This window comes from Lytechinus pictus, chromosome 3 (assembly GCF_037042905.1).
Source record: "Lytechinus pictus isolate F3 Inbred chromosome 3, Lp3.0, whole genome shotgun sequence".
Lineage (NCBI taxonomy): Eukaryota > Metazoa > Echinodermata > Echinoidea > Temnopleuroida > Toxopneustidae > Lytechinus > Lytechinus pictus.
The window spans coordinates 42513855-42571354 of record NC_087247.1 but is presented as its reverse complement, the minus strand read 5'-3'; the positions used below and the strand labels follow the sequence as shown (position 1 = coordinate 42571354).

Genomic DNA, 57500 nt, shown 5'->3' with positions numbered 1-57500 from the left:
ATCAAATTGGCTGTATTAAAAGTGTGGGAACCCTGTTGATTTGTAGAAATCTATCAAAGAATAATAGACTTATGAATCTATAAGATCTGATTTGAATTCATAGAGTTTTGGCTTTCAGATGTTAACATTTTTACTGTCAAAGAACTAATTCAGGGTGAATTGATTTTTATGACTAATGAATGAGCTTGTTAGAAAAAAGTTTGTGAATATATTTGTTGATAAGGGTACCACCACACCAAGATGATAATACTTCCAGCAGGCATGGTCTTTATGGCCCGAATTCACAAAGGCGGTTTTGAAAACCCACGGTTGAGTCCATGGTTTATGCAGATTTCCTGTATAAATTACGTTTATTTTACCACGTATATTAAAAAATGTCCAATGCTGATGCGCGCTTTTGTCAGAGTGCGCCAAATTGACGCCTGTTGCCGTGGTTATCCACGTTATTTTATTCATGAGTCTACTGTTTTGAATAATGAGTCCACTCTTCAAACAGTGGACTCATGAATAAAATAGCGTATCTAACTATGGTAACAGGCGTCAATTTGGCGCACTGTGAAATAAAAGCGCGCATCAGCATTGGACATTTTTATACAAGCGCCCGATACGCGCTAAATTAAGCGTAATTCATACAGGAAATCTGCATAAACCATGGACTCAACCATGGGTTTTCAAAACCACCTTTGTGAATTCGGGCCTATGTGTTGAATGCGCTCCTCAGAGGGGTCACTTCCATTGACAAGTGGATACCATCTACGTCCATGGGGTTTCGAAAAGCACCCTATACAATTATTTTCCATGTTCTGAAAATGCACCCCTTAACAAGTATTGGCGTGTGAGACCCTACCCTTAACAAGTATTGCCCTTAATTTGGCCCCTTAACAAGTACAGCGCTATTTTAATTGTTATGTCACGGACATCGGCTTTACCTTTATTACATTGGGTTTAGTACCCCCCAACCCACAATTCTCTCAAATCGAAGTGTTGGGGCAAAAAGTACATCCTTTCAAAAGCATTTTAGTCTTTGGACTGTAAACAATAGCTTTCCTAGCGAAATATATACCCTATTTCGGTTTTTTTGACACCCTTATTACGTTGCATGTGGCTTTCGATTGATGTATGGTGCACCTCTATGACTTTATAGACTGTTGATAACTTTCAATTCATCTAAACTGCTCAGCTAATCTTGATTATACACTAGAAAGAGATATGGTATACCTCTTATTCCAAAAGAAGCACTTTTCTACTTTGACAATATCAATTCATCTCTTAAAGCCCAGTGCACAGAATGTGATGCCAATCGCATCTCAGTGTTATCCTATCACAGGCCAGGACACACATTGCAACAGCTCTGCAGCAGGCTTCATGTCCATGCATGGCGCCTCTACCATGCACTGATCTCAAGACATTTGGTCAGTGAGTTTTCTGCAACAAGTCAGCTGCACAGCACTGCAGGTTGGCTCACACTCTGCAATCGGATCTTAGTGTACGCTGGGATTTAAACTAAATTTAGCATTTCATTCTCCCGCCATTCATAAATAGAACTCTACAAATATCTTTATAATGAATCATCACCTTGTGAACAAAAAAAAAAGAAATCAGAAGAAAAAAAAAGCATGAAAAATACAGTTTGACAGTACATGACAACATATACAATACTGCCCTTCATAGCGACTTGTGTCGTCCTTGATCAGATATGGTAAAATGTGGAAGACTGGTGTCTCACTTTGATGACAGGAATTACTAAATATATATTACTACATTGCACTTGAATACCATGAAAACCAAAGTCTGCAATACACAGAATATCTGAAATGATAAAAAAAATGCTCAAATAAAATAACTGCACCACTCCTATCAATCTCTTCATTAGTGAAACCTAGAAATATCTAGCAAATCATTGATGGATTTTCTGTGTACAAAATTTATCCAAAAAAGATTATAAATTATTTACTAAATCAAGTAAGTCAAGCAGAGCTTGATGTGATCATGGACCTACACTAGGTCCATGGTATGACTGAAGAGAAAGCTAATCTTCAAGGAAATAAATCAAATCACTCATATTGCAGTACATGTATTACTAATGAGAGAAATGGGATCATTAGGGATGGTTAAAAAAATACATAAAGATACTTGTGTAGAATCCCACAAGAAAGAATGGTTTTCAATTCAATAATAAAAAGAAAATAAATTTGTACATTTCGTTGCCACCTGACATGCACTGTAATCATTCAATTTCTGACAATTTTGTTAAAAACAGACATAGCATTTAATAACAAGGATTTGACAATTCATAATTTTCAAAATATAATTTTTTCCTCTGGTAAAGCTAAAATAAATCATCATTTGTACTACAGAAAATATGAATATCTATTTCATACAGAATCAGTAAAATCGGGTATTCAAAACACTCTAGTAATATTACCCCGCTTAGCTAGGTGGCCTGTTTCACTACCCAATTCCATAAAGGCTGTTTGATCAAGCTCTTTGTAAAGTTAACACAAAATTTTAAACTTTATGAAAGACTGCAATATGGCAAGCCTCATCGGTGTCAGTTATTCTTAATCACATATTTTTTTTTTGGCCAAGTTAAAATATGGTGAAACTTACACTATATTTATAGAGTACTGAAGTGTGACGTTAATTGCCATGGTGTCATGGCGGGCTGGTTCTAAACAGAGTCGCAGCTGACGATCGTCTGTATACACATTTGTATTTGCAAATGACTTTGGTTCATCAGAAAAATAGGTTGCAAGCGATCAAATTCCGAGAGCAGCCATTTTCTCCTATGAGAGTCACACGCTTTCAATCGACGGGTTCATTTGTTTAGAACCAGGCTGCCTTGACACCATGACAACTGACGTCATCGCTTCTGTACTCTATTGAAACTCGATAGTGCAAAGTATATAATTGTCCATATTTTTCAATGAGATAATTCAAAGTAATGTCAAACTTTACTGGAATTCAATGAAAAACTTTGACCTCCTGTTTTAGCACTCCATATTCCAGTGAATCAAAACATGCATAAAGCTGTGCATAGCTTTATAAAAAGCTTTATGAAACACCCTCAAGTTGACAATGTTTTCAGGAGCATTATTTGGTACACAGAAACCTTCTTTATGGCTTGAAACAGATGGACTCAGCTTGAATCCAGGAAAATCTTTCCTAAATCAGGGCATTTCAACCAATGTTTTGACGGTTTATGTTTTGTATGTTACTATCTTCTTCTCCAACAATTTTCCACTAAACAGGTTTTTGATATTGGTATTGATATTGGTAGAAACAAAATTACCAGTGAATATCAGTTTCATATGACATAAATGCCATAAGAAAACTGCATTTTATCAATGTCAACTGTAATTCTAAAATTCCATTTTGTATGAGCTTCATTAGACCTACATGTAAGGATGAAATGATTCAGGACCATCAACATGATTATCTATACATAAAGTCCACAGTGACATGGTATTGCCAATCGTTGTAATTCTGCCTGAAACTTGCATCCCTGTCGACTTTAAAATAATGAGGTATTAATCTCCAATGTCTAAGTCTCTATCTCCAAGTAACCACACTATCAGGAATCCAAGAGCAAGGAGAGCGGTACCTAGGAGATCGCCTAAAGCAGTCAGGTATGGGATAGAAAAGTTATCAGGATCAAGTTTCTTTCCCCATAGATAGTAAACAATCCAGTCAGCTAACTGAAACAAGATTACCACCTGCAAAATGACAAGACAAGTCAAGTAAGTTAGACCCATTACTTTCACTGATAACAGTAATTGTTGCTTGATATCTAATATATCTATCTATCTATCTATCTATCTATCTATATACATGTATCTATCTATCTCTCCATCCATTCATTGAACTATCTACCACCCACCTACATACTCTGTCAATCTATCTACTTCTACCCCAATTTATTTTACCTACCTATTTACTTGTCTGTAACTATCTACAAGCTTATCAATCTTTTTTTATAGCCAAATGACCATAGTGACAATATAGCATGAAATGAAAAGTTGGCTCACCTGAATGAGAGACACAGTGATATACATGAAGGTAACTCTGAGAGTAATAGATGAGTGACCAGCATTCATATAGGAGATATAATAGAGGAAGATAAGCTGACCAGGAATGACCATCATGATCAACACTCGGGCTGACCGGGAATGCATATCTTTATGAGAAACAAGAATCAAGAGAAATGAAAACTAATATAGAACATCACATATTAATATTGAATATGAATATACTGTATAATGCATTAATATAATGTGGAAATTACAATAGCTGAAAGGGATCAATATGTTAAAATCTGGTTTGGCACCCAAGAACAGGGCACCAATCATGTGAAGCTTACAAACAGATTAGATCTGAGAGATTCACCCCAATTCCTGCAGGACGGAAAGGATGCCGCTTAGAATTGATGAAAAAGAAACAAACGCATCTAAATATTTGAACAAAGATTAAGTTTTCTATGGCTAGAAATATGTAAAAACATTAGAAATTCCTATTTTTTCCTTAAAAAAAAGGAATCTCTTGGAGACACTAGTGCAAAATTCTTTTTTTTAACTTGAAGCTAAAGTTTGGTTTTTGTTCATGATTATGGATGAAAAAACCTCAAAGTAATTTGGAAAGTTTGATTTCATTGTACCTGAATCAGCATTAAGGTATCAGAATCACCAAATTGATCATATATCAACCCAATTCTTTAGAGAGTCACATGCACTGTTATAACACAAATATACGTGAGGGCATATGAAGCATTATCTTCCGCAATGGACCTTTTTTATGAAATTCTTCTTATCATGAGGTTTAGCATGCTTCAAAGCTCTCAATTTTGTCCATGTTCCCTATCCCTTTAACAGAATTGCTGAAAGATAATGTCGCATGATTAACATTAACGAAATCAGGAATTCTCATATAGATTTACCTTTTCCAAAGAAAACTGTAAAGGGTGAGTTGCATTTCTTGATTCTCTCTGGGTCTGGAGTACCTAGACTACCAATACCATGAAGATGCGTAGATATTCTGCTTGATTGCACTGCGACTAGGTTGCCTCCAACTCCATTAATAACAGGACTGAACACAGCAACACCCTCATTGCTACGAATTGCAATATCCAATACAAGCCCTCCGATGCTGTGTCATAAGAAATCATGAGCATGATATTAAAACTTGTGCACTACAAATCAAATGAAATATGAAATATGAGTCACTATATGTACATGCTTTTCCATAGCTATGCAATATCAAAGATACAATCAATTATAAAATAATGCATAACTGGAGGTCTATGGCAAACCATCTACACAAAACTACTATCGATTGCAAATATTACATCCCCATGAAACTGCATCAACTGAAAGATTAGGAAAAACTTCAAGAATTATACTTGTAAACTCATTGTTGAAAACATTTCACAATAGAAACATACTCTATCCAAGAATTTGGGGTTCGGTCATCTTTTATCAATCAATGTTCCCATACTTTCCCATATTTAAAAGGTAGGATGGTTTCAATGAAGTCTGTTGATAAAAATAGATAGAAAGCTAAGGAGTTCTAAATGCATCCACCAATAAGAGCAAAACAATTTTGCTAAATTACCATGGTAACCTTGATTTTGATTTGCTGCCAAGACCTTATAGGATGGTAGTTACCCCTGAGTGCCCAAAATAATGTAGTTGTAGGTCCTTTATAAAACTGACCTCTGTTCCTTGGTAACAGCTCATACATTCTGGGGTTCATAACACAAAGCTTAACGATTGATCAAACATTTTGGGTGCATTTCATGAAAAGTTCTGTCAGTGATTTTCACTAACTAATTTGCTCTCAGCCAATCAGATACAAAGATTTGCAGTAGCATACAGAGTCAGTGAAAATCCCTCTTATTTGTTTCATGAAATTCTCTCTTGATGTGAACACTTGATTCCACATAATGATTAGTGTAATCGAGTATGCAATATCCGCCCTATCCATGAGTAATAGAATTGTATTACATGGCCCAAGTTAGGCTAATACATAAGGAGTCTTATCTTCAGGCTCCATGACAATGTGCTACTTCAATAGGAAACTTATGACCCCTGACCTGCTAATCATCATGGCAGCAATGACAGGTGACCATCCATTGTAAAGCACATCTCTTGTGTACTCATTACGCTTAGCTAGGAATGCCCAGAGAGGTACCAATAAAAAGAAGAATACAATGATGGTTGGTGCCAACCAGTGCTGCTTTCCTGCAAGACAGAAAAAAAATTGATGATAAAAATCCCTTTCAAATAACAATATTAATAGATAAAGTAGAATCAAACCAAAACAATATTATTTTACAAAGATCATTAGATTTAATGCAATGGACATTCACCTGCAAGCTGGGAAAGTCTAGAAATAATTTAAGTCCTGACACACAAAAGGTTTAAATCAATTGATTCTTCAAAATAATACAGCAAAGGTCAATTAAGATCACTGTTGAATGTGCATTTTGTTCAACATACAGTAACTATCATTACAATCAGTGTCAATGTTTGATATTCAACATGACAGGAAATGTGTGTGCTATGAGCTGCAGAAATTTCCAGCATTTAGGTTAATCACTTCAAAATGAATATGATTAAATTCTACTACTTAAACAATGTTCCTATGAAGTTCCTCTTTGGGCAATAACAAGTCAAAATTTGTTGCGGTACTACTCACCGATAGCTTTGAATAGGAGATTACTAATCCAGGCAAGAAGAGATAAAGTGATAAGGTCTCCAAGGCTTGCTGCAATAGGTGTAGCTACATTATCTGGGTTGATCTTACACTTGCGTGATAATATAATAACTCCTACCATGATAGCACCTGCAATATATTTCAAACATAATGTTAAGTTGATTGAGATTTACCAGATCTTTAATGAGTTGATAAGACCTTGAATCTAATAACAGTTAACTAGCACATAAAAGTATTTTGTGAAATTCATTAAAAAAAAATTTTTTTGCATTAATTAGAGTAAATAATTTGGCGAAAAAATATTTCAAAATGCTGTGTCAAAGTTTGGCATACCTTGTAGAGCTCTACCGGATGAAACAAAACAAAAATCAAAATTGGTTGAAAATGAAATGAGAAACATCTTTTGTGATTTAAAAGAAAAATTGAATATATCAGCAAACTGAATGAGTTTTTGTGTAAAAAAAAATTATAATCTGTGTAAAAAATAATAATCCCTCATATGATACTATTTTATCATTTAAATGAAATGTAAATCAAATAAGAAATGATGAAATTGAAGAATACTAATCTTTTTATTATATGCACTCTTAAAATCTGCATAAACCAATTTAAAGACCCAGACCAGAGCTAAACATGCATAATTTGAAAAATGAGAAATATGTAAGCTACATAGTATGACAGTGTAAGTTTTATGCATATTATTCACCACTTGACAGCTGAGTATTTTGCTGAAGAAAAACTAAAATTGACAGGTTTTGCGGGGATTTGGACAAAAGCTTTTTCATTGCCTTTCTCTGGCCTCGAGTCCATAACGTCATGTTGTGTTAGAAGCGTTGTGATTCCATAGGCTTGTACACTGAAAAGGGGGGTTATTTCTCAGCTTTTCAGATTCTGAATTTGATATCTTTTTTCAATTTGCAGAAAAAAATGACAATGACAATTATTCTATGTCAAATAGATTGAAACCTACAACGCTTCACTAGATTTTTTTTGTGTGATTTCTGTTCTTAGTTCTTATTGGGCCTAAATTGCTATGTCAGGAAAACTTACACATAATCTGAATGCAGATATAATTCGGAAGCTGTGCCAAATAAGCAGGAAATAAAATATGGTGATAACTACTCAAGAGCTGTAGATTTCATCAATTTAAGCTTGCAGAAAAGATATTTATGATATCTCTATGTAATAGAAGTGAAGAAAATAAAATGCGTAATTTGAAAGGGGGAAAAATCACCTACTTTTTCTGTTTACAACTCTATGGAATTACACCACTTCTAACACAACATGATGTCATGGTCTCGAGCCCAGTGAAAGCATTTCACAAGAAAGTCTATTTTCGAAGCCTGATAATTGGAGCTATTCTTAAGGAAAATACTCGGCTGTTAAGCAGAGAAAATGCATAAAGCTTGCATTTCTGTGTTAAGTAGTTTATCACCTTTTGATTAGTATATGATTTGTCAATTTCATTTTTTGGTCCAGTCTAGGTCTTTGAAATATAATGTAGGTGACCAAAATGGCCTGATAATTTTCCCTCATAGACTGCAGTGTTAACACACCTCTTTAAAGGGGAATCCAGCCTTGGCCATAAAATGTTGTGTTGGAAGGGAGAAAAATAAATTAAACACGATGGAGAAAGTTTGAAAGAGATCGGACAAGCAATAGAAAAGTTATAGCTGCTTTAAAATTGAGATCACTAAGACTATGTAGATTTCAAATTGGCAACTGAGTAAGTAATTCATGACAAGGGACAAGGACAACTTTCCCATAGGCCATGTACTTAATAATCAGGGATTTGTTTTATCCTAAGTACAGTAAGTAACAGTCTATTAGCCGCACATTTTGCTTGGTGGGATAGAAGCAAAAGTCAGGGGTGCGGTTTATCCATGGTGACGGTGATAGACCTGAGCCAGACTCAGCCTGAAAAAAAAAAGTCCATTTCCCTCTGAACGAAGGATATACACAGGGAAATCGGTTTTGGTTCATTTTATAAACATGTAGCTAACATGATATTTGATGTCTGTTATCATGACAAGGCTAGAGAAAAACTCAAGAAAATATTAATTAGCAGCCTGTCGTAACCCCTTCCTAATATGTACTGTAGACGTCTGCCAGTTCACAACACATCAAGTGGCCGGGCGTAGCCGCCTACGGCAATGTCATTTAGAGGGGTATGAGCCGCGGGTATGGGAAGCGATTATTACGATCTTAATCAAGAATAGTCCATAAATGTTTGATTAATAAACGCAACTACCTTCATGAAACTAATTTTTATTTAATGAATAGTGTGTCTTTATTCTTAAGTCATTGATTCAAAGCAGCGAAGTTCCCTGGCAAAGTTCAAACAGACGCCAAGCATAATTGGTAATCATTTGTCACAGCCAAGAGTGAGGGCTTGCATTGTGTTTACAGTGAGAATTAAGCTGGCACTATTCATTTTATCCCCCCCCCGAAGCCCCGTTATGAAATTACTGCCCACCAGCTTATTTTTTCTTTCCTATTTGTTTTTTGTAAGATACCACCACACACAAGAGAGAAAGCATGAAGCAGTAAAAAACAACTGAAAAAATGCCAAGTTCTGTTTCTTGAACCTTCCTGTAATCCCGTATCCAAAATCGGGGTTCCCACAGAAATTTGAAAACAGAATTTCATGACTTTTCCATGACTTTTCCTTTACTAAATTGCTGCTTTCCATGACTTCCTTTCTGGCATGGTTTCCAAAAGCATACACGTTATGATGGCCTCCACCTGAGAGATGCGTGACACGACAAACTGGAAAGCTGCCATAGCCAAGAGGTAAATGCAATTCCATGACTTTTCCATGACCAAAATCCCCTTTCCATGACCACAAATTCTCCAGGATTTTCTATGACTGTGGGAACCCTGAAAATTCATGCCAAGGCATCGAATACTAGACAGAATTCTGAAAGTGATAGTGGGGTTGCGTTGTGGGAAATGTGAATGCTTCTTCATCTCCTACGCCGGATGAGACACGGTAGTGTGATATCGCAATGTAATGATCTTGTGTACTGTATCGTACTTTGCAATGTACAAGAACTAGTGCTGTAGCCGAACTGCCGAATCGAACGGAAGTTCGCCGAACTTGGCACTTCCGAACCGGACCGGACCGAACGCAAAGGCCTGGTTCGGTGAATCAGTTAAAAAAAAAAATAGGCACATTAATTTTGCAATTAATATGCATGTCAGCGGGGACTACATAGATTTAAGTATAAAATAAAATACATTTTTATTGGTTAGTGATTGTGCACAATAAGAATTCCACACAAATATTTTTAAAATCCACTAAGAAAGCTCCTATCTCATCTTTGATTGAACTGTTATCAACTTAAGAATATTTCATTAACATGAATATATTTTTTCTTAATAAAATTAGGGGACATTTGAAGCTAAACTCGGTATAAAAGTGTGGTTTAATTACTACTGCCATAATCGATCGTGATCGTAATCGGACCTAATTATTTTGTATTTAATAAAGAACAAGTGGAATGCCTCTGGCCGTCTCACCTGCATCACGTGATTCAATATAGCAGCAGTGCTGATTTTGAAGACTACTATAACTCGCACAAGATGTTCAGTGATACTTGGTTACTCGTATTTCCACGTTTTATGAACTAGACCAATACACTTATAGAGATACGATGGCAATTCAACAAATACCCCCAATGTGGCCAAAGTTCTTTGACCTTACATGACCTTTGACCTTGATCATGTGACCTGAAACTCCACAGGATGTTCAGTGATACTTGATTACTCTTATGTCCAAGTTTTATGAACTAGACCAACACACTTTCAAATTTATGGCTGTAATTCAACAAATACCCCAATTTGGCCAAAGTTCATTGACCCTAAATGACCTTTGACCTTGATCATGTGACCTGAAACTTGCACAGGATGTTCACTAATACTTGATTACTATTATGTCCAAGTTTAATGAATCAGATCCATAAACTTTCAAAGTTATGATGGTAATTCAACAGATACCCCCAATTCGGCCAAAGTTCATTGACCCTAAATGACCTTTGACCTTGGTCATGTGACGTGAAACTCATGTAGGATGTTCAGTGATACTTGATTAACCTTATGTATAAGTTTCATGAACTAGGTCCATATATTTTCTAAGTTATGATGACATTTCAAAAACTTAACCTTAGGTTAAGATTTTGATGTTGATTCCCCCAACATGGTCTAAGTTCATTGACCCTAAATGACCTTTGACCTTGGTCATGTGACATGAAACTCAGGCAGGATGTTCAGTAATACTTGATTAACCTTATGGCCAAGTTTCATGAACTAGGTCCATATACTTTCTAAGTTATGCTGTCATTTCAAAAACTTAACCTCAGGTTAAGATTTGGTGTTGACGCCGCCGCCGCCGTCGGAAAAGCGGCGCCTATAGTCTCACTCTGCTATGCAGGTGAGACAAAAAGGACCAGACATAAATTCATTCCTCGTAAATGACAAAGTATGACAGCTTCGGTCTCGTCTTTGATTGAATTTTTATCAGTTTCAATTTTTGTTATAAATATGAATTCATTTTTTTCTTCATAAAATGTGGGGACATTTTAAGCTAAACTCAGTTAAAAAGGGTAGTTGAATTACGTATTGCTGTAATCGGACGTACATGTAATTGTTTTGTATTTAAAAAAAGAGACATAAATTAATTCCTTGTGACTGACAAAGTAATGGTAAAGCATATATATATTTTTCACCTTCTGAAATTTCTGTATTAATATAAAAGATAAATAAATAAGAGATGAAGGAATGAGGGTAGAAAAAACAGAAAAGATAAAAATTCAAAGCAAATCAATTAATCAACGCATGTTCCCTGATCGTGTTCCGGAAGTGGTTGGTAAGGAAAGTTGAAACAGGAAGTCCAAACAACCTGCTCTCAGTTGCAACTATACAGGTAAAATTCATATTCCGAATTTGAAACGTTTTTCCGTTGTCAATATTTTCTAAAAAGTGGTTTAATCTGGTCAATTACTGAAAATGAAATTATGATAAATTATCAGTTCCGTCTTGGTTCTGAAGCTCAACGCCGAGTGATTTCACAACACTAAAATACACAGTACAGTCCCATGTACTCATTTTTGTGTTGGAAATATGTTTGAAGTCACGTAGCGTCGATCTTTCTGGACCAAGAATGGACTGATATTTTATCTTTTTAAAGTAATTGATTGACCAGATTTAACCACTTTTCAGAAAATAGGGACTTTCTAAAACATTTTACCAGTATAATAACAGTTGAGTGGAGGTTGTTTGTCTACTGTTTCGACATTCCCGATCAACATTTTCCAATCGGAGAAGCTGCGTTTGCAATGACATTGTAATTGATCATGATCATAGCTACATGAAAGAATCATGAAAAAAAAATATTCTGATCTTTGTAATTCTGTTTCTGTCCTGATTCTCTCGTTATCAATATATATTTTTTTTTTCATTTTAAAAATGAAAGTAGAAATGACTTATTTTTGTTTAAAGATTCAAATAAATAAAAGAAAGTTTTGCAACAATTTTTATAACTATTCTTTTTAGAAACAAAATTCATTATAAATATATGACAGATCTTTGATGAAATTATCTGTTCGAGGGTCGGCGATTCTTTATTTTATACGTTAATAATTCAACTTGGCATTTTTTGCCGAACCCCGAACCGAACCAAAGTTCGGAAAAAAATTGCCGAACCCTGCCGAACCGAACCGGACTCGAACATGCCGCCTGACTTGCAGCACTAACAAGAACGGCAATGCTGTGTTTAACTGAGAGGTGAGTAAGTGGTCAATAATGTTGAAATATTTCTTTCTTGCTATCATTTGTTGATGAATTGATCAAGAACAGCAGATTTTCATATAATCTCTTTTGATACTCATACTTCGAAATCTTAAATTTTTGTTTCTTGGTACCTCAAATATGCATGTAAATGTGAGGATTTAGAAAGAGTGTGAAATTTTTTTTGTGTGCATGTGATTAGTCCAAAGTTGGGGGTGCGGTTAATCCACGAGTGTGATTTATAGTCCGTTACTTACGGTACCCATTCCCTGGGGCATTTATCCAAATATAACCTAGGTAGTATATTGTTCTATGTCCTCATGAAAGAAAAATATAATTTGAAATAAAACTATTTGGGGAAAATTACATTTTAGCAATTTTTGTATTGAAGTACATGGAAGAGTAGTCCTTGCCTTACATCACTATCACATCATATATGCGGCCAATTTGAAGTCTCCATGGGTATAGTGATTACCAATATTTACAACTATTAAAAATTCATAACTTTCTTATTGTTTGTCGAATATTGTTCAAACTTTCACCTTATCAACTTGTCTGATATTTCTTTTTCCTATAAAAACTAATTTTTATTTGGGTTGGATTCCCCTTTAATGGCAGCATACAAATACATGTATTGTGATAATAACCTTGTTCATTTCAAAACTGTAACATTCTTGGGTTTTTTAATCTCTCATTCCAAACATCACCACATTTCACAGGTATGAAAATTGATAATTAATTCAATCTTCCAAAAAGTTGCGAAAACATCAGTTCAAATAGATATCACCTTATCAAATCAAATGATAAAGAAGACATTTCTAACATACCTAATCCTGCACTAGCTAGTGAAGCTGTGACCATGCTACTAGCACATAAAAGTAAAGTATGATTGATATCAAACTCTCCATCAGGAATCCATCCAAATATAACTGCTGCTGTTGAAGCTAGGAACCCAACAACCAGGGCCTGACACTGTGGAGGAAAGCAAATTGAATTGCTATTAGAGCTCGAAGCGTAAATGAATGGGCTCAAAGTATTGGCTGGTTTTATTTTCACTAATTAGGCAAGTAAAACATCGTACTTTTCTATTTTCAATCCATTTTCAACAATTCATTTGAAAATTAATCATATTCTGTATGATTATCATGTAATAGCATATGATCATTACACATTTTTGCATCACATCCTGACCTGCCAATCACGTACATGTAGTGATTTTTTCATATATTTACAATTACTTGAATTCCATTATGAAAAGAAATGCCATGTGTTTGCAGCAAATTATTTTTGCAATATACAATAATTAATTGATCTTAACAATGTAAACTTTTTTGAGAGAGAGAGGGGGTGGGGGGGGGGGGTTGCAGTGAAAAATTGAAAACTCACCTGTGTCAATGCCATATTTCCAAGGATCATATCTCGCAATTTCTTTCTGTCATCCATGATACCCAGATTAGCCTTGGAGTTTAAATTTATATAAAATAATTATAAATTAAAATGAAAAACTATCAATTCTCATTTGGTAAAATCATATTTGAATATTAATCAGGTGATTTTGTGTTTTATAATATCCAGAACAGAGAATTTCCTTGTAATCAAGCTGTCCATTAATTTGAACTTTCATCAAACAAGATCATAGTATATCTTGTGCTATGACCATCCTATAGAAAGTAAATTATAATAAAGTGTATCATTTCTGTTGCAAAATGAATAAGTATAACTTTGAATTTTTAAAACAAGCTCATGAAAACTGTAGCTACATAATAAATGCAAAACATTCCTAGCACAGTATAATTACTACCACAAACGTACCAGACAAATTTTAAAAAAAAAATTCACACTTACAGCAGTTGATAGTCTTGAAGCTAATGTCATTTCTAGATTTCCCTTCAAACCCAGTAATGATGGCACCAGAATAAACAACTCTGTGACTTGAACAAATACACTCCAATGCTGAAAAGAAGAGACAACATATTAAAACTATAAACTGAAATCTTGCATCGACTTCATACAAATACCTCAAATGAGTAAAAGCAGAAAAATGCGGGGAAACAGAATGTTCGGTGTAAAATAAATTTGAAGGGTTATAATACATCTACCCCAAAACTTATTCCAATCATTTCACTCTTCCCTACACATACTCTTCACACTGCCTTAAAATTGAGAATTCACACTTTTTTCTCACAAATCTACCCCTCAAAATTGCCATCTCCTCTCCCCAACATGAAACCAAAGTCTCATGAGTTTTGTTTTTTTCTTTAATGTCAGCAACACAATGTGCTAAGGTTGAAATTTATCCACATTGTTTCTATTATTCTCTCTCCCAGCAGTATACGCTTAATCATTGTACTTTCACTCTTCAAGAATGTTGATATTGAGTGATTGCTTTCAAAAAGTGTTACCTACCAAGAAGCAGTACAAACCTGAACATGATCAAGAACAAGGCCTGCGTAGACTGTTCCAAAGCCAGCAATAAGAAAAGGAAGAAGCACTTGAGCAGCGATGCCACACGAGGATTCTTTGGGATATGATGCATGCTCTCTCTCTTGCATGAAGGTGGACAATCCACCATCACCTTCATCATCTTCATCACTTGATCTTGTGATTCCAAGCAATGGCTCAGTAAAGCTTGTCTCAATTTCAATGCCATCAGGATCATGGTCCGCATCAGAACTATTATTTAGCGGGAGGCCATTGTGAAGTCTATACTTGGCATGAGGATCACTTCCGTTCCCTCTTTCGTCGTTTGTTTGATAATCATCTGCATTCGTTTTTCCTCTATCCTCTGGAAGTGGAAGCAATGACTGGCCATCTAAGGCTGAACTGGCCACTACCCTTGGAACCATTGTGTCTTCGATCTTGCCTTTTCTATGCCTCAAATGGGGTACTGGATGCGTAGAGACTGGATTAGTGCTCTCTGACGAACTCATTTGGGTAGACAGATAGTATAATCATTTCTTGATGGATCTATCAAACTCTCAAGAACTTCTGCAAAGAAACAAGACAAAAATTTGGAATTGATAGAAATCTTCTCTAATATGAGATCATTCTTTTCTTTAAATGTTTACAGATGAATTGCTCATAGTAGATTATCAATGAGCTGGATGAAGTGTGGAAACAATGTGTTCTGGGTATATAATGACCTCTAAGACCTTCAACCTTTGATCTCATTAGCCCATACCCAAAAAACTAATGGATTCAGAACACCCCCACATGCATATGATCCGGACTTTTCAGGACTCTTGCTCTTCCCCAAAATCTTTTTCTCATGCCTGTATCACGTCCTATTCTCATACACAATGCCTGATTACCTTACACAGTAACCAGCCTAAAAACCCATGCCCCCATGGTCTTTGAACTAGGCATCTCTGTATAAATGATGCATTATCCTGACAAATTAAAGCTGGAAAGGCAAATAAAATGGAAGTCACCAATATCTCAGATTAATACATGATACATGAAACATTGTAAGCGCAAACAATGCGCTTACAGAGGCCCCATTACAATTGGTAATGTGGCAGCGATGCCTAATGTTACAACAATTACTTACACATTGAAATAAACATTTTTACTTCACAATCCGAAAGATGTGACTGTTAGCGCTCTGTTAGGTAAACGTTTCTGTGCGGTCGGCACTGATGATCATGTACAGGCTTAGATCTTTACTGCCAACTGCACACTGGAGCTGGCGGCACAGTAGGGCATGTACTGAAGTCTACTAAATCTAGAATCTATTCCATAGGGATCGCAGTGGGTTTGCGTTTAACACACCTGCCTATACAGTGCGTCCCACAAAAAACAAAACCGAGATTCATCGATGATTTATCATAACTTAATCACAAATTAAATAGACAAATGACCTACCATTTTAAAGCTTAGAATCTCCCCTTTTATATAAAATTACTAAGAATTTTTCTCATTCACGCATGAGTGAGCAAAAACAATTTGAAAAGGGGATACCAAAGAGTCACTTGGCGGGCTGAATCTGGGTTTCAAAAAGAAAACTACATTTTTAAAAAGTTCAATATCTGTTCTTTAATTTTATACCTAAATTACAGAAAATGGTCAAGAAATAACAAAGTTCTGGTTATTTGAAATAAGTCTTGAATTACAGGCTAGCGTTCAGACTCACTCAACACTCTGTTTTGTTGACGATCAGCCATGCATTCAGTCTTTTGTTAACCGTGCGATAGCTTCTGTGAGAAACAAGTGAAAACACTTTTATTTCATGAAATTATGGAAATATAAGCATTGTTTCGAGGGAACATAACTTTTTTTACTTTTTGACCATTTTCTGTGATTAAGGTATCAAATAAAAGAGCAGATATTGAACTTATTAGGCATGTGATATTCTTTTTTAAATTCAGATATCCCCCGCCAAATGAGTTTTTTGGTATCCTTTCTTCAAATTGTTTTTGCTCACTCATGTGTAAATGAGGAATAATCTAAGTAATTTCAGATGAAAGAGGAGATTCTAAGCTTAAAATTGGTAGGTCATATGTCTATTTTATTTATAATTAAGTTATGATAAATCATCGCTAAATCTCAGTTTCGTTTTTTGTGGGATGCACTGTATAATTGGTGAGGTCTATCACATATTGTCTACAAACAATCTTTTGATAAAAAAGGACATGTCATGAAACTAGGAATGGTATAATTTCATATTCTCTTGTTAATAACTTATATTATGTAATTTGAGTTGCATATTAATCCATTTTACAGAGACCATCTCAATAATCGTCTGTCCTAAAAAAATGTCACCATCTTGAAAATATCATTTTTTCACCAGATCTTACTTGCAGGTTCTATTTTCTCTCTCAAATCACCGCTAATTGTTGCAACAACAATTTTTTTCAGTAAAAGCATGCTTGTGAGTTCAAGATTCACTTAATTGTGGAAGGTGAGTAAATGTCTTTGAAGTATTTTTTTTCATTCAATAATTTGTTGTATTTCTTCATGACTTTTTTCCCCACTTTAATTCTCTTTAAATTATCAGGGGCCCGTTGCATAAATCTTTTTACCTGAGAAAACTCAGGTTGTTTTTACCGGAGTTTTTGCCCTGTGTTAAAGTCATTGGCAGAAATCAGACTAACCTAAGTTTTCAGTTTTTACCAGAGTTTTCTCAGGTAAAAAGTTTTATGCAACAGGCCCCAGGTGGCACTGGATTCCCATCAATAAATGGGTTTTGGGGGTGTTTTCTTTGTGCAAATATTATTTTCCGAGTTTAGCAATTTGCCTCATTTACCTCTAAACCCAAACGCAAGGCAATGTCGGACTTTAAAAATTATGGTATTTTTTAGTTTGAACTTGCAATTTACATGGATACACTGTATGCACATAAAACACACAGTGCAGTGCAGTGTGAAGGAGCTGTGTGAGTTTTCTTGACTTCTTGCAGTTTCCCTGACTAGGTAGATTACCCAATTATTACCTCAGAACAAGGAAAAAGCGATTTTGTGTCTCAAACACTTATGAAAATAACCAGAAATATCGTGATTTGCGAGGGCACGCAACAGAATTGTATCGAAACTTCATTGTGAAATGACTGGGATGGAATACATGTAATACTTGTAATAAGAGTCTTGCACATAAACTTTCATGTTGACCTCAAAATGAACTTTGACCATACCATGTGACCTCCCAACACAATAGCATGCAGGTCCCCTGAGTACATCTACCATCCAAGTTTGGTTGAAAAGTGATTTACAGTTGCAGAGTTATGTGTCATAAGAGAGTCTTGCACGGAAACTTTAACGTTGACCTGAAAATTACCTTTCACCTTACCATGTGACCTCCGACTGCAGCATGACATGCAGGTCTCATAACTACATCGACAATCCAAGTTTGGGTGAAAAGTGACTTGCGGTTGCGGAGTTAGGTGTCATAAGAGAGTCTTGCATGTAAACTTTAATGTTGACCTGAAAATTACCTTTGACCTTACCATGTGACCTCCGACTGCAGCATAACATGCAGGTCCCCTAAGTCCATCTACCATCCAAGTTTGGTTGAAAAGTGATTTACAGTTGCAGAGTTATGTGTTATAAGAGAGTCTAGCACAGAAACTTTAACGTTAACCTGAAAATGACCTTTGACCTTACCATGTGACCTCCGACTGCAGCATAACATGCAGGTCCCCCAAGTCCATCTACCATCCAAGTTTGGTTGAAAAGTGACTTACGGTTGCAGAGTTATGTGTCATAAGGTTTGTGACGGACGAACGACAGACGGACGGTGGACAACATTTGGATCCCTAAGTCTCGCCTTCACCTCTCGTGGGCGAGACAAAGTATGCAGGCCCCAAATCCAAATTGTTTTTGTTTTCTCTGTTGCAGCATACTTAATCACAGAAAAATATGCTGCAAAATAAGAGCAATGCATAAAAGGGGGGAAACAAACCAAAAAAATATTTAGAAATATCATACACAAAGAAAACAAAAATAATTTTAAAAAAGAGAAATAAAACAAAATGTAAAAGGCATGAAAGAAAAAACAACGAACATGAAAAATATTATTAAAAAAACATTTTGTTTTATTGAGTTTTCATGTTCTTTTATTTCTTTTCTTTTCTCAATTTTTTTTTCTTTTCCTTCTAAAATAAAAGAGAAACAAAAAAACATGAAAAAGGAAAAAAAAAATGGAGGGGGGGGGGGATATAAAAGAAGACATTGCATTAACAGCTGTGGCAAGCCTTTTCTGACTGGAATGTAGTTAAAGGCCAAGCAAATAATTTTCACTTGCCTTTTGGGAATGGGACACTTCTATTTCCATATCCTTTGGTTTGTATTATTAATCATTTTTTGTCTGTAGCAGTAGCAACATACTTTTTAATCAGGCAAAGTCAATGGGAAGGGGAATAAATAGTTTAATCACTGTAAAAAAAATAACAAATAAAAAATAACAATAAGTAGGAAGCAGAGCAAAAGCAAAAAGTAAAAAATCCACATTCCATATTGATGAAATGCCTTCCCAAAGTATTTACTTTCTTAAGAGTGGTTTAAGAAGTCATTTATAAATGATAAAGAAAAAAAACACTATTTGACTAGAACACACATACAAATGCACACGTGGGACTGTAATGTACTCACCTATGTGTTTTTGTGTGTATTAATTCATTTGGTTCTTGATCTTTTTCAGTCAAACGAGGGGGCAAAATTCCTCCTTTTAATGCTTGCAAATAATCAGGGTACACCTGATTTTAGCAATATGGACTATAGAAGGGCGTTTTATTGGTGTGAAATGTGACTTTGACTCAGATTTTCAAAGTTCTGTGAAAGATTTCTTAGCAACAACATTTTGTATCGAAGCTCTCTGAGTCTGTACAGTAGGCTGCTAGCTGCAATTGCAATAAGCTCATGCCGATAGCTTATAGCAGTGCTTAAGCGGTACAGCATCTTAGTCATGACATTAGTGCTGCTGTTGGGAACAAAAATCCAAGGTCGAAATGTCGCTTAAAAATTGATCCCGACATCGACAGTGTCGACATGAAAAAGGGAATGTAATTTAGCCTAGGCTCCCTAAGTCATTCGATTGTGGCACATAACACTCTCTCAATCAAATGTATTCACCTTGACACAAGTGATATCCCCACACTAGATCTAGATCTATAATACAGGCTCAGTTCTGGAAAACATATTTTGACTAAGCTAGAGTGAATTCACTTCCACAATCACTGATTTAATCCACATTTATTCTGGAGAATCAAGTTTTTGTATCACATCTGGTCTCGAAAGCATTGCGCAATAATACTCGGAGCCAATTTGAGAATCACCTATTGCAACAGTGATCAATGCGTATTATACGCTGGTACACATGTGCTGCAAACGCAAGCTCCTCAAATTGACAATAAAAAATAATAAAAATTGATCAATAATTTTAGTACCACTTCTGTGGCGATCCATGCAATGATCTCCAAACGAAGGAAGGTAAGTTTTCTGTGACTTTGTGAAATGAAGTAAGCGCTCAATTACAGCGGTCACAACTTTGACAAAAACACGTGTTCGCTGCTGCTCACGTCTATGTGAAAAGTAATAAATTGAGGAGCAGCGTATTCTCAAGCATGGTGAATAGTGATGGGTACAGTGAATCATGGGTGAATGCTGCATGCTTCGCTCGCTAGCGCGCTGCATATGGCATTTTCACGGTAACTGACGTTACACGGCACAATTTTACACACTTTTCATTGTGTGTATGATTATCTCTAAAACAATGAAAGGTGTGTAAAATTGTGCCGTGTAACGTCAGTTACCGTGAAAATGCCCATAGAGGTCTATATCAAATGATCGTTGGGCTAACCCCCGCACTGACGTATTTCTGCTGCCGCGCAGCTCACAGGCATTCTTTTTTAATTTAATGCGCTGCTAAGCTGAATAAACCTTTTTATTGCGCCAATTACTGTGGATAAATGCTTCTAACTTTTCAGGTAAGCTTTACACCCGTGACTTTAGGCTAGACCCCTTTTAATTTCATGTCGAGCAATTGGACCCTCAAAAAAAAGGAAAAGTTCTGTCTCGTTCGTTCTCCTTCTTTCAAAATTGAAAACAAAATGGCCGATCGATACCGTGTGACAAACGCAACATGGAAGTCTAACTTTTCCTTTTTTTGAGGGTTCAGTTGGTGCCTCGATGTCAGGATTCAGTGTCACGATAGACCTTCATCCATATAATCGAGGTAAGTGCGTAATTTATTTTTTCCCCTTTTATTTTTGGAGTACTATTTCGACCCCATTCTACCCCAATTTGGAGAGTACGGTACCCATGTCTGCCTAGTACAAGTATTACATGGACGTAAGCTTGTAACCAATTTTGCAATCGGCAACCGATTCCATTCGATTTCACCAAAATCAGAAAGCGGACGCCGCCGTGAACTTTTAAAGGTCGTTTTATTGACGGACATCACTGCGCTACTCTCTTACATCGTACGAGATCAAGAGATCATTCCAATAATTCTAGATCGCTAGCACCTAACATAAAAATACTTTAAAAAGATGTCCCGCCAATCGTTCATTGTCCTGTGATCTATGAGAATTATTTTCATTTTATTTTCCTTTGCGACTTTGCTCGGAAGATGCGTCATTCGTTTATCTTTCTAATAAAAATCACTCATTTTATTGTTAAGCAGTAACACCTCAAAACCCCTTTTAAAACATGTTCCAAACGATCGTGCATGTTGCCGACTTCCATTCCAATGCATTCGTCTTTGTGACTTTCTCAGGAAGATGCGCGCGACCGCGAACAAAATTTTGATGTATTCCTTTGTTTTTAAACATCGCCGATTCGATTTTCAATTCGATTTCGATTTTAGAAGCTTAACTGCCGATCCGATTTTCGATCTGATTTTTTATCCGATTTACAACATTACATGGACGAGTCCTAGGCTCCAGCCCGCTTCGGGCCTTCGCAGGCCGGAGCTCCCTGGGTTAGCTTGAAACTAGACTGAAGAGCTTGGAGGCCCGTACGTACAGCCAACGTATAAAGTGAACTAACGTTTTATAGGTCGCAATTTAAAACTGTTTTTAAGCGAAATTTACAGTTTCATGGTTTCCATTATCAGGGAAATATAAATAACTTAAGTAATTGCGTACCTTGGACCGGAGTTATTGAAAAAATTCCTCTGGATGATTGAGAAATCTTTCATCTAAGACATTTTCACCCGAGCTGACGGTTTTTATCATATTTTGGCTGCCATTTTAGGGGTGATTCTGGAGACCAAGACAAGTAAACATCGGTAAAGTACCATTTTCATACCTTTTGATCTATTTCGTGCACATTTAATTATTTATTATATATTCAAGATAGATTTTTTGTAGTTTCTAAATCCTTAGACTGTAAATTCGATTTTAAAAAGTATATTGAAGTCTGGATAGTACTAGTCAACCGATTTGATGAGCGTGATAACACATGCGAGCTCACACTAACGTACTACCGTCGGTGAATGGGGATTATAGTGAAATGTCAGCAATTGTTAAGGAAATCCCCAGAAACGACGGTTATTCCTGTCTAGCTTGAAACTTGCTGACAAAGCATGATAAAGCACACTCACACAACATGCAAGGTTAGTATACTAACCTCGCACAACGCATGTGATTTCATAGTGCATTTTGACGTTTTCATTCATCACACGAATGTGAGGGACTATGAAACGCCAAATCTTTCAATATTTTTCCACTATGTTAATCTTGATCGTATGATTTAGTTCATTTTAAAAATGAATTAGAAATTATTGATAAAGGTGTTTTTATCGCTTACCTCCAAATCTCAACCAGGATACTTCGCTCGGTCCGTCCTTAGTCATCCTTCATACTGCGGTGGAAATTACGCAAACAAAAATCGAAATGCGAATTTTTCCTATCGAACATTCTCGATTCAAGTCGTCGGCGCATAATAGGAAATTGTACCAAAAATCAACAGGTTGCATCTCATGTATATACTTAAAGAGGGTCCTATTTGGTCAAAGTCGTGAGAATTGAAATATGTATAATTCGAACAATAAAAGAGAAATAGTGAGTGACATTATTGACTCTCTCATTTAGATATCAATGAATTGTGCATGTAACTGTTTTGTGATAAATAAGCGAAACTTTAATATGTCATAACTTTCTTATTTTACATCCGATTTTGATGAAGTTTTCAGCGTTAGTCTCGTTTCATAATTCTCTATTTATTCAAACATTTTTTTTCTGGGGTGCACTTGACCTTTAAGAGATTTTCCAATGAAAATACTACATGGAACTTGGAAATACAAATCATAATTTGGTTGAACAAAATGTTTTCTGTTAAAGTATAAAACAGAAGAGGAACATTTCCTTCACGTATTTTTATATCCAAAATATGTTGCCTTAGTATGGAATAATCACAATGACATAAAATGAAAATGGGTAAAGTACCTTCCTAATGATCATTGAGATTTCGCCTATGGAATCGTTGTTTATTAATTTTCAAAGCTTTAAATAGATGAAAATGTTCATTGAGAAAATATACATATATATATATATATATATATATATATATATGAACAAAATGATAATGTCCCGATTGTTTCGCATTACGTGTGTTAGATTGCGGGCGTTTGTGTGTGTGTGTGTGTGTGTGTGTAGGAAGCAAGATTTTCGTGTTAATGTTTGCACAAAAAAGGAGCTCTAGGGAAAGGGAAAGGAAAAGGGGAGGGGGAAAGGTAGAGGAGAGAGAGGGAAAAGGAGACCATAAAATAGAAAGAAAACAAAGGAAAGGAAGAGGGGAAAGAAGAGGGAAAGGGAGGGGAAAAGAAAAAATGGAAAGAGCGAGAAAACAGTAGGGGAGGGAGAAAGGAAAGAAAAGAAGGGAAAGGAAAAGCGAGAAAGGGAATGGAGGGGGCGGGAAAGGGAAAGAGAGACAAGAAAAGACAGATCAAGGGAGGGGGAAAGGTAGAGGAGAGAGAGGGAAAAGGAGACCATAAAATAGAAAGAAAACAAAGGAAAGGAAGAGGGGAAGGGAGAGGGAAAGAAAAAAATGGAAAAAGCGAGAAAAGAGTAGGGGAGGGAGAAAGGAAAGAAAAGAAGGGAAAGGAAAAGCGAAAAAGGGAAGGGAAAGGGAGAGAAGAAAAGAAGGGAGAACGAAAATGGGGAAAGGGAGAGAGAGAGAGAGAGAATGATGAAGGGGATAGGAAAATGTCAAGTTTGAAGATCTGAATATCAACACTAAAACAAAATTAGACTTCCATGTTTTATTTATAAAAATACCATCTTTTTCATGATTATAAAGGTTCAACGTCCCTGTTCTAGGTCTAACTTCAACATCAGGATTGTTGATTTTTTTAATTTTTTTAAAAAAATCAAAGAAATTTTTTTTTTTTTTAAATAAAAAAAATCTGATTTTTTATATTTAAATCGGATTTTTATGATTTAAATCAGATTTTTTTGATTTTTTTCCAATAAAAAATAATGGTCACACTTAACAAGTTTTAAACTATATTTAAACTGTTTTACACCAATAATAGTGGTCAAGTAGTCTTTTGAACATTGTGTATTGTACTATTTGACACAATAATCCACTTATATACAGGTAATTTTTTTAATTTTTTATTTATTTATTTGCATTATAGAGAGGGACATTTTATGGAAGCCCAAGTAATGTTATGTATTATGTATACATTTAATTTTTTGCTCTGTTTCATTTCTATATTCCCATAGACATGTTAGCATACACGTGAGAACATGCAACTCAGATTTTTAAAATTGAACACAATGTTAACCAATGCCTTTAAGCCATTGTAAAGCTTTATCATATCAAGACTTGTTTCCACAGAAATAGGGTTTGCAACTCTAGAGCTACATCTGGTATACAAAGCATTCGCAAGTCACAACTGTACGTTAACATCTAATTTGAATGTAATATTTAACCAGATTTGCAATAGGCACTTCCTGATATGCTTGTAACAAAATACACATTTTATGTTTTCATTACAGTGTAACCTCAGTTCCAAATAAAACTTCAATAAATTTTGTTGCAAGATGCAGGATAAGCACCACTGTCCACCACATCATTGATGTGCTGTTTTTTTTTCAAACTATTACATGAACAAGCAAGCACAGCAGTTGTATTGCTGCATACAGTAACACTTGCCCAGCAACTTTCCCATTTTTAAATTCTTACTTATTAAGTATACATGTGTACTTTGAAATTGTGTAATTGAATGTATGGGTATTGATAAGAAAATACACAAGCATGCAAATATACATGTAATTCTTATCAAATTAACACATATGCCTTCAACTTAAGTAATTGAAAGAATGGGTATTAATAGTAACAAGAAGGAGGTACATACAAGTAGTTCAGCTGTTTTGTAAAAGTATCCAAGTTGTGGACTTTGAGCACCTTTGTAGATTTTATATATTATTTTATTGAAGATTTAACAGTTCGGTGTACATACAAAGAGTTATTTATCATTACTTCGTTAGAAACTTGTTGTTTTCATCAGTTTTGCTTGTTTTACAATTTGAAAATAAAACAGTGGTGTTAAATCAGACTCCATGAGGGTGTATCATTCTTTTAAAGTATCTCTAAGGCATGTGGAACAGGAATGAAAATGATTACATTGAAAGTATCTGTTAAGAAGAAGAGAAAATAGAGAAAACTATTTTTTTTTCATAAAAGTTGATTTAAATCAGTGATTTTTTTGAAAAAAATCAAGTGATTTAAATCGCGATTTAAATCATGATTTAAATCGACATGATTTAAATCAAACAACCCTGTTCAACATAAATCTAATGGCGCTTTGCGCTTGAATTCTGGATGTCATTCCTTTTTTAAAAGTATAGGTAATCTGTCGGACTTTTCAAATCCCAAATTTAAATCTTAAGCGCAAATGCCCTCGCATTATTTTTCATTTAGATACAGTCCTGTCATCAATATCAAAAATTGTAAGTGCGAGCTTCGCGCTGGCATCATTTTTTTAAGTGACAGTTATAAGGTTGTTCATATTTTAAAAATGCTTAGAATGTCCATTTGTTGAGGTTTAAATGTCCAAAAGATCAGCGCTCGCATAATTTGTAAGGTAAATAGGCCTACCCTTTTAATTGTTATACAAAGGTGCTTATACAATGTCCAGAATGCAGTTCGGAATATTGAAAATAACTGTTGGTGCCGCTATTTCTGCCCGTTCGACAAGCATTTATCATTTTGAATCATGAGATTCACCTTTAAAATATGATAAAAAAGTATCGTTAAGACTGAATTAAGAAAAAAAGAAGCTCACGTTTCACGCTCGCATTTTGATCCGTTAGCTTATGATAATAATGGTGCATGACTTCGTTAATATATTTTATCGGACATGTCCACCTTTTGGTGCTTCAAGAAAAATAAACACAACACACAAATAATAATAGAAAACGAACAAGAATAGAATAGATAGTTACCTATCCCACTCATGAATTCTTATTTAACAGTCCCCAAAACGTCTTTTTTTCGTGTTAGCTTATTTCATATACATATATATATATATATATATATATATATATATATAGGTCTCCTCATCATGGTTATAAAAAGTGCTCAGAATGTTTTATTTTCAAGTCCTTGTATCAGAATTTTCAGCTCGGGCAGCTCTATCGCATTTCGATTACTATCCTGTTGATTTATTTATTTGAACAAAATATTTAAAATGTCCAGCTTTTAGAACAGATATAAAAAAAGGTATTCACCTTTGATCATAGATGAGGAAGAAGAAAAAGAGCAAAAAAATAGGAAACAAACTAACGAATTAATGTGACACAATTTTTCCTAATTTCAAGGCGACTCTTTACATTTCATCATTGCTGATGGCGTTACAATAGAAAATACCGCTTGACAGCCAAAAAAAAAAAAAAAAACAGAAAGAGGAAAATAATGCTAAGCGTCTAAAATGCAGCTAGCAGTACAAGCTGCAGAACCGTAAACAAACGTCTTGTGAATAATATCGCGCGCCCTCTTTAGGCAAAAGTTGATATCCACGATGATCCGGCGACATCTACGTGAAGATCACGAGAAAATGCTTTTTTTTTCTTAAAAAAACAGCAAAGAGGAGTCAACAAACAATCCATATGGTTCGGTAAGTGTCATAGCACAATTAGAAACTTTAGGTAAACTGTAATGGCATAGTTATTTTAGTAAAAAGGGTGTGAAAGATTCGCGTGCACCATGTGCATATGAATCCTTTGCACCCGAGATGCATTGAACCCATGAGTGGATAAAGCATCATCTGCCAGGATACTCCTTTCAATTACTGTATAATATCACAGAAAATTGTAGACAGCTGACAGCCGTCTGTTCCGAGGAGTTTTTTAACATTTTAAAAAAATTTTATTTCTCCTCGTACACAGATGGCTCGCTATCGTGTAACCCAGATGTCAGGAAACTGCGACTCGTTAGACCTTCATCCATATAATCGTGGTAATTGCATACTTTCTGTCTTCACAATTCATTTGGAGAAATATTTAGACCATAAATCACCCTAGTCCGGTGACTATGGTCAAATACACGGTAAGCCCCTGGGCTCCCTGGGTTAGCTATCGTGCAGCCACCATTAGGGGACTTACAATGCAAAATCCCCCCGTCGGGGCTCTTCAATTTTTGTCTTTAATAAATCAAACTTTTGAAAATTAACGCGACCGAAAAGCAAATTAATATTCCCTCTTGGCATTAATTGCCAAAAAACGGGGAAAATCAAGTTAAAAGGAACAAAAACAGTGACTTACCTCGGCTGTCGCGCAACTTCACTGCCCTGTTTTATCCGAACTTAATAATAAATAATATACATAAACATTATGGCCATCGAGTCCCCTGTACAGATCGCGCTAGAACTTCAGTCTCTGTATTTGGTGAGTGAAGCCAACGGAACGAACTACCAACAAATGGCAACATAACAGAGACCAAAGATTTTGGTCTAAGAAAATTGTTACTTTTTGAAAATGAAAATTCCTAACATTTCTTGAATTTGAAAATTACCAAAAATTCCCACAAAATTCCTGTTTATTCCCATGGAAAGTTTCCATCGTGAAAATACCTAGGAATTTTGCAACCCTAGTAATCTAGCCAAACTAATTAATAATTGAGTGGTATCGTAGACATACATGGCGCAGCCTAATGCTACAGATTAAGAGTCTCTCTTATTACCACTAATTGTGTTCACCCATATATACCGGTACGTGCGATCTCTTATACACAGAGGTCAGTACCCAACATCACTCTATCGTGAAAATGAATCTGCATTGCACGCGAACAATATCGCCGGCTACAAGATGCATACGGTGCGGTAAGCGGTCGGAGGTCTAACCTGCCTTGATTGAATTCGACAAATTTGAAGAGAAGAACAACATACTTACATGTTATATACATCCCGTTATCACTTCAGGTTATGGGCTAAACAGGTCTTGCTACAAAAGTATCGAAATTCGCTTCGTTTTAGTTGATTTGCGAAGTCTACAACGTCAACGGGGTCTACAATACGTGAAGGCTTGTTGCACTTTTGGGAATGACGTGGATGCAATTTCGATATGCGCAGAATAGGTATGGCGTTCCATAATTTATGGGTATTTCTAAGGGGGGGGGGGGGCTTCGCCATAAAAGTCTATTTTCTGTTATATTCCAGTAAATCCACAGACTTAAGTTAGTGTATTGCTAAAATGTCATATATGTCATATATATATATATATATATATATATATATATATATATATATATATATATATATATATATATATGTGTGTAAAGTTATACATGTACAACAGCTTTGGCAACTCTTTTTATTTATATATATATATATTAATGAGGCAAAGTGGTAATGCATTGTACTTAGTTCCAACAGTTTATATATCTGTACTATAAATCGACTGTTTACTTCTAAGACAGATTTCAGTGCCCTGTTTTGTAGAACTTGGAGACGATTTAGTTGGCTTTTATTACCATTTCTCCAGATTGTACAACAATAGTCAAGTATTGGTGTTGGATTAAAGCCTTGTATAGCATAATTAAGAGCTGTGTATTTTAATATCGAAAGCGTTTTAAAGAATGAAATGTCTGTAAAGTTTTTTTCCGAACACTGTCATTTTTTTTTTGGGGGGGGGGGGTCCAGGTTAGGGAGCTGTCTATTATTACGCCAAGATATTTACATTGGCTTACCCTTTGCAATTCATAATTTTGCATATGTATTTTTATATCATCAAATAGACGGAGCTTTGCTTTAGATGCAAATAACATAAATTGACACTTGTTCATTACTAGAGAACCATTTAGAAATTAACTTTAAATCTCTGTTAATAGTCATTTCTAAATGTTTGGGGTCTTTAGATGCAAAGTAAATGCATTGTTGTTGTTTTAGGCCTAAAAGCATGCTGGTGATAGAGGCATTGACAGCCCCGAAGGCAGGGGCGTTGGAGGCGGTCGCCCCCCCCCCAAAAAAAAAAGCTAAGGGAAAAGAAGAAAAAGGAAAAAAGAGAAGAATAATTAAGGGCCTATTTTCAGTGTTTTCCCTTCTTATTTTTTTGTCAAAAGAATAAAAACCTTCACGAGACGTTGTCTGTCTCTTTTTATACAAAATTTCGCTTCCGCGCTCTGCGCGGGAAAAATATAGAAATTGCACTTCCCTTTGTTTCCCCACACCATTTTTCTACTCCGTTTTTCCCTCACCGGCTATGGGACCCGTGTATTTCTTGCCAGAAATAAAGTATACATTGGTGTAAAGCATGAAAAGTTTTTATTTTAATTGTATTGGCACGAAATTCTGCTCTTCTGGTCTGAGTGGTTAAACACTACCGCCACTTCCCGATTCCCCATGCTTCTTCTTTTCGGCAGGCAATCTTCCTGGCAAGGATCTGCCCTAACTATGGGGTGTATAGGGGCCGGCATAAAATATTGTGCCATGCTAGGCCTATATGCAAAAGTATTATATACGATATCGATGAATCTTTATTCTATATCGCTGCAAATTCATCTCCTACCCTGTTTTTTCGTCATTGATTTGAAATTTTGAATATCACTCAAGTTTCATAATCATACCAAAGGAAGCGCTTAATAATTGTGAGCGAAAGTATGCCCTACATGCACATTGGCCTATTTTTTTCAAAATAAATCGCAGAGATTTCCGTGTTTTGCGTGCATGGGAATTAAAGAAAAAAAAACTCTCCTTGTATCATCCCTTTCCAATTATGAGTTCTTTTTTCTTCGTAATCGAGTTAAAAAAAAACCAAAAGCATTTTCAGGTTTCAAAGAAATTTCAGAGCTTCAACACTATACGCGGAAACCCTTCTCCCTGCATATCCGTCTTCCAGGGGCGGATCCAGCCTTCACCAATAGGGGGGCGGCGGATTTTTTTCAGCCACATTTTCCCCTGATGCGAGCGCAAAGCGCGAGCAGAAATTTTTTGATATTGTGATCTGAAACTGGATAATGATTTCAATAGAGATTAGAGAACAAGCTCCGTATAAGTGAATAAACTTGCACGCCGCGCGTGTTTCAGATTTCGACCGAACCTCTGGGCATTCATATTGAAAATCAATAAAGCGTTAGCTTAACATTTTTGATATTCCGATCTGAAAAAGGATCAATATAAGCTATGTATTTCAAGCACTTTGTAGGAAAATTGTGAGGTGGATATAAATGGATCACAGTAAAAAAAAAAAAAGAAGAGCTGATATGTGTCACTATTATTACTTAAAACTTTGACACAGACCGAGACATTCTAATAATATGTCATCATATGAAAATGATGACTATCTTACTTTTTCTCTTCCTAAGCGCGAGATGGAACTTGTCGATATTCCATTCTGAAAAAGAGATAATTTGATTATCAAATTGATATTTTATTTATTAATCTAATAAGCTTAATAAGAGAGCGAAATCTGTTAATATTATGGACTGAAAAAAATGGACATTTAAAGCATATTTGTAATTATGAATAAAATGAATGAGTTAATATATTTTCAACAATCAATGCGAGCGCAAATCGCGAGCCGAAATTTTTGATAAACTGTCATGAAATGGGGATTCTATAAGTAGTTTGTTAAATAATTAATATTAAGATATACATATTCATGAGAATCTAACTTAGAGACATTTCTGACATTATATTCAGTAATTTATAGGCCCTATCATCATTATCTTGCACTTTTCCTTTACTTTTCATTCCTCCTTTTCCCTTTTTAGTTGTTCTTGTTGTAGAACTTTTGGGGGCCATGGCCAAACCGCCAGTGCTATGCGAGTGGGTTCCGGGGCGGAGCCCCCGTAACTTCTTGATATCAAAGCCATTTTAAACTTTACAGATTGCCACTATTGTTAATCAAACCACATATAATATATATATATATTTAACAAACTACTTAGAATCCCCATTTCATGACAGTTTATATATATATATATTTATTACCATATGATTTCTCTTATTGTTTTGCTTTGGTTTTGCTTTAATTTGCTATTATATTTACATTATGTTTGTTCTGTTGCTTATTCTATGATTTGCTTTATTTGTTTTGTTTAGCAAATAAAAACTGAAGAAGGCCAGGGCCGAAAGCTTTACAACATAGTGTATACTTTGCTTCATCCTTGATTCTACTCTACTCTTCACACACACACACACACACATATATATATATATAATAATCACAAAAGGTTTAGTAAATGCCGTAAAAATAAAATCGTAGATTTTAAAAGGAGCATAGCTCTCAAAAATGAAAGGTAAAGTCACACTCTTCGTCAGTGCCCATGATGTGACAAAAAAAAGAGAATTCAAAATCCGTTTCTGAAACAGTCGTGAAAAACACGTCTGTTCATGAGCATACGGATTGTGAGACTCACCTTTCAAAGAAATCAATGCGCTGAAGATGGAGGAAGCGCACTGTAAAAGACGCATCTAAAGACGCGTTACCATGACTGCAAGATGACAATGGCGAATCTCCGGCTCCAAAACAGGAAAATCTGAAAAGGGCCTCACCGCCAACAGTCGAAGTTTAGCAGTAAAAAGTACCTGAGTAAAATAGAAATAGTCTGCTTCGGCATAAGGAATAAAATAATCACAAAAGGTTTAGTAAATGCCGTAAAAATAAAATCGTAGATTTTAAAAGGAGCATAGCTCTCAAAAATGAAAGGTAAAGTCACACTCTTCGTCAGTGCCCATGATGTGACAAAAAAAAAGAGAATTCAAAATCCGTTTCTGAAACAGTCGTGAAAAACATATATATATATATAATTATAATTCGATGGTATAGTGTCGAAAATCTGTCTATCTGACGGTCAATCGGATCGGGGTCGCCCTAGCCACTAACCCGTCTCTGTGGTCTAGTGGTTAAGGCACCGGCGTTCAAAGCTGGGGGCCCGGGTCCGATTCCCGGCAGAGACATTTTTTCGGCATTGCCAATTTTTCCAAAGGGCAGATAGCTCTGGGGAACCTTGATTTAAGCTACACCTACCATTGTTCTTTTCATCCATTTCTTTCACAAAATATCTAAATAAAAGAGTTGCCAAAGCTGTTGTACATGTATAATTTCACACACACACACACACATATATATATACAGTATATCTTTTACACAACACATTAATTCAACGCAGTTGCACAATGAAACAAATTTATTGAGGGGTCACAACATATAGCAATGTGGGAAAACTTGTAAAAAGTCGCCAGCGAGCGAAGCGATCGAGTCCGAAAAAGGGGCCTTTTGAAATGAAATTGTAATCATTTGATAGATTTTTTTTTGACATTTTATTCAGCAAATAACATATTTCATTCTTTTCCAATCATTTCATTAATGTTGTTGCCTCCTATTTTATTTATTTCCCCTTCGGTGTGGAACCAAGACCCCCCCCCCGTATGCCAGTGAGTGAACGTAAAGTTTAATGTAGGAAGGGTCCATACAGGGGGCGTTATAGAGCCCTTTGAAGGTTACATACAGTGGCGTACCGTGGGTCACGGCATTGGGGGAGGGCACCAGCAAAAAAATTTAGTCACTAAGTGAGCGTGCTTCGCTAAGTATACTGACCTAATATAGACATCTTAAGGACAGTGCCAATAAACGGATAGTTACACTTCGTAATTCCGAAGGTTCGTAATTCCGAAGGTTCTTTATTCCGACGGTTCGTAATTCCGAAACACGTAAACTTGCCTATACCTCGATGTTCGTTAATCCGAAAACGTAAAAGGGTTCGTTAATCCGAACATTTGTGGCGTTATTCCGAAGGTTCGTTATTCCGAAGGTTCGATAATCCGAAAACGAAATAAGGTTCGATGTTCCGAAGGTTCGTTAATCCGAAAACGAAATAAGGTTCGTTAGTCCGAAAACGAAATAAGGTTCGTTAATCATTAGTTTTCGGACTAACGAACCTTCGGAATTACGAACCCCACTTCGTTTTCGGACTAACGAACCTTCGGAATTACGAACCTCATTTCGTTTTCGGACTAACGAACCTTCGGAATTACGAACCTTCGGAAATACGAACCTTCGGAATAACGAACCTTCGGAATATCCGAACCTTCGGAATAACGAAGCTTCGGAATTACGAATGTATGCGAAACGGATATGTATGTCACTGATCAAATAATACGAGCGCGATGCGCGAGCTGAAATTTTTTTTTATTCAGATCTAAAAGGGACATTATAAGCAAATTTTGTGATTAAAAATTCTGTATAAATTATAATGACCCCAAACAGGGACATTTTAAGGACTATATTTTAGGAAACCATTAAGAGTATGCATATCTCACCAAGGTCATCTAATGCGAATGCCAAGCGCCTGCTGATTTGTTAGAATAAACACATTAAGCAATTGTAGTCATAGTTCATGATTAACATACGCATCTCACTAATCAAATATTGCGAACGCGAAGCGCGAGCTGAAAATTCAGGAAATTTAGACCTGAAGAGGGGCATTCTAAGGATTGTTTGTAGGAATTCACTAAGTCATACGTATTTCACTAACCAAATGATGCGAGCGCGAAGCGCGAGCTGAAAATTTTTGATATTCAGATTACAAAAAGGGACATTTAAAGAACTGATTTTAGGAATTCATGAAGAGCAGACATCACCAATCCACTAATGCGAACGTAAGCACAGACTAGAAATGTTTTATATTAAGACCTTAAAATTGGGCAATCACTTTAAGTAGTCGATGAAAAAGAAGCATATGTCACTACATAAAACAATAATAACTCGAAGTGCGAGGAAAAATATTTGGTGTATATTGACTTGATAACCGGATGTTTTAGTACAACAACAGGATTATATATTTCGTTAAACAGACAATGCGAGCACCAGGAAAAATGAAGACGTAGGCCCTTGGCAAATAATGTTTCATAAAGTTATGATAAATAGTAAAAGTTTATTTTTTCTTACCAGTAGTTCGGGAAGAACTGCTTACCATTGTGAAATCTCTTAAAAACGGGAAAAGTCCTGGTTATGATGGGGTTTCTAACAACTTAATTAAAGAAATTATCTTAGGAATTATTCAACCCCTACTTCATGTCTTCAATCTATCAATGTCATGTGGGAAAGTTCCTACTGACATGAAAATTGCGAAGGTCGTACCCATTTTTAAGAAAGGAGACCCTCAATGTCTGAATAATTACAGACCTATTTCTCTATTGACTGCATTCTCAAAAATTCTTGAGAAAGTGATCTATGTTAGAACTTTGAAATTTTTCAACAAGAGTAATATTTTTTCTAAATTTCAGTTTGGCTTTCGCGAGAAACATACCACCACCCATGCCTTGCTACATTTTATTGATAAAGTATCACAATCCATAGACAAAAAGATGCATACAATTGGTATATTTCTTGATTATTCGAAAGCTTTTGACACAGTAGATCATGATATTTTGACTGGCAAGTTATCACATTATGGTATCAGGGGTACAGCATTGGACTGGTTCAAGAGTTACTTAGCTGACAGGAAACAATTTGTCTCAATAAAGGATGCTGAGTCAGGTTTACAGAATGTCACTTGTGGTGTTCCCCAGGGTTCCCTCCTTGGTCCGTTATTATTTATTGTGTATATTAATGATTTTCACTATTCCTCTGATATTTTATCGTTCATTTTATTTGCAGATGATTCAAGTTTGTATCATTCCCACAGAAATCCTGAGACCCTTTTAAAAACAGTTAATAGTGAACTGAGGAAAGTCACTTTGTGGATTCAAGCAAATAAATTATCTCTAAATATGCAGAAAACAAGTTATATGCTCTTTAGCAACACGATAAGAGAAGTTCCAGGTGATGTTATATTTAATGATGTGTTAATAGATAGAGTAAAGACGACCAAATTTCTGGGGTTGCATATAGATGAAAAACTGATTTGGAAAACCCATATAAATCATCTATGTAAGACATTATCAAAAAATAGTGGTGTAATATACAAATTAAAATCCTTTTTCTCTACTGATATTCTTTGTATGATGTATTCAACACTAATTCTCCCGTATCTCAATTACGGTGTTCTTGCATGGGGTAATTCTCTTAAAACCAATCTAGAAAGGGTGTACTTGATTCAGAAAAGAGTTTTAAGAATTGTTTGTAATGTTAACTATCGCTCGCATACTACCCCACTTTTTTATGAGCATAGAATTCTAAAATTACAAGATATCTATGATTTTCAACTTGGTACTCTAATGTATGCATACAATGCAGGCATCATGCCACCAGCTCTGGTCACAATGTTCATGAAAAATAGTGACATACATAACTATTATACACGAAATGCTTCTGCATTCCACTTACCCAAGTTACATACAAGTTCTGCTTTTAGGACAGTTGTAAATACAGGACCCAGGTTCTGGAACTCTCTCAATTCAAATATAAAAAAATCGGTAAGCATTTATACTTTTCAGCGTGTACTTAAAGGTTATCTTCTTAATTGTTATTTGTGAGTTGCTCTAGGTTAAGATATGCTTTTATATACTATGTTATTTTTAATTTTGGAGCCTAAAAAACTGTATATAAGACTGGAGAATGTTTTGATATATCAATATATATTTATCTTGTATCTTGTCTAACTGGATTCTTCTGCAGAGGGTCAGCCCATGTTTTTTTTTCCTTTTGTATTCTTTTCTTGTGTTTCTTTTACCTTTGTCATGTTTTGTTTTTTTACTTTACTATTATTATTTATACATACGATCGTCCTCTTTTTTTCATGCCATGTTATCCATACTTATTTCCTCTTCCATCATATATCACTTAATTATATCATATTGTTGTTAGTTTATTAGACTTCATAACTGTACATTCAAGCAATGTATTCTATTAGTGTGTGTTTTTTGTCATTGATTAGTTTTAGTTTGTCTTTTTTGTTTTATTGTTGCATTTTTTTTTCTTTTGTATTTTTAAAGATATTACATGTCAACACTGAATACTATTCAGTCATGTACTTGAAACAAAGGAGACCCTAGCCTTACAAGCCTTGCTTTTTCAGGGGTTCTCCTTGTCTTTCTCTCAATACGTTTAGTTATTTGCTATGTTTCTTTTTTTTCTACTGTAACAATGATTTATGGTTAATTGATTTTTTCCATCTGTAGAATGTGAAATCATACTTGTAAGATAAAATGTATGTGCAGAAAGAAAGACGAATAAATATCTTATCTTATCTTATCATAAAAATGTTTCTTATGTAATGTAACAGAACATAATTATAATATAATATAACATTATAATGGATAACATTTTCTTCTTTCCCACTACGTTTCTCTTCCTTTTCTCCTTTTCCCCTTTTCCCTGTTTTTTGGGGGGGGTCTGCCGATGGGGGGGGGGCACGTGCCCCCCGTAGTTACGCCACTGTATGTCCATACGGCAAGTACCACTCAATATTATCTTTTTTTACCCCATGATGGTTTATTGGAGATTACATTTAAATTTTTTTGACATTCCATCTAAATCCCTTCCCAAAGACCCATGCATGATTGACGCACCGTTATGTTGAATACACGCGCGACTGATCGGGTATTCAAGGCTGATTGATAAGCGCTTTCAAAACAAACTTCATTATTCCCCAGGACAGGCCCATGCGCATAATAATCCATATTTATTACACTTGCACACATACATCCACGTATCTGATCAGGGAGGGCGTGGCTATTCAACTTTAGGCCTACTGCGTTAATACATGGAGTTAATGGAGTGATTTACCATGCCAATAGTAATACACATTAGATCCGTAGGCATATTTTGGGTTTGCTCTTAATTCATTTGTATGTAATCGTTCATTATTTATATGTAATTATTTCAACTCTTGTATATATGTACTTAGGTGGCAGAGCTCTGCCGTAGTGCTTCCTATATTGTATATGCTGACCAAGATGGGTCTTGTTATTTTTGTAGACATATTTTTCATTTATATTAACTGCACATCAGCACCACAGTATATACACATACACATCACACGCACCTTCACCACAAGCACGCTCGCAGTATATCCCTTACATAATCGCCGGTACTTTACATTATATCAATTTTGATGGATTCACTCTCTTTTATTCCTGATAATTTAATAGAAAATTCACACAACAGTAAATATTACACACCTCAAGAATTTAATAACATATTTAATAATAATCATGATGATATTTCTCTTTTACATGCAAATTTAAGAAGTCTGAATAGAAACTTCGAATATTTTGAAAATCTCTTACACACGTTAAACAATTTTAAATTTTCTGTTATTGGTATTAGCGAGACATGGTTACACGAAAATTCCCCAGATTTGTTTAATTTACCAGATTATAAGCTGATTAGGGCAGACCGCAAAGGGAAAAGATGCGGAGGGGTAGCCTTCTATATTGCCGAAAAACTGAAATTTAAGATCCGTTCCTACGTGAAACTTTTACATGCTGAATCTTTGTTTATTGAAATTGAAAACACAGAATTTAAAAATGTCGTCATAGGTTTAATTTATAGACCACCAGGTTTTAATTTTGATTCATTTTATGAGGAAACAGAGCAATATCTCCATATAATAAGTAATGAAAATAAAAACTGTTTTATTATTGGTGATTTTAATATCAATTTCTTACCCTCAATCGACAATAATAAATCAAATAATTTCATGAAACTAATGTACTCATTCGGCTTCAATTCATTCATAAATAATCCCACTAGAATCAACCAAAATTCATCAACTCAAATTGACAACATTTTTTCCAACGTACATAACATGAACAACAAAATGATAGGAGGAATTCTATGCTCTGAAGTTTCAGACCACTTACCAATATTTCTAACTTGTGATTTAAAACTACCACACCTCAAAACATTTCACCAACATACATATAGAAGAGAATCTAAACGTAATATTGAATTATTGAAACAAGACTTAACAATTGAGGAATGGGAGGATGTCTATAATGAAGTTGGAGCAAACACATCTTATAATCGCTTTAATGATAAATTACAACATTATTACGATAAGAATATCCCCATAGGTAGAATGAAAAATAATCGAAAAAAGACCCCCAAACATCCCTGGATAACAAAAGGTATATTGAAATCAATACATACACGTAATCGCCTTTACAAGTCACATTTACACAAACCGTCCGAAGCTAACTTAAAAACATATAAAGTATATCGAAACAAATTGACAAAATTAATTCGTATATCACGTAAAATGTATTACGCTAATAGAATAAAGAATGCCAGTTCAAACACTAATGCAACTTGGAAAATCATTAAAGAGGTAATGGGAACAAAAACAGATTCCCCTCCTACTGATGATATGACTCTTAACGGTTTTAAAATTCACTTCCCTTCAAGCAAATTCATTTAATTCATTTTTCACAAATATCGGACCCGAACTTTCAAGCAAAATTAATAGCCCTAACGCGCGTTTTACCGACTATCTCCCCGAACCTAATCCACACTCTATATTTTTTAACCCTACGGACCCAACTGAAATTATCAATATTACACGGTCTCTTAACAGTTCAAAATCGCATGGACATGATAGAATTAGTATGTCTCTTTTAAAAGAAATAATTCACCCACTTGCTAATCCTCTTAGTAACATTTTTAATAAATCATTATCACAAGGAGTATTTCCTGACTTATTCAAAATCGCCAAAGTAAATCCAATTTTCAAAAAAGACAATCCTCATGAAATTAATAATTATCGCCCCATTTCTCTTCTCCCAACTATATCAAAAATCTTAGAAAAAATAGTATATAACAGACTTTATAAATTCATCAGCAAACACAATCTGCTAAATTCTAATCAATATGGCTTTAGGAAAAATTACTCAACAAACTTGGCTTTAATCCAAATCTATGATAAAATTACAAACGCCATTGCAAATAAAGAACATGTCATTGGCATATTTTGTGACCTTAGTAAGGCATTTGATACACTTAATCACGACATTCTACTCTCAAAACTTAATTATTATGGCGTACGAGGTCAATCCCTCCTTTGGTTTAAAGATTACTTAAGAAATCGAAAACAATACGTCGCATTTAATGGTTATGACTCTGACTCACTTTTAGTTCGTTGTGGTGTCCCTCAAGGCTCCATATTAGGCCCACTATTATTTTTACTATATATCAATGACATTATTAATACATCATCCATTTTATCTTTTGTATTATTCGCCGACGACACAAATATTTTTTTTTCTCATACAAATCCTACTTCGTTATACAATATTTTAAATCATGAAATAAACAAAGTATCACAGTGGTTCAATGCTAACAAATTATCTTTGAACACACAAAAAACTCACTACATATATTTTAAACATCACTCTCATATTTCTAACACTCAATTTCACCTACAGATTGACGGCAAATCATTAGAACGGAAAACTCACTCTAAATTTTTAGGGGTTATCATAGATGAAGCTTTATCTTGGAATGAGCATCTGCACCATATTACAATGTGTATTTCGAGAAGCATTGGAATTATTTCTAAGTTAAAATTTATTTTGCCTCTTAAAACTTTATTCCTATTGTACAATTCCTTAGTACTCCCGTATATTACTTATTGTAACGTTGTTTGGGCTAATTGTGGCTCAACAAAGCTGACTTCTATTTTCAAATTACAAAAGAGAGTTGTTCGCATTTGTACAGGATCTCATTACTTGGCTCACACCGATCCATTATTTTTCAAACAGAAAACACTAAAAGTTGCCGACTTGTATACTCTTCAAGTAGCTATCATTATGTTTAAGTATATTAATAACCTACTCCCTTCGTCTTTTGATGATATGTTTAAGTTCAATAGTTCTGTCCATACCTACCCAACTCGTACATCTGGAAACTTTCATCTCACAAACCCCAGACTGTTAATTACCTCTAAATCAATTCGACATCATGGTCCAGACATTTGGAATAATCTTGCAGAAAATATTAAATCTTGTTCCACTTTATACTCTTTAAAATCAACTGTTAAAAGAAATATCATTCGATCTTATTCATCCCAACCTTCAAATTAATCCTCATTTACCACTATAAATTAAATAAAAAATATAAATTCTACAGCTATCTTCTGCACCCGCACCTGCACCTGCATTGCACCCACTTGTTCAGTAATTATACCAATCATAATCACGAACCCTTTTTATGAGGCCGCCATCAATTACAAGCTTAACCGCTCACGATGGCGGTCTCCTGCGTTCATTTAAATTTTGTTAATGTTCCTTTTTTATTATCAAAATGTGAAGTATATGCCCACACCATTTTTTCCTTCAAATTATGTATTATGTTTATATTGTATGCATTATGAATTATTTTGTATATTACAAACAATGTAAATATTTATGATAATGTATTGTGAACGCAGAAATAAAAATAAAACAAACAAACAAACAAACAAAGACCCCAACATTGATGAATTGGAAGAAACTGGGGTTTCTCTTCAATGTTATAATAACGACATAAGTATTTCGTTTGGAAATGGTGAACTGGCTCTTTATTTGCATTTATGATTTAATAATATTGTTTTATTTGTTAAGCGGTATTTTAGGAAGAATTTTCACCAATAAAACAATTATCTCTTGTGATTTTTTTTTCATTTCTCTCGTAAAAAGTGGGGGGGGGGGGATGTTTGTACAGGCCATCCCCCCCTCCTCGAAAAGTGTGGGGGGGGTATATCCCCCCATCCCCCCGGGATTTACGCCAGTGACGGGAGCAGATTTTTATTCTATAACTATGCCATTCAGCTATGAATCTTTTGAATTTGTGATTTTTGGGGGACGTTTTCTTTCAGAGGCCGCGCATGCGGTTACGGGGCCGGCCGGCGCGGGGGGAGGGGGGGCTGACCAATAAAAAAAAAATCACAATATGCAAATTATTTTTTTATATTTGAACACCATTACTGAAAAATGTGTGGGGTCTCCTTCAACCCCATGGTTCCGTGGCCCCAACTTTTATGCCACGCCGGGTGGGGGGGGGGGTGGGTATGGGACTAGTAATTTCATTATGCGCACACGAATGGCTTTCCATAACTACTGTGGTTGTCATTCGCCCAATACTATACTAGTACCGGTAGTAGGCCCTAGACTGTATCGATTCTGTGCGGCTATGTCTTCTCCTTCGATGCTGAAAACTGATGCTTTGAACGTGCTCAGATGTATAACAAGGGAGCTGAGATATGCTAAGCCGCAGGTAAAGATTTTTATTTGAAAATATGTAAATATGTTCTGCAACAGAACAGAGCGAGAGGCCTGTCGTGCACCGCCACCGGGCCGGTTCTGTCCACGTCCGGCTCTTGACTGGACCAGTACCGTACAGCCTAGGCTAGTAATAGTAGTATAGTAATAGTATAGCCATGCACGGCCCACGGGGCCGACCAGGCGCTTCTCTCCGCACGACGTCTGATCCGACCAGCAAAGGAAGGCCAACTTCTTGACCTTTAGTTAAATAACAAGAAATATACTCACAGAAAATACAATACCCTAAAGTTGAAGATCATTTCTGTAAACGTCTTAATTATTTTGGACTTTGTTTATCATGCATGTTTATTATTAAATATTAATATTTGCCGTATTTTTACAATTTTTTCTGATTTTTTTTACTTTGTAACCAGGGGCCCGTTTCTCAACACCTGGATAAGTTAGTCATATCTTTATCCACCAACCACGGAGTTAGTTCCAATCTTACTAAACCTGTTTCACGAAGGGCTTCCTAACTAGAAATAAATACATTGATATCGATATTATCGGCAAAAAGAACAGACGAGACCTTGCCTTAGTCACAAAATAGCATAATTTTCCATAAAAAAAAAATTATGACAAAATTGCAAATATTGTGATGAATTGGGAAGTACATCTTTTCAAAATAATATCACATGTAAATTATGCATCATACATACTTAGACCATGAGGACTGGAGCATTCAATTGCTGAGAAAATGGAATTATGAATAATTATTTCATGACCAAAAAAATCACATGTGGACGTTGAGATGGGTACCCCCGGGATATCCAATTTTAATAGTTTACGAAAGTAAACCATAACGGTTTTCTTTGTAAAATCATGATAATTAGACCGTATTTTACGATTCCAAACATCATCGAATTATAGTTTAACAATTTTCAAAAAATCTTTTATACCAAAACTTACGATTTGACAAATTCTATGCATTAATTAGAGATAGAATGTATCCAAATGTTATTAGAGTCCAGTTATGGATGGCCTGACGTGGTAGAATCTTCATCAATTAAATGATTTTACTATTTCAACATGAATGATTTTGTGGCCTTTTACCGACAGCTTTTATAGTTTCTTTCTATTACAATGATCATTGAATGCATTATCCCACTTGTTTTGTGATGTAATTTCAACCTCTATGATTGATTACGTAAGATTATAATTTTCAAATTTCCAGGCACTGTTCTTCTTCTTCTTCTTCTGGAAACAGTACAGTCCACCGTCTGGTGTATTGTCGTACTGGTGAAGTGCAGCGTGCAAGTGTATGTACATTATTTGATAAAAAATTGCTTACAGCGTGCAAGTAAAAAGCATTCCATAGTCTACCCACGTGATGCCACTACGTCATTAAGAAAGAAGTTATGACAGGTTCGGAGGTGTCATAAATATTTAGTGAGGTTGTTGTACCCGATCTTGGTAAAGAGGGCTTTGTGAAACGGTCAGCGGACAAGTAGCTCACTATCTCCGATTTAGTCAAGAAGTTAGACTTATGACGGTGTTGAGAAACGGGCCCCAGTCTCTACTATTTACTTTAGTAGGGATGCCACCCCAAAAATTGAAGTGTTGTAAATCTAGTTTTAAATAGTTTAACTGGAATAAGCTCTGAAACACGAGTAAAATGACACCAAGATCATGAAAATTGGACCAGGGGTTGCCGGTTGCCGAGATACGGCCACTTCAAATTTTGAAAAAAGGCAGATTTCCTGTGTTTTTTGCCACTTTTAGAGCTACCTATTTTAAAACTTGATGAAGTATAGAGGTTGCTTTTCCTTGGGGCACCTAACATGTTAACCACCAACAAGTACCTGAAAAATTGGGTCTGAACTACTTTTCGTTTTCATATTAACGGAGTTCAAAATATGGGGAAAACACAAATTTTCACCTTTGGAACTAACCCAGGGGCTTACCGTGTAATTCGCCATACCCCACGGTAGTAGCGTGAGGTATGGTCTAAATCATTTTAAGAGTAAATACTTAAAACAGAAATTAAGCACTTACCACGATTATATGGATGAAGGTCTAACGAGTGGCAGCTTCCTGACATCGAGGCACAGACTGGAACCTCAAAAAACAAAAAGTTCTGTTGCGGTAGCTCTCCTTCTTTCAAAATTCAAAACAAAATGGCTGATCGAGACCGAGGCTATAGCACTAGCGCATATAGACTTCGTCGAATTCTCGCATGCGCCCTACACCCTCGGTACCGGTCTCGAACGGCCATTTTGCTATGAATTCTGAAAGAAGGAGAGCTACCGCGACAGAACTTTTCGTTTTTTGAGGTTCCAGTTTGTCCCTTGATGTCAGGAAGCTGCCACTCGTTAGACCTTCATCCATATAATCGTGGTAAGTGCTTAATTTCTGTCTTAAAGAGGGTGGATAGTTTTGGTAATTCCTCAAAATCGGCATGTCACCATTCTAATTAATTTGTATATTATATGAATGTGTATGTCCTAAAACAGTCATGATGTGGATGATATGAAATGAAAAGGTGTTTTTCATGATAAATTATGCTCTTACATGTGTGGATTTTACTTTGTCGGGATACCCAGCTTTTTGAAACGTAGCTGCATGCAGACACTCAAAGTGCGCACCACCGCCTCTGCCGTGCGTGTGCTACGCGAGAACGATAATGTAGTCCTCGCTACACAATTGCGTTGTCAATCAGTTTTACCATAGAGCTATTACAGCTCTATGGTTTTACAAAGCTCATAGTCGTAGATACATTGCCGTTTCCAGACTTTCCTTGCATGATTGCATCACATTACAACGAACGGCAGAGCAGACTTTAGATCTAAACAGCCTTGATCGATATTAGGAGTACGTACCTCATTCCTACCTTCCTTGAAGTTTGAACTTGCCCTTGGCTGGGGGCCGCTTGCATATAACAAACCTCGACCGTCCCATCTTCCCCATTAAAAAAATGCAACCACGATATTAGCTGTTGCAAATAAGTATCTGCTCTCTGATTGCTAATATAACACTGGAACAATTTATAAATCAGAATGAATATAACGTACAGCACAGAATTAGAATGGGAAAAACTTCTTTTTTTTGTTCTTCTCCGACTTCCCGCGTATTAGCCTCAGCTCATGTTGTTTCAGATTGACAAAAAGTTTTATTTTACGATTCTAATGATTCAAAAGAAAAGAAAGGAAAATGAAACCAACAGAAAGAACCCTTACATTCAAAGAAAATTCCAAGATTGTGCATCCTGTTTATGTTTTGGAAATGCATTGATTTAATTCTCACTAAAATGATATATAAACAGTCTTTGGGTTAATTGTGTCTGAATTCGTAGACTATAGTGTGCACGTTGGATGTATGTTCTGTGTGTGCAGTAGGACTGGCCGGGAATTTCATTCACTTGTGCGTGGGTGTACGGTATGAGTGTGTGTGTTTGTGTTGAATAGTGCGTGTGGAGACGTTACGTAATAAGGTCAACAGATACATTGCATGCAATGATCTTGTATACCGGGCCTCCTAAAGGTCATGAAGAGTTCAGTTCACTGGTCATGTACATGGAGAGATCCTGCGTGTCCCGAGATAATTTGATTCAATCGAAACCATGGGCCTAGTATACAGCTCAGCATGCCGAGTTTCAGAAAACTGGCTATCCTATGGAATAAGTAATTTATTGGATAAAGTTCTGTAAATAATGTTATTCAGTTTGATCGTATATCTTTCCATAATATGGCCATTTCACATGGTAATAACCACTATCTCACTAACTAAATAGGCCTACCAAAAGAACAATAAAAATAATAATGTGGGTCGGGTGTAACGTCGATATAGGGCCTCGATATCATTTTATATATTTCCCCATAATTTTATTTTTTTCCTGAATATGTGGAATAACCGCTGAGGATTATATCTATGGTTCAGTCAAGTTGGTCCTTATTTTCAAATCTCTAATTGAAATATAATTCAAACAAGCCAGGGGGGCGGTGGGGGCGGTCGCCCCCCCCCAAAAAAAAAAAAACGTCCCCAAAAAGAAAAAAAGAGAAAAAAGAGAGGAGAAAAGGAAAAGGGAAGGGAGGAAAGGGAAGAAAGGTATAGCTTTGAGTTTTTTTTTTCTTTTTATTCTTTTTTTTTCTCAAAAGAGAAACTCCTTCACTCTTGCTCTAGATTTATATATGAATTTTGCTTCCGCGCTGCGCGCGGTTAAATGACAATATTGAAGATCTCCATTGTTCCCCCCATCCTTTCTCTAACCCTGTTTTTCCACCTCAGCTATATATGTGTTTCTTGCCGGGTAAAGTTCAAATGTATACATTAGGGCATGGTTAGGCCGAAGTATATGAAGTTATCTTTTTTTTTATTGATCGCGCAACTTCTGGTCGGGTCGGCTCCGGTTGGGTGAAATCTTTATATCAATTTCTGCCGTCACCTCCATAAAGTCAACTTCTCCCGCTTTTCAGCTCATTACTAAACAACCATAATTTTTGGGGCAAACAGGTTCCTAATTTAAAAAGAGGAAGGTATAAAATTCGTATCTTATTAAATAAAAAAGTACAATATTTTTTATCAAATTCTATTAAACTTCATGTCATTTCCCTGCACATTCATCTCCTGTCCTGTTTTGCGCCCTCAGTTTGAAATTTTGAATGACACCAAAGTTTCTTTATAATTCAAAATGAAGCGCTTCAGGATAAGTCAAAGAAATTAGGTATCCTTTTTATATAATTTCAATAAATCACAGAAGTTTCAACTTTTTGCGCACTATTTTCCTTGTAATGAAGTTCAATAATCTTAGAAAATTAATTGAATTAGAGCCGATCGGGTATTGGAGATATCTGCATTTGATGAAACGTCTGCCCTTTGAAATTTCAGAGTTTCGTTGTTCTGCGCGGGGAGGAATATCTTCCTCCCGGCATATACACTTCTTCTCCTCTGTTTTGCGAGTTAAAGATATGCACTGTCGCTAAATTGTTTGTAATCAAATCTGATCTTTCCAAGGGAAGTGGGGTTATTATCATTTTAATTTCCTCCATTGTATTCCTTTTTTGTGCGTTCACAATCTTTTTTGAAAACAATGTTCAAAATCACAATATAGTCAACTGAATTGGAGCTGATATATAGGTACTAAAGACAAGAGAGACGGCTCCTTTTCATTTTAATTTATGAAACACCAAAAGCTTCGCAAGGGAGGGGGAAACTCCCCCTCCCTGCACCCACCCCCTAGGGAGCGCGCTTCGCGCGCTCTGTAAGTGTTGGCACGCTTCGCGTGCATTTACCGCCCCCTCCAAAATGAAATCCTGGCTACGCGGTTGGTAGTGATCGAGGGACATCATCAACTCTCATTTGCATAATACTGAGTTGTGCATATAACTATTTTGTGAAAAATATAGGCTATGTGAAATTTGGAAATGCCATACTGATTTACTCATTTTTACATCCAATTTTGATGAATTTTTCAAAATTATGCTTGTTGGATTTTTTTCTATTGATTCAAATCAACATTTTTTTTCTGGGGTGGACTTGACCTTTAATTAAACATTGAACTGTGGGAGAGATGCAAAAAAAATGGCAGGGACAATGATTTACAAGCCAAGCACTGATCGATTTTCAAGTCATTATCAGAAAAAGGAGGTGAAAGAACGGGAAGGGGAAAAAATGCAATGAAAGAGAGAAATTATATAGAGAAAGAAAGAACGTAGGGGAGGGGGGTTGGGTGGGGATCGAGCTGCATGGGAACGAGTCGTTGGGAATTTGTCTAGTCTGACAAACTTTATTATTGCAATTCTTTGTTTCTAACTTGACAACCAAACGATACACGTCCCTCATGAATAACCGGATATATATTGTCACTCGGACTGTTATGAGTGAGAGAAAAGCAAAAAAAACCCAAAACAAACATGTTGCGATATCGGCCTAAATTAATTGCATCATAATTCATAGTGCATTGAAGTAATATTATTTCTTCACACACACTTTCTTGTGAAAATGCCTATTTGTTCAACTGCATGGCCTATCCCTTCCCCAATAGGCCTACCCCCCCCCCCCAACCTCACCAATCGCATAAGGGTGGACAAAATAATACTGCACGAGCAAGTATTTGGCCTTCGGCTGTATAAAACGTGTAATTTTTGTTTGTCAACGAAACAAAGTACGAATCTCTTGTAATGAAAAGATCTCTGACTTCATAATTTTATAAAGTCAAAACTTATTCCCAAAATATTTTATGAATGTGAGAAAGACCAGCGGTCGAGAATACAGCATATACGCCAGTTTTCCCATAATTTTTCTTTCCACATGTAAATTGGCGGATCAGGGCTGGGGGCGACCAAGGTATATTTTGAAAATTGCTCATAGACATACATTTTTATTTATTTACTTTAATAATTGTATGCATTTATTCATTCATTCATGCATGGTCATTTATCATATATTCTGTTTCATTTCCCCAGTGTAAGAGAGTCTTGCACAATAGAGCTAAATGTACGAAAATTGCCATTATAAAATATGGGCCCGTCTGTTTTGCTGTTTCCACCAATTTTTATTTCAAAATCCAAAATGATACATTTTCTTTTGTTCCACGATCCAATAAATAAAAAATCTTACTTGACATCTAACACGAAACGAGTGACCATTTTTTAACTTTCTTCACAACGTAAAATTTTATAAGAATCTTTTTACTATAATTGGCGACCTTGCCTGACACAGTCCAATTCGATATTGCCATAAACTATATAAATCGCTCTTGTACCATGATTGGTATACCCTGGCCAAATGGCACTGGATGCATGATCAGTTTCAAGTTTCCAATTTGCACCTTTCTAATGAGTCTGAGCAGAAACACAAGTAAAGAACTGTATATAGCTCCTTTATAGAGGCATATTTACAAATGATATGTTGGGTACAGGGGCGGATCCAGCTTCGCTGATATGGGGGGGGGGGGGATTTTTCAGTCACATTTTCCACAATCGGCCGCTCGAAGTTGATTTATGTATGTTTATTTGAAGGGGTAGTCCATTAGCTGTATTCCTATAAATCAACATAAATATTTAATAATCTCATAAGCCTTATATAAATAGTTCGAGCGCGAAGCGCGAGCTAATTTTGTATTTGAAATTTTAACATTCTGGGCAATGTTTGTGAGCCTGAACGAATCGTGTATATATGCAACTAAATAATTACTGCGAAGCGTGAACAGAAATTTTAAATATACGTTTTGATCTGATCGAAAAGGAACCATGCACCTGTCAAGGACGTCTTGCAGTTAGCCATGAATGCGTTGCATATTTCAACAATCAAATAGAAGTACATTTTTACCTAAAGAAGGGAAATTCTAAGCTTTTTTGTAAACGTAAACAGGATATGTATATCACTGAACTATTGATGCGAGGGCGAAGCGCGAGCGTAAAAAAAGAGATTTAGACTAAAACGGGACACATCATTCATGTTTTGTAAATAATGAAAAGGATGAGTAATTTGGGATCTTTCTAGATTAATAACATGAATAATGCGAGCGCGGATCCAGGGCGAAGTTCCCGGGTCCCTCTAGGAGTGGGGAAAATAAAAAAAGGGAAAAGAGAGGAGAAAAAAAGGAGGAAAAGAGGAGGAAGACAAATGAAAAAAATAAGGTGAGAAGAAGACTTGGAAAATACAAAAAAAATAAGAATCTTTCATATCACTATATGAATTTTTCGCTCGCACTTGCATGTTTGATATCGAGATACAAATAATCCTCAATGGGCTGATATGGAGCTTAAAATATCACGTTGCTTGATTTACAAATTGATTTTTTTAATGTGCAGCCGTAGTCCGTTTATGGTCTGATCGAGTATCAATGCAGCTCGCGCTACGCGCTCGCATTATTTGTCAAGTACCCAATCTCTAGTCTTCGTATTTACAATAAATTCTCAAAATATTCTTATTCAGGTCTGATTGTCAAAACATATCAGCTCTGATTGTCAAAACCTATCAGCTAGCGCTGCGCGCTCACATTTCGATTGGTTAGTTATTTATCTCTATAACAAACTATTTAAAATCCCTTTTCATGACAATTTATTTTAAAAAAAATCAGTTCGTGATTTGCGCTCGCATTAATTGTTAAAGATATATCAACCAATGCCTTCTATTCATAAATAGAAAAATACTTAGAATATCCAGTTTTCAGAAATTGATATTAACAAATTTCTCGCTCTTATTGGGCTTATTAGAGTAATAAATAAGATAATAACAATAACATTTCATGAATTGCTAATAACTATATTGTCTTTTTTTATAATTGAAAGAATTTTCATCTCGCGCTTGGGGACACTTAATAGGTAGATAATTTCTATTTTCATATGACAAAATGTCCTTAGAATGTTCCCGTCCTAGGTCAGAATAATTTCCGAAAAATATCCGCTCGAGCTTCGCGCTTGAATCATTTATTGAGTGCGATCCACATCCAGTCAGTTTCATTTTCAGTGTTTGAAATAGTTTTCAGATTAGAATTCTGCTCGCACTTCCCGCTCGCATTACGTACGAAGATGCCTAATTACCCATCTTCACGCCTTACAAAACATGAACTAGTGTCCCGTTTTTAGCTCTAAATCTTAATTTTCCCCATCGCGCTTATCGCTCGTATTGTCTAGTTATATACCTATTCAGTTCAGGATTAATGCTTAGAATGTCAATTTTCTTGTTGGAATGTCAAAAATGTTCAGCCCGCACTTCGCGCTCGCATTATTCCATTCTTGAAATAGGCCATCATAATTATATAGGCCTATGTATCGTCTTCAATACTACAATCAGAACAGGTCCCTTGTTTATCAGGCCAGAATATATATGAAAAAAAAATCTGCTCGTGCTTCGTATTTGCAGTATAGTTATTAGTTAGATGTTTTATTTTCAGGACAAAATATGACATTTACGAAAAATTTTAACTCGCGCATCACTCGCACTATATTGAATAGTACGTATAGGATTATACATTTCAGGGGTCGCGGAAGTGAGGGGGGGGGGCTCCAGCCCCTGCTTTTTTCCATAACCGTGTTCAAAAAAGTAAAAATGACCATTTGATTGTGATTTTTTGCATGGTCACCCCCCCCCAAAAAAAATAAAACATTTGACTCAGCCCCCCCCCCTCACTTTGAAAACCATTCTGCGGCCCCTGCATTTATGTTGTTTTATAAGAATAAAGCTGACTGTTAGGTCTACACCTTCAAAGAAAGAAAGAAACAAAAATCAACTCAGAGCGGTCGATCGTGGAAAATAATGGGTGAAAAATTCCCCCCCCCCCCCATATTCGTGATATTGGCCGCGAAATTGATCTGCCTCTGCTATCATGTTAGCTCGTTCCATTCTTATTTCCTGTTTCCCTTGCCTCATTTGTTCTTTCTTTTCCTTTACTTGTTATCCTCTTTTTTTTACCTTTCCCTTTCTTCTTTAATTTCTCCCTTTTCCCACTTCCAAATTAATTTCCCTTCCCCAATGCATGCGCTGAAATATGACGTGAAAGACATGAACACATCGTACACGCAAAACTGTGTATGAACAGAATGCATAGAGTTGGATAAAGCGTGAGAGAATGTCAGGCCGAAGCGCCGAGCTGAGCGAGCGTGACCAATGTCCATCGCATCGCATCGCATCGCATGCAGCATGCAGTATAATGTATCTCGCAGTTTCAAGAACCATGAACCAATCTTGTCGCACGTGGAAATTTGTAGCCAAAATTTTGACAGACTCATCTCTAATACGTTTTCATGAACGTCAAAATAAACTACTGTAACATGTGAACTACAGGTTGGAGGGACAGCATAAGGGGTAAGTTAGTCCACATTTTTAAAAATAATTATCTAACCCATCTAACAAAAATTCAACGGTTTCCTGTGCTCCTCGCCGAACTCGCTGGGGGAGAAACTCGACGGAGGCCATGCTAAAACTAAGGAACAATGATCGACGAGCGCGTACACGGAATTAGCAGACTACGCTCTCGCAGGGATATTTCGGTTTGCTAAAAGTGGAACGGCTAGTGATCAACTAACAGGGGGAAAAATCAGTCGTGGACGAAAGTGGGCGCTATATAAGTGCGCATAAATTCAGCGAACTGTCTTTGAAATTCAGCCGAGGAGAATGATTTTATTTCTCGGAGTTTATTTAAAATTTAATATTTCCAAGAAGAAATTCTGTCAATTTCGCATTGAATCATCATCAGCAATCGTTATTCAATAGGAAAGATCCATTCAACTGGAATTTTTGTATCCTTTACCAACACTATCCACGAGCTAAAATGATTTAGACCATACCTCACGCTACTACCGTGGGGTATGGCGAATTACACGGTAAGCTCCGGGTCTCCGGCCCGCGCAGCGGGCCGGAGCTCCCTGGGTTACTTTGGAACCAGACGAAATTGCAAAAAATGACTAAGTCCAGCTAATTAATATGCAAAAATGGCTTAATTTGAAAACGGATGGGCAATTTATCACAAAATTTCACAGAGATGTAGTGTTTGTAATTTTGTTGTTCTTGTGAGCAATCTGCAAATGAGGTAGTAATTAAATATTCATTTGTACATAACGAATGGGAAAATTGCCTAATTAATATGCAAAAATGATATAACTTGAACAGGGATAGGCAAATAATCACCAAATTTCACAGAGGTGCAGAGTTCTTAAGTTTACTTCATTTCTGTTGTTCTTTGGACCATAAATATAATAATATGCAAATTAGGTAATGAATGAATATTCATTTGTACATAACGAATGGGAAAATTGCCTAATTAAAGTTATAAATGAATGGAAAAGAAATGGCAAAAGCCAATGTGTAATACAAAATATTATTTATTAAGAGGTCTTTAAGACTAGGAAATTTAATATTAATCTCATATTGATGTAACTTCCAATCCATACTAAAATTTTTTTTATATCACTCATTATTGAATACTTCATTAAAAAAATTCAATAACATTTCACACTACTAGGGTGTAAATACAATAAATGAATCGGCAGATTAACGTAAGTGCGCACGCGCAGTAGAAAAATCATTGAGCTGGGGTACGTGGTATCATTTATAACATACAGTGCAATGTACTTCACACATGCCCCCGGCCTCGCCCTTGCCGTTAGCCTTGGAAGTTGGAACGTTAACTACTTTTCCTCAAATAAAAATGAAATAAAATCGATAAATTAACTCAAGAAAACACAGCTCAACACTTGTAATTGTTGTATACAAAGTAAAACGTTCAGCATACTTTGCAAAATACCACTGAACACAGCCACAATCTCAATACAATACATGCACCCCACACATTCACTAGCTCCCTATCACACAACAAAATCATCCGATGACATGGGCAAAATCTCGAACAAAAGTGAAATTTTCTTATCTAAATGACCGCATCTCGTGCACTAAAAATGTCACAATTGCATTTCCTTGACATCATAATTAAGAAATAAGGGGTCTAAAACAGTGGATTTTTCAGCGATTTCGCGACGTTAATGGATTTTGAAAACATGTCCTCACATAAAATTGACACTTCCGCGAGCCGATGTGGGTCGCCATTTTTTCCGGAAGTCATTCACTATAACACACAGGCTCATACGAGAGAATGTGCCGACTCGGTTACTGAGAAAGTGAAATCGGCATACCTGGTGTTTATCTCCAATAGCAGAGTGATCAAGTTATCAGATCATGAAAATTGCTGGGTATGAAGTGTGAAAAATCAGGATTGTGCAATCACAAGCGAAATTGACGAAAGTTCCTTTAGACATTCAGAAATCTTAGTACTAATCAACCTATCAACGATAGACGTTGTTCTGGTCTTCCATACTCCAATTCCCTGCCCTGGGGATTTTTTTGTTGTCAAGGACATAAACTTGGAATGTTCCACTTTGACATGAGGTTTAAAAAAAATGAAATTGGGCAATATAATCATGTCGCTAATAGAGTTTTAAAATACCCTTCACATCCCGATCCCCCGCTTAAGTTCAAATTCTTCGGTCCTGAAATCTTGATCAATGGGAATCAGCTGATCTTGTACGTATGAATGGGTTGATTATGCTAGGATTTCATCGAAGTCGTTGAAATATGTGTCAGCAATGGGTATGAAAATATAAGAACTTGAAAGAGTTTTTCTTCAGGTTAATGTGAGTATCATTTATTTGTTGTTATATGTGTACTTTTTTCACATTGTTGGAATAACTTTCATCATTCCTGCCAAGAATTTGTGAGGATAACCATCAGCAGCGCGCACTGGCAGGAATTTCTCGGTGTGCGAGTGGCATCCCTTCTATTAGTATTAATTATTTAAACAGCATTTTCTGGTTTGTCAATCATCATGACAGTATTGTCTTTTGTTTCCTTATTATGACATTAAAAACAAGCTGTCTTGTGAAGTTGGGTGTAATTATTTCTTCCTGAATATGATCTGTACTGTAGCCATGCTTGCACTCATTTAGACAGGAATAACCATCGTTTCTTGGCATTTATTTAATTTCTGACATTTTCCCATTGCCTTAGTGAGTGGAGCCAACATGGTTCAGTGAAACAACCCCAATGTACAGAGACTAAAGCTTTTGGTCTAACACTCATGATGCTCAGGGCGTGGTGGTGCATGCTGGAGATGGCACAAATGTCCATAATATTTTTGTGCACACTGCACAATATTTAAATTTTAGACTCTTCTAGTTCTACACTGTGAGTCATGACTGCAGTGAATAAATCCAGATGCCAATTATATTATGACTCATAATCCTACATGTGTTAGTAAATTTATTTGCAAATTCCTTTTCAATTCAATTAACTTGAGAATTAAAACAAAAAAATTGTTAAACAATTATATAATGAAAAGGTGTTTTGAAATGCATTTTAATGCAACCTTTGTAAGATTATGACATCATTGACATCTGGATTCATTCATTGCAGTGAGTCATGCCTTATGCACATATGGAAATTTACATTACTGGTAAGAATACCTCCTGATCAACCAAGTGTTAACACATAAATACCACATTATTAAATATAGTATCAAATTATTTTGGAGAACATACTCTTTCAGGTCATAAGTATGTTTTCATGACACACCTTCATGACACACATTGCTTTTCTTATTTCCCCACACAAGGGTTACTGAGGAAAAAGTTGTGTCATTATCTTGTGCATTAAATGAGAGAAAAAACAAGAATTTTAGTTGGAAACAGGATTAATATTAATCTGTCTTAAGGGAAAGAGTTCCATATGCACATTGCACCCTCTACCAAATAATAATAATGTGACTTGTAAAGCGCCAAATCCACTCTGTAGTGTGCTCAAGGCGCATAAAGAGCTATTAAGAGTTAAATAAAAGAGTTTAAAGGTTTGACAGAGGTGCATTTTTTATGTCTTCAGGAAGGCTATTCCACAAAGTGGGGCACGCATAGCAAATGATCCCCCCCCCCCCCCAAGTTTTTAAACTTTTGGAATAACAAGGTAGCCAGAAGTGGATGAGTGCAAAGACCTGCTTGGTCTGTCATAATTAATAAAGGAAAGACTGTATTGTGGTGCTGATCCGTGAATGATATGAAAAGCAAGCAACAAAATCTTAAAGATAATCTGATTTTTGATAGGGAGCCAATGCAGCGAGTTCAAAATGGGACTGATATGAGAGCGTTTATTTGACAAAGTGACGATGCGAGCAGCTGCATTCTGAAGCTTGTATAACTGAGCCTGGGGTAGATGGAATAAAAGGACATTACAGAAATCAAGACAAAAAAAATCAAGGCATGGACTATCTTTTCCATGGCAGACTTAGATAAAAATAACAAAAGATTGTCAAAACTTCCGGTTCGTTCACTTCAGATTTCAGGACTCTAATTCACCTCGTTATTATAATTGCAGTCAAGATCTCTTCCCGCTAGATGCTAGTGAGAAGCGCTGATATCGGAAGAGGTTTTCTAGCAATAATGAGCCAATAGCTTCAACTCGTCTATTCATTCAGACCCTTTACTGACTAAATAAAGCAATGTCTATGGACAATTGCACGCACTTGATCCTGCTCAAAAATTTGACGGAATAAAGCCATATTTTGGTATATTTCCACTCTCCCATCATATATATTAGGGCAAGTTATATTATTTTGAACTTTCTCAATTTTTTTATTTTCAATTTTAGTGCCGGGTGCATATGGAACTTGTCCTGTCTAAAGTTTGAAATTTATTTATTATAATATCTGTTATTTCAGTGTGGCAAACTCCAAATTAGAAATTCAGAATGCTGAACACATCTAGCTTTGAAAACAAAAAAACTGGGACTTTTTTTTTTGCTCTTTATTCTTGCCTATGGCACAAGTCTCTGGTATATCATGGAAGAGATATGTGCTAGACAGCAGAGTTATCATTGTAAACACTTTAACTTTTTAATGATCTTCTATTTCTGTTTTACCAGTCATCTCCACGCAACCTGCTAGCCTTTCAGTACCTCATGAAGCAGTACAGACAAAACCAGGTCACCCAAGAACAAGTTTGCCGAGCACAAAATGGCTTGTTGCATAATGCACAGACCTATCTGTGTCTTCTTCGCAGTACCAGGGAATGTGAGGTAATTCCGTTCATGTTCAAAGTGTGTTATTGTTATTGATCTTTCTCTGTTTCAAATTATATAATAGGTAGTGCATTGTAAGTATTAACAAAAAAACTAAACAAAAACTTCTTACATGTATTACAATTCTTTTCATTGCGGTTGATTTATAACTTGAATAAAAATACAGTTACTATGAATTCAGTAAAAACTAAATTTTCAAGAATCTTTTCATACATCTGTGTGTGTTCATTTTTTTATTTATATTTTGTCTGAATATTAATATGTATTTAATATTAGAAACCAGCCAACACCCCACCCCCCAAAAAAAAATTAAGGAAAGTTGCAAACTTTAAGAATAATTAGTAGATGTACAATACATGTTGTAGATTAATTTTTCCATCATAATTTGAGATATTATGCTGTGAGATAGCTATTGATTCCTTTCCATCCATATGTAGCAGGTTACCTGCTTCAGAAAAGAAGGTTAATTGTGCCCCAATGTGTTGTGTCCATTTCATTATCTTGCAGGCATTGAGAACAGAGTACTCACACAGTGAAAGAACCATTCAAGAGAGTGCTCGGCTTGTTGGATTAGAACTTCCCAAGGTGCCACCCATTGAATAAAGTAAAATCATAAAGTTATGGAGTAGATGGACTTTAAGAAAGAAAACTATATTTCCTTGAAGATTTATCGAGAAATTCACATGACAGCGGTACTCATTTCTGAATGAAGCATCTCAGAGCTGAAGATAAGGTCAGAAACATCCGGGCCAGGATAGTTCACAGTACCTATTTATTGGACTAGGTGACACATAAATCCAAGGCCTTCTATTTAAGTATACTTCCTTTTGTTGGAATTGTTATCTAGAATGAATGTTTCATCTAGACATCACTATTACCTCAGTCACATTTGCTCTATGGCGGCCATACGGGGAGTCGAAAACAGCGGCTTTAACATTTTTTTGTACCAGCTACATATAGGTGGTTTGAATAAAAATGAATAAAACGGCTGTTTTCTACTTGTTGTACTACGCCATAGAGCAAATGTTACTGAGGTATGAAGGACAAAAAAAATTTCAGTTGTGTGAATAAAAATTGCCCTTGATATTGAATTCCTGTATAAACCAATGATACTATCCTCCACTACCGTTTTTAAGTCGGCAGATGAACCATCAGGGCTGCCATATTGCTACTTGATGTACTGTACACCAGTTAGTTTATGCATGGACCTACTCTCATGGTTTATGTACTTCATACTAGGCATATACTGTGTACAGGTGAATCTGCCTGTTGAGTCTATTGAGAATACGAAATCTATTTGACTATTTGGTGAAATTTGACATAGAACATATTTAGGTGTGGTAGTAAACAATCTGCATATTCCGCTCAGAAAGAAAGGC

The 57500-nt window shown here is 35.8% G+C and overlaps 1 protein-coding gene across 4 annotated transcripts; it reads right to left on the bottom strand.

The window, feature by feature from the left end:
* Positions 1-1053: 1053 nt before the first annotated feature.
* On the bottom strand, positions 1054-28652 carry LOC129257198 (solute carrier family 41 member 1-like). 4 transcript variants are annotated; one of them, XM_064097109.1, is made up of 11 exons: positions 28331-28505; positions 18597-18854; positions 14922-15486; positions 14344-14451; positions 13885-13956; positions 13326-13470; positions 6694-6840; positions 6089-6236; positions 4934-5142; positions 4029-4177; positions 2068-3716 (listed from the first exon to the last, which is right to left on the bottom strand). In XM_064097109.1, exons 3-11 carry the CDS (start codon positions 15426-15428, stop codon positions 3531-3533), a joined length of 1671 nt encoding a protein of 556 aa, XP_063953179.1. In that variant the 5' UTR covers positions 15429-15486; positions 18597-18854; positions 28331-28505; the 3' UTR covers positions 2068-3530. The 4 variants fall into 4 exon arrangements, with proteins under 4 accessions (XP_063953178.1, XP_063953179.1, XP_063953180.1 ...); XM_064097110.1 differs by having other exon boundaries at positions 18677-18854; XM_064097108.1 differs by lacking the exon at positions 18597-18854 and having other exon boundaries at positions 1054-3716; positions 28331-28652.
* Positions 28653-57500: the final 28848 nt, after the last annotated feature.

Bases quoted from the DNA above. Each gene is read 5' to 3' on its own strand.
- LOC129257198 (XM_064097108.1), bottom strand. From the start codon at position 15,428: ATGAGTTCGTCAGAGAGCACTAATCCAGTCTCTACGCATCCAGTACCC. The intron at 13,957-14,343 runs GTAAGTGTGAAT...TTAAACTCCAAG, and splicing joins CTTCAAGACTATCAACTGCT to GCTAATCTGGGTATCATGGA. The intron at 3,717-4,028 runs GTGAGCCAACTT...GTCATTTTGCAG, and splicing joins TCACTGTGTCTCTCATTCAG to GTGGTAATCTTGTTTCAGTT.